Source organism: Cannabis sativa, chromosome X, assembly GCF_029168945.1.
Source record: "Cannabis sativa cultivar Pink pepper isolate KNU-18-1 chromosome X, ASM2916894v1, whole genome shotgun sequence".
In the NCBI taxonomy this organism is placed as follows: Eukaryota; Viridiplantae; Streptophyta; class Magnoliopsida; order Rosales; family Cannabaceae; genus Cannabis; species Cannabis sativa.
In genome coordinates, this window is record NC_083610.1 from 27,010,600 (window position 1) to 27,082,688 (window position 72,089).

A 72,089-nucleotide genomic window follows, 5' to 3' on the forward strand; every position below is an offset into this window, starting at 1 on the left:
ATAGCTTCATATCCGTACGCCATTGCGAATGGTGTCTATCTGGTTGTCATTTTCTCGGTTGGACAATATGACCCAAGAACTTCAGGAAGCTCTTCTGGCCAGTTTCCTTTGGTATCTTCGAGTTTTTTCTTCAGTGTATCCTTCAAGGTTTTGCTGACTGCTTCAACTTGACCATCTGCTTGAGGATACGCCACTACAGAAAAACTTTTGATGATACCATGGTTCGCACAGAAATCGGTGAAGGATTGGCTGTCGAACTGCTTGCCATTGTCTGAAACTATCTTGTACGGTAGTCCGAACCGGTAGATTATATTCTTCACAATAAAGTCTTGAACTTTCTTTGATATAATGGTTGCGAGTAGTTCGTCTTTAGTCCACTAAGTGAAGTAATCAACCGCTACCACTGCATACTGCACTCCTCCTTATCTTTGGGTAATTGTCCGATCAGGTTAATTCCCCAGATGGCAAAGAGCCACTGACTTTGCATCTGTGTTAACTCGTTGGGTGGAGCTCATGGTATCTTTGAAAATCTCTGGCATTTGTCACACTTCTTGACATAGGCTTTTGAGTTTTCAGTGATCGTTGGCCAGAAGTAACCTTGCCTTAGAATTTTCTTGGATAAGCTCTGCCTGGCGGCATGATTTCCACAGAATCCGTCGTGCACTTCACATAAGAGCCGTGCAGCTTCTTCTTGAGTGACACATCTGAACAATGGCATTGAGAATCCTCTTCTGTACATAATTCCCTTTACTATGATATACCGTGCAACTTTCCTTCTCATTTTTTGACCTTCATTTCAGTTATTTGAGAGTTTCCCCGAGTCGCGGTAGGCTGCTATTGGTGTCATCCAGTTTGGGGATGTATCAATCATTTCCATTTCTTCTGTGCTAGTGATGCTAGGCTCTTCGCGGAACTGAATAGGCACCAAGTTGGCCTTGTCACTTACATTACTGCTTGCCAATCGAGCTAACGCGTCTACAGTTGTATTTTCTTCTCTTGGAATTTGTCTGAGACCGTAGCTTTTGAATTGTGCGAGCAGATCATGTATTTTTCTCAGATATGCTATCATTTTTTCTCCCGAGGCTTGTATTCTCCGGATGCATGATTTACCACCAGCTGTAAATCACTACAGATTTCAATGTGTTCGGCCTTCATTTCTTGGGCTAGCCTTAGCCCAGCAATTAGAGCCTCGTACTAGGCTTCGTTGTTAGATGCTTTGAATCTGAACTTGACTGCAGCGTCCAGGTGTTGCCCCCAGGCGTGACAAGGGCAATTCCTACGGCAGATAGTTGATCTATAGCTGACCCATCGACATGTAGTTTCCAGGTCATCTATATGCCCCCCAGCCTTTCTGGATTTGATGAGCATATCATCCACGTACACTTCCATATTTCGCCCGATTTGGTCTTTACACATTTGTTTACCAATCTTTGGTATGTAGCTCCAGCATTTTTCAGACCAAACGACATTACTTTGTAGCAATATAGAACCATATCTGTTCGAAAACTTGTATGTTCTTAGTCTGGTGGATGCATTTTGATTTGATTGTAGCCTGAGTAAGCGTCCATGAAGCTGAGTATTTCATGCCCTGCTGTTGTATCTACAAGATGGTCGATCCTCCAAAGTGGAAAATAATCTTTAGGGTATGCTTTGTTGAGGTCTGTGAAATCAATACACACTCGCCATTTTTTGTTCGACTTGGGCACTAATACGGGATTCTCGACCAACGTCGGGTAGAAAGCTTCAATTATGAAGTTGTTGTTACGTAGCTTTTCAACTTCTTCCTTCAAGGCTACTACTCGTTCTTTGTCCAACAACCTTCGTTATTGTTGAACTGGCCAAATGTTTGGATCGATATTCAGAACATGTGAAATGATAGAAGGGCCAATTCCAACCATATCCGCATGTGACCAGGCAAAAACGTCTAAGTTTGCTCTTAGAAATTTTATCAATTCTGATTTTACTTTGAGCAACAAACCCTTTCCGATCTTTACCTTTCTGGTCGGGATACCTCGATCCATCTCGATCTCTTTTAATTTTTCTACAGGTCCAACATTGCTACGAGTGAAATATTGACGTGACAGCCTTTAAGCCATACAAGGTCGGTCGACCTAGCATTACGTTAAAAGCTGAAGGAACATCTAATATCAGGAACTGTGCCATAATAGTCATGCTCGTTGGAGCTTGTCCAACAGTGAGGGGTAGGCGAATTTGTACTTGGCATGATTCTCTCGGGGAGCTTGTTCGGATTTTCTAGTGAACTTTTCTTTCTTCCCATTCCCTTGCTTGTGGTTATTACTGGAACCCTTGCCACTTGAGCTCGAATTACTTGGGTAGTAGGGAAGTTGGGCGGATGTTCCAGTAGAAGGAGCCTTTGACTTGCCAAGCTTTTGCTCACCTTCCGCTCGTTGAATGGCTTCTTCGAGCTTGTTGAAGACTTCGACACAGTCAAGGAAATCACTCATTGAGTCTACCGGCCCGTTCTTCCTTATATCCTTCCAAAGTTCACCGAGGACTTCGATGCCCCCCAGTATCACGAATAACTTTCCATCTTTAGTTACCCGTGAAACTTTGGTCGCCTCCGTCATGAATCTACTTATGTATGCCCGGAGAGGCTCACCTGGTCGTTGCTTAACTTCGACCAAGTCTCCCAAATCCAATGGAAGTTAGCGTGAGGAGGAGAATTATGCATGGAATTCCGAAGAGAATGTTTTCCATGAACTAAACTTTCCAGGAGCCAACTTGAAATACCGTTGCTGAGCAGCTTCTGACAGGGTTGCAGGAAAAATTCTGCAACATACGTCTCCTCGTACCCCTTGCAAGTCCATTTGCATTTCAAAGTACTTGAGATGGGAAAGGGGATCTTCTCTCCCTGTGTACATCTTCCATGTTGGCATTTTAAACTTGTGGGGGAACGACAAGAGATTGATCTCAGGTGGGAAAGGAGTTCCGCATGCTCTGTCTAGCTCAAGATCAAGGTTTCTTTGTCCATCCATGATGTGAATCATATATTTCAGTTCGTCTAGCTGTGCCCGTACAGCTAGGCTAACCTGCTCGGCATTCTGGTCAATTTGAATTTAGTCAACATCTTTTTCAGCGGGAATTTGAGTGCGGGTTTTGGGCTGCACGATCGTCGCGAGATTCTGCTTGTCTACTTCCCTACTTCTATTTAGATCATTCCTTAGGTCATTGGTCGCCCCCAACCTTTCGAATACTGAAGTGCCTGGCTGTCTTAGCGATTGATTCGCTTGGTTGACGGGTGGAATGGCACCACTGATCTGGTTGGAACAATCAGGTATGACTTCTCCTGATGAATTACAAGACAAGGTTTGCCTGCCTACTGTAAGGCCCACGAGTGGAACTCATGACCAGGTATTGGGCGGCTGACCATTTGCAGTCTGGGAAGTATTCATTACTGCATCTTCGTCCATCTTACCCAGGGGAATGATATTTGGAAGTTGCTGACCTACAGTTTGGTAGGCTTTTCGTATCAGCACGACAGCTTGCCGACTACAATTTTCAATCTCTGCATGGTTAGCCCTTAATGCCTCCATCTGTCTATCCCTCCATTCGGTAAACATACGCCTTTGTTCGTCGAACACGAGATCACCGCAGTGCGGAGTTCGTCCTGATCATTATGTAGGGTGTTGTTATGATTCTGCATGAGGCCAAGAGCATCGCGGAGATTTTGTAACTCAGTAGCATCTCTGATGGTCATCTGGGTGTTGGTTCCAGGCGGAATAGTTGTGTTATGAATTCCCTAGTTGGGTGCGGAACTGTTATTCTCAGTCTCTTGCACACCACGCGCGACTTCATCTATAGGAGTTGTTACACCATTGCTCAGGTTTGTCGGCTGTCAAGGATTAATAGCTGGTGGAACCCTTGTGTTTCTTGGGTTCTACAATGCAGGATCCACCGTCTGTGAATTTGCTGGATCAGTCAGGCCTCTACGAGTTTGCACCATCGTATTTGTGGTTAGATTTTGAATAAAGAGCGATTCTTGATTCTGCTCTCATTGAAAGCACCAACATGTTGACCTCTCTTTTAGCCAACCACAACGAGTCTAATTTAATAAGCGATAAATGATTTATAGCAATCGATATATAATAAAGCAAAATAAAGACACAGGAATTTTATAGAGGTTCAGGCACGAGCATTCGATAATAGCCTAATACTCGTTATTTGTATTGACTTAAGAACAAGGAGAATGGTTCCTTTTCTTATAGCTCTTACAGCAGTATCTCTGAATATATAATTCTTAGATAATATCTTTAGTGTATAGTCTCAACTAATCTGTTTGCGACCTTTTTCCTAGTGAACATACATCACTATTTATAGGGCTAATAAGCTTGGAGAGGAAGAGTTTCCCCTCTTGTTACAATGTGTATAAACAGAAAGATCGTGTGATCAATGCTAAGTACAAAGATCGTGGGATTGATACTGAATACACTGATCGTGGGATCGTGTGTAGGCCATATCCCTGTAGTCTGATCCCCAAGTTATAGGGATTCGGTTGATGACTCACGATGCAAAAGCTGAATTTGCTAAGTGTTGATTGCTTTGCGCGGATTACTGAAAGCTTTGCTCTGGTCATGCTAGCGAGACATCCTACTCGGAATATGCTTCCTAAGCAGATGCCCAAAGTGGAGTCCACGTGTCACCATTTATGCGATGCCACGTTAGAGTGCAAAAATTGGGATAACAACTAGTATCATGGATGTGTCCCTTGAGTTTTCATCAGTTAAAGGGCCAAAAACTGAAGGTACCACGGGCGTGGCACACATGCGACACCTTTAATGCATTTGTTGATAACACGTGCGTGTAGGGGGCACATCTCTTAGAAAAACTTGTAATGATGGTAGGTCAATTGAAATGACCTCTCTTTAATGCATACGGTACTCGAGGCGGGCAATGATGAAAAATGAACGCCATGAGTAAGTTTTAAATGCCATCTTTTCCACTTCCCGTCCATCAGATCAAAGTGTGCTTTTTGGAGAGAAGATTTGGGCCATTCATTTCAAATTTCATGGACTTGGCCAAAGTATAAATAGACTCTTCAAAACCACTTTCTTCTTTCTTACCACATTAGACTTTTAAAACCTCCATTTTCAAACATTAGACTAGAGCTTTTTATTCTAGAAAAACCTTTAACCTTCCATCTCTGGTGAATGCAAGAAGTTTATGACTACTTAATTCAGTATTTCTTTAATCTCCATTCAGCCTTCCTTCCAAACACAGAGTTGTTAGACCTTAAATTGATCCATCCCATGTCTATCAAGGACTTTGACACTCAGGCCAGCCTTGACCGCGTAATCAACTGGTTTCACCACTCTTGGAAATATTTCCACGACAACCTCTCATTCCCCACTCAAATACCAAGTAAGTATCCTAACGCTTTGTTAAATATTTGCTATTTTGTATCTAGGATAGAAATGCTTAGTTCAAGCTAGGTATAGGATATTTGTTATGCCTGAATGGTGAAATGATGCTTGTAGAATTACATTTCTAGTATAGGATTGTGTTTGAAATTTACGCACTAGGGGAGTGCTGATACTGTGTGGATAATAAGGGTATGGATGTTTAAACTCCGTAGACATTTCCATGTTTTATGATTCTGGAATTACAGTTGAACAAGGTAGGATGAACTTTTAAGTGAGGACTACGTCTGTCGATTTTTTGTGTGTCAATTTGGAGTTGTTAGGACATTGAATAGACTTACTTTCTATAATTTGCTTTAAATCTTGTTTCGGTATTATCTTTTGAGTCTTGATCTGTCACTTTGAGTTGCCTAACGAAGATAAGTTTCTAGGAGTGACAGGTCTGACGGGGACGTCTCCAAGAAATTTTGGGGGAGGCCTTCCCCGATGCCCATATTTTCATTTAGATATTGGGTGTCTAATTCCTTGGCTTTTCTTTTCTCTTTGTTTTTCTAGTAATGGATTTGAATAAGGAATTCCAAGTTGATGCGGTGGAAATTGTAGAAAATTCAGGTGATGTTCCCATGGAGGATGTAGCTACTGAAGAATTCCCAGTATAGGCTCCTGCCACAGGGTTTCAATAGGACATTATCTTTGAGGCTATACCAGAGGCTGTTCTGTCCGGGGTAGTCGTGAAATCTAAGGGAAAGGGGAATGTCAAAACCCCACCTCTTGCATAGGCATTCAATGCTTCCATCTAGGAGATGGACCAAAAAATCAACAGCTTCCCCTCATACGACATGCAACAAATGTATGCCTCTGAATCTAGACTACATAACATTCTGAGGCTGATGTCGAGGAAGAATCAACTCCCGTGAGCATAGATGGGTTCAACACTTGGAGGTGGGCCCACATCTCGAATTGAGCACATCTTCCCTTGGGAACCTACTTTGCAGAATTCATTGCGCGAATTGGGATAACTCCTTTCCAATTGATACCTCTGGCTTACAAGCTCTTAGCTGAATTGTATGTCATCTAAAAAATTAATAAGCTACAGGTGACTACTCCAGAGAAGATCTTGTTCTTCTATGGTGTGAAGCCTTAACCAATGAGAACAAATCGTAAGAAGCAGGGGTTCTACAAGTTGGAGAGCTACTTCGATGCTCATTACCCTACCAGCCACACTCAACGCTCCCATGACCTCTAGGAATATTGGTTCTTTTTAATTGGATTTCGAGTGAAGAGGGTGCCCACTCTACCATTGAGCTTTCAGGTCCGAGGAAAGTATGTTTATACTTGTTGTTTTGGCTTTTCCTTCTTTCAAAATCTTTCTTACTTTGGTTTAATTGCTAATTGGACTTTTATGCTTCTTACTTTTGACAGAGCTTGTGCCTCAAAGCACTAAAATGGAGGTAATGCCCAAAAAGGTAGTCCTGTACAAGGCCTTCACCGAAGCACAATTGAAAGTCAAAGGCTTGGTTACCACAAAACTTCTCTATGAACACGGGCTAATTTTTGGTTTCCAAAGCATAGACAATGTTAGTGGTAGGGGCCAAAGCCAGGCCTCCAAAGAGGCTAAAGAGGTGATGGCTCATGACTTGGCAAAGAAGATAAGCTCCTAGAAGCTCATTGGATGCTTTGCCACCCAAATCTCTTGACTGAGGAAGAGGAAATTTCATAGAGATATGTTGCAGTGTACCTGGACGAGGGTGCCCCAGGAGCTAGCACTTTGGAAGAGGTAATTGTAATATCCCGATGAGTCTAATGGTAGATAATTACGGTTTATATTAATATTATGAGTTAATGAGGTAATAAGTTGGATTATGATCCTACTAATTTATTTCAGCATAAAATTAAATTTTGCTATAACTGAGTAAATAATCGTAATTTGTTAATTACGGAGATTTATATAGCATGTGTGAATGCAATATGAGCTATATGTGGAATAAAAATATTTCAGGTTCGGCAACCCTGAAGACTCAATAAGTGGATATATAAGCGTAATTTTTTAATTACGGCGATTTATTTGAAATACGTGGATATAATATGAGTTATTTGTGAAATAAAAATATTTTCAAGTTTGGCGACCCTGGAGACCCGATTGGAGGCCAAAAATGTCACAACAGTTTTAGTTAGAAATATTGATGAGATTATTGGGATAAGTTGATTTTAGAAATACCAGGGTATTTTGGGATACTCGAAGTTGGCCAAATACCCTAAAAGTAGAGATTTCTTAGTGACTAAGAAATGATAAGATAACTATTAATAATAAAATATTTATTAATATTATATTATTATTATATTTTTATTAATATTATATTATATATTATTATATTATATTATATTATTATGATTATATATAAACGAAACATATACGTTTCGTTTTAATTATATATATATGTTAAGCTTTAACAGAAAAGAATAAACGAACGAAACCGTCGTTCTCTCTTTCGACAAAACCTTCTCCTCTTATATCCATTTTCTTTGATTTTCAATCCAAAACTTAGCGATTTAAGCTCCGGTAGTAGCAGGATAGAAAATCCTTGAAAAGGAAAAGCTTAAGGTATGGTTTAATTTCGTTTTAAGTTTAAAAACAATTGGTTTCGTATAGGGGTTTTGTGAATTAGAATAGCTATGAAGGTTCTGACCTTATAGAATTGTTCTCGGGTAGTCATGGGACTAGTTTCGATATTTTCTTGTTGAATTTGAAGTGATTTTGAGTTAGAAATCGAGTTTGGAACTTTTTAAAGCTTAATCCGAACGTTAATGGCGTTTTTCATTTAAGGGGTCGATTTTTATTTCTGTTACGTAATGATGGTAGTACTTATGGTATATATGCACCCTGTAAAGTTTGGGGTGATTTGGATAAGTTTTGCTAGTGTTTTGGTGAGTGCGAAAATTGGGATTTTCGAGTTTTATAGTTTTTAGAAATTTCTAAGAGATTAGAAATCGTATTTTTATCATAACTTTTGACTCGGGTGTCTATTTTGGACATTCTATATACAGTTTTGAAGCTTGCGACAAGCTCTACAATATGGTGTATGTCTTAGAGCCAAAATATAAATTTTATTTTAGTGTATTTATACCGCGGGATTTGGTAGAAAACCCCTGATTGTCTTATGTGAATATTAAGCAATGGTTTTTGGGTAAACACTCATTGCTTTACCGTTGTTGTGACATAGGCTGAGATTATCGGGGAGAGTTCTCCACTTGGGTTGGCTGAAATGTATGAACCTAGATTAAAGGTAAGAATTGTATATTGTACTGCATAGTACGTTGTATGTAATACAATTAGTACTGTTGTGAATTGATTAATATTGAGATATAGTTAATATTGTTATATATTGAAAAGTATATTGTACTGCATAGTACGCTGTATGTAATACAATTAGTATTGTTATGAATTGATTAATATTGAGATATAATTAATACTGTTATATATTGAAAAGATTGATTGGTTGAGTATTGATAATGTGATAATATTATGCATGTGATAGATGGGCTCACCTAATTAGGTGATGCAATTTTCTTGGCGACGTACTCGGCGTAAGTACGAGCGTCAGTGATATATGATGAGTACCAAGTGTAGGTACGGGCTCACCTGATTAGGTGATGCAATTTTCCTAGCGACGTACTGGGTGTAAGTACGAGTGTCAGTGACATGTTAAGTACCGGGCGTAGGTACGAGCTCGTCTTATTAGACGATGCGATATATTGGTGCCAGATTGTGGCACGGTCTCACCTGATTAGGTGATGCAATTATATGATATATGGGTGCAGGTTTTTGGCATAGGCTCACCTGACTAGGTGATGCAGTTATGCGACATATGGGTGTCAGGCTATGGCACAGGCTTGCATGATTACGCGATACAATACAAGATCATCAGATTAAAGCATCGACTTGCCTGATTAGGCAACATGATGTCATGAAGATGGTTGCTTTATGAGGTAACGTATATATTATTTATATGATTAAATGAATATGAATTCCATTATTGGTATAATTGTTTTGTATTACCAAATATATGTATACTAATGTTTATTCGTGGCAGATGCCAGTAGTGATTTGGATTTCATCTTATGAACAAAGTGTGATGGTTTGATTCTTATTGTGTATAAATAACAATATTCTAATAATAAACTATATGATTGTTATTATTACTTTTCTTGCTGAGTCCTTGTGACTCACGGGTGCTATGTGGTGCAGGTAAAGGCAAAGAAAAGCTAGATCAACCATGAGGTGACAGTCTTCTCCAGCAATGTACATATTGACCTCACTGGCCTGCGTGCCGCGTTGCCAAGAGTTATTTTGGACCGGTTGTATATGCTGTGTATTTTGATTTTATGTTTAACTGGTTGTCGTATATATTTCTTTAGCAAAACTTTTTATAACAGGGATTTCCGGAACACACTTTTTATGCCGTGATAATGTCCGTTTTTAGTGTTTTAATTTAGTCAAGTTTTTAATATTATCACAGTTTTTAATAATTAATTATTCTATTAGCATTAAACTAGTTTATAAAATCACACACGTAGCGTCCCTATAGATTGGGGCGTTACAACTTGGTATCAGAGCAGCCATGGTTTTAAAGGTCCTGAAGACTGGTCGAATATGTACATTTGCTGCGAGGACAGGTCGACTCATGGTATATAGTAAGTATTTATATTATTTGCTATTGGATTACCTGCCTAGGCTATTATAAAGTATGCTGGGAACAGTAGCATAGTGATGATTGTGATAAGAATGGTATATGCATATTGATATCTGTCTGAGTTTTAAATGGTTAGAAGATGTGGACTAAATGTGTGGTAAGTTATACAGTAAGGGCAATGGAATTGTGTGATTAGCGAGCTATTTAGGCTCAGGGCAAACAGTATGGAAGAGAATTATTTATTGTCATAATGGTGGGAACATGTAAATTCTGCTATACAGGATATGATTAGACAACAAGGGGAAACATATTTGAGATCTGAAAGAACAATAGGCTCATCTTGAGTCTATTTTTATATATATTACCGACACTTCCTATTGTACCACTAAATGTGGTGGAATATATGAAGCCAACTTACTAGTAGATCAGGAAGCAAAAACTAAATGAGCCACAAATTATGGGATAGAACGAAAGGTTCTAGGGTGACCATGATAACGGTCAAAGTGAGTATAAGAGATGGTAACCTTATCTTGAATGTTCAAGATGCAAAAAGGTGCCATTTGAACTAATGTAGAGCCAGATGTTGTTTTATTGTGGGGTAGTGGGTCATTTGAAAAGAACCTGCCCACAGTTAAGAAAGATTAATGTTAAAGAAGAAAAGTGTACGAATCCTGCCCAAGTGCTTGTTATTGTTCAAGGGGACCCGGATATTGGTCCTTCGGCCGACTCAAGTTACAATTTATGGGCAATATTATAATTACTATTAATATTAAACATTTTACATTTAGTTAGAGACATCAAGAAATCTAAATGGTCTGTGCATGTATGTTATTTAGTGGTAATCCATTTAACAGGATAGACTAATTAGAAAGATGACAATATGAGTTAAATTGTTGATATTCCCTACTGGAATATAGAAAATGAGTAGTTAATGGAGGCATCGATCTAATTGATTCAAATAACAAAATCTTTTGTTTAGAAGTGATCTAGCGTTACCAAAGGTGGGACAATTTATGAGTATTGTCTGGAATCCTAGATGAATTGAAGGTGACGATTGTGTAGTAATTTTGAGATTATGTAGGAGTGGGACTACCTATGTTAGCAAGAAGCATCTTGTTTTGGTAGCTCACCATGATGGAACTCCATGGTTGAGTGTCCTTGACTTGGGGTGGTTTCATTTAAGAAATTTCCCCATGAAGCGTACGAGTCAGAGCAAAGCACGTCAGAAACACTTGGATTGGTTCGTGGGACCAGTCGTCAGTCCAGGAAACAGCTAGAGTGATGCAATCATGTATAAGAGCCATCATTCTGTGGGCGTAAGGGCCCAATGGAGGCATGAAGTTTGGACGTTACCGGGGTAACGTATAAAAGAACGTCAGGAAGAGTAGTGGTATCACTAAAGTAAAGAAGATTACCTAAATTACTTAAGGTGATACGGTAATGATGGAGAATACTTTATAATTGACTAGATAGTCAATATGGTATATAAGGAGACCATTGACATTCTGGGAAAACATTACTCTATTATGCAATAATGGAAAGGCATTCTCACCCTGAATGGGGAAAAAGCGTATGAATTGAGATACAATTTAATAGACACGTAATTGAGTGATTGGTGGATGTTGGATCACAAAGTAGGCTGTTTATTAAACAACAAGTTATATAATTGAGTGTAGAATAAGTTTTAAAGTGGTTAACCAAGTATGAAGATAGTGATGATTGCAAGGAAGCAATGATATCATTTGAACCAGAGAGTGAAACCTTAGTGGTGATGATGGAAAAAAAAAAAAGAACACGAGAGTCTCAGAAGTTGATGAATTAGCATCATCAATGGGAGACTCACTATAAGTTAGTATGGTAATTTGTACCAAGGGATTATCAATAAAACAAAGAATATACTTGAGGTATGTATTTTTTTGGATGTGCTTGAAATCAATATTTCTACCAAACACAAAAAAGAAATTTCAGGATCACGGAATGATCATTGATTAATTGTTATTAGTTGAGAATTTGGGAAATGTGTATTTCCAGTTTAGTTATGGGTACCTGGTATGAGCAATGTTGCCTCTACCGTATAGGTTACATTAATTCACTTTATAATTATAGTTAACTTTAAGTGATTGGGAAATTTTAAAGTTGTGTCAGCTTAGGAGAAATTGATGCAAGTTAAAATAAGTAGAAACGAATAAGATTCAAGTTGACAATAAGATGGCAATTCCTCAAGTTTAAGTTAAAAAGAAAAACGATGAGGAATCGTAAGAGGTTAATGAAGGGAGTGATGGCAATTGAATTTTTATTAATGAAAGAATGAAAGCAAGAAATACAATTAGGAACGACAAAGAAGCATCTACTTTCTGATAACCCACCATAAGCTTACTTTGGAGTTAAGCATACTTAACTTGGGGTAATCTCAAGATGGGAAATCCTTCAGAGAGTTACCTCGGGAAGTGTATGAGTGAGGACAAAGTACGATAGAAAGATTCATATTAGGATGCAGAATCGGTAGTGGTTCTAGAAATTATTAAGAGGAAGTGATGTGTTAATAAGCAGAAATTTACAAGGTATTGAGACAAGTAAGTGGCCGAAAATAAGAAATGCTTTAATTGAATATCTATCAGAAATGAATACGTAACTTGTTACTAAGTTAAGTCAGTAGATCAGCTTAGGAGATCTTATAGAAGGTGTAGAAAGACATAATTATGAATTATGTACTATGGGATCTTATGATTTTGACCAAGTAGTAACGGTTGGACATACAGAGTTAATATGTTGTCTATCAGTGTAAACAATTTATACTATAAATGAGAATACAGAAATCATACGAAGAAATAATCTAATCTTGTGAAATTCCAAGGTTGATATCTTTGGCTATGATGTTAAGGAAAAAAAAAGGGTTATTGAGAACCATGGAGGTTAAAGCGAAAATAGTATAATGTTTTATTCTTAAAATGTGGGTAACCTGAGAAGATCAATGGAATATTAGAAACATGTTGTGAGCATATTTGATAAATGATAGATTATCTTAGAATAATCTCTTTCCTCACGAGGTGTTTATTTAAAACTGATAATTAAATGTACCACTCGTTAGGTACCTTAATATGTGTGATACGAGAGAAATATTAGATACTTGTTTACTGAGGTAATTAGGCTAGGTTGCCTATCAGCTAGCCTTAACTCATGCGTTGTCCGGAGTATATAATGTGTTTCATGTCTCCATGCTGAGAAAATATGTATCAGACTGGACCCATATTCTGAGCTGTGATGATGTTAAAGTTCAGACAAATTTATTATATAGGAAAAATATCGTGTCCATGTTTTGGACTAGAAAAGAGGAGGTACTATAAATGAGACAGTTCCACTAGTTAAGAAATTGCTATAAATATATATATATAACAAGGTAGAAACAACAATTTGAGAGTTAGCATCATAAATATGGGGGTAATATCCCGCTTTTTTTAAATTAAATTTCGAGGACGAAATTTTTATAAGGAGAGGATGGTTGTAATATCTCGATGAGTCTAATGGTAGATAATTACGGTTTATATTAATATTATGAGTTAATCAGGTAATAAGTTGGATTATGATCCTACTAATTTATTTCAGCATAAAATTAAATTTTGCTATAAGTGAGTAAATAATCGTAATTTGTTAATTACAGAGATTTATATAGCATGTGAATGTAATATGAGCTATATGTGGAATAAAAATATTTCAGGTTCGGCAACCCTTGAGACTCAATAAGTTGATATATAAGCGTAATTTTTTAATTACGGGGATTTATTTGAAATACGTGGATATAATATGAGTTATTTGTGAAATAAAAATATTTTCAAGTTTGGCGACCTTGGAGACCCGATTGGAGGCCAAAAATGTCACAACAGTTTTAGTTAGAAATATTGATGAGCTTATTAGGATAAGTTAATTTTAGAAATACCAGGGTATTTTGGGGTACTCGAAGTTGACCAAATACCCTAAAAGTAGAGATTTCTTAGTGACTAAGAAATGATAAGATAACTATTAATAATAAAATATTTATTAATATTATATTATTATTATATTTTTATTAATATTATATTATATATTATTATATTATATTATATTATTATGATTATATATAAACGAAACATATACGTTTCGTTTTAATTATATAGATATATATATGTTAAGCTTTAACAGAAAAAAATAAACGAACGAAACCCTCGTTCTCTCTTTCGACAAAACCTTCTCCTCTTATATCCATTTTCTTTGATTTTCAATCCAAAACATATCGATTTAAGCTCTGGTAGTAATAGGATAGCAAATCCTTAAAAAGGGAAAGCTTAAGGTATAGTTTAATTTCGTTTTAAGTTTAAAAACAATTGGTTTCGTATAGGGGTTTTGTGAATTAGAATAGCTATGAAGGTTCTGACCTTATAGAATTGTTCTCGGGTAGTCATGGGACTAGTTTCGATATTTTCTTGTTGAATTTGAAGTGATTTTGAGTTAGAAATCGAGTTTGGAACTTTTTAAAGCTTAATCCGAACGTTAATGGCGTTTTTCATTTAAGGGGTCGATTTTTATTTCTGTTACGTAAGGATGGTAGTACTTATGGTATGTATGCACCCTGTAAAGTTTGGGGTGATTTTGATAAGTTTTGCTAGTGTTTTGGTGAGTGCGAAAATTGGGATTTTCGAGTTTTATAGTTTTTAGAAATTTCTAAGAGATTAGAAATCGTATTTTTATCATAACTTTTGACTCGGGTGTCTGTTTTGGACATTATATATACCGTTTTGAAGCTTGCGACAAGCTCTACAATATAGTGTATGTCTTAGAGCCAAAATATAAATTTTATTTTAGTGTATTTATACCGCAGGGTTTGGTAGAAAACCCCTGATTGTCTTATGTGAATATTAAGCAGTGGTTTTTGGGTAAACACTCATTGCTTTACCGTTGTTGTGACATAGGCTGAGATTATCGGGGATAGTTCTCCACTTGGGTTGGTCGAAATGTATGAACCTAGATTAAAGGTAAGAATTGTATATTGTATTGCACAGTACGTTGTATGTAATACAATTAGTACTGTTGTGAATTGATTAATATTGAGATATAGTTAATATTGTTATATATTGAAAAGTATATTGTACTGCATAGTACGCTGTATGTAATACAATTAGTATTGTTATGAATTGATTAATATTGAGATATAATTAATACTGTTATATATTGAAAAGATTGATTGGTTGAGTATTGATAATGTGATAATATTATGCATGTGATATATGGGCTCACCTAATTAGGTGATGCAATTTTCTTGGCGACGTACTCGGCGTAAGTACGGGCGTCATTGATATATGATGAGTACCAAGTGTAGGTATGGGCTCACCTGATTAGGTGATGCAATTTTCCTGGCGACGTACTGGGTGTAAGTACGGGCGTCAGTGACATGATAAGTACCGGGCGTAGGTACGAGCTCGTCTTATTAGACGATGCGATATATTGGTGCCAGATTGTGGCACGGGCTCACCTGATTAGGTGATGCAATTATATGATATATGGGTGCAGGTTTTTGGCATAGGCTCACCTGACTAGGTGATGCAGTTATGCGACATATTGGTGTCAGGCTATGGCACAGGCTTGCATGATTACGCGATACAATACAAGATCATCAGATTAAAGCATCGACTTGCCTGATTAGGCAACATGATGTCATGAAGATGGTTGCTTTATGAAGTAACGTATATATTATTTATACGATTAAATGAATATGAATTCCATTATTGGTATACTTGTTTTGTATTACCAAATATCTGTATACTAATGTTTATTCGTGGTGGATGCCAGTAGTGATTTGGATTTCATCTTATGAACAAAGTGTGATGGTTTGATTCTTATTGTGTATAAATGACAATATTCGAATAATAAACTATATGATTGTTATTATTACTTTTCTTGCTGAGTCCTTGTGACTCACGGGTGCTATGTGGTGCAGGTAAAGGCAAAGAAAAGCTAGATCAACCATGAGGTGATAGTCTTCTCCAGCAATGTACATATTGACCTCACTGGCCTGCGTGCCGAGTTCCCAAGACTTATTTTGGACCGGTTGTATATGCTGTGTATTTTGATTTTATGTTTAACTGGTTGTCGTATATATTTCTTTAGCAAAACTTTTTATAACAGGGATTCCCAGAACACACTTTTTATGCCGTTATAATGTCTGTTTTTAGTGTTTTGATTTAGTCAAGTTTTTAATATTATCACAGTTTTTAATAATTAATTATTCTATTAGCATTAAACTAGTTTATAAAATCACACACGGGGCGTCCCTATAGATTGGGGCGTTACAGTAATAGACCCTTCCACTTTGGAAGAGGTAATGATGTGTCTATATGGTGGAACATGTAGACCATTCTATATACTGAGAGTCCAATTCTAAGTTCTATGCGTGGATTCAACGAAGAATTAATAAGTCAGTGAATTTAGGTTATAAATTCTTGATCTGCTTATTGGAAGCTCGGTTATATAGACCCATGGTCCCCCCACTAGTTGCGATAATATTGCTTGTAAGACTCATATAATTGGTTTTGATTAATCAATTATAATTCTCAAATTAGACTATCTCTATTTGTGAATTTTTCACAAAGTAAGGGCAAAATTGTAAAGAAAGAGTTTTAGGGGCATATTTGTTAATTATGATACTTTGTATGGTTCAACTAATAAATATGATAAATGACAATATTATTTAATAATTATTTATATTTATTAAATAGTTAGAATTGGCATTTAAATGGCTGAATTAGAAAATTGGCGTTTTTGAGAAAATCAGATGCAGAATTGAGAAAACTGCAAAATCCGAGTAAGGCCCATTACACTACATGGCCGGCCACTTGGAATGATTTTTCAAATTGATATTTTCATTATTTTAATGTCAAATAATTCAAACCTAACCCTAGTGGAATGCTATAAATAGATAGTGAAGGCTTCAGGAAAATGACACTTTTCCTTCAGAAAAAACTGAGCGTCTCTCTCTCCCTATCTTTGGCCGACCACTTCTTCTCTTTCTTCCCTCTTCGATTTCGAAATTCTTAGTGTTAGAGTAGTGCCCACACACAGCAAGTGATACCTCAATAATAGTGAGGAAGATCGTGAAGAAAGACTTTCAGCAAGAAGGAGTTTCAGCACTAAAGAATCAGAGAAAGAGATCCAGGTTCAGATATTGATAATGCTCTGCTACAGAAAGGAATCAAGGGCTAGAAATCTGAATGGAAAGAGTCATATTATTCTGTTGCACCCAATGGTAGGTTTCGTAAACTTTATATGTGTTTATTTCATCGTTTTAGAAAGTTCATATTTAGGGTGTTAATCAACGTACTTGTGAGTAGATCTAAGATCCTGGTAAAATAATTTCCAACAGAGCACACCTTGAGGCGATGCCATAAGAAGGAGCGAATAGTGCTCCAAAATAGAGCTTAAACCCTTTTTTTTAATGAAGAGCGCAAAAATATCTTGAGGGAATTCGAACTTCTGCTCTAGTAGGATCATTGATCGACACTGAAGACCTAGGAAAATGGATGGTGCACTAGATGAGGAGAGAGCTTGCACCTTTTGATGTAGAGCTTCTAGACCAAGTGGCAGGTAGCATGAGTGAGCTGACTTCAAAGAAGTGGGCAATTTGTAGCAGCAATGATGCCTTCATTTTGGCTAAAGCAGCCAAGCAGTAGGCAACAGGGGTAAGGCTTGACGTTCTATCTTTATTTTTGTTGTCATATACTATCATCTTATGTTGACTTGAAAGGAAGTGGTGGCCTTGATCATAGAGCTTGATCAATTTCAAACCAAGAACCAAACTTTGCACGGTGAGAACAGAGCTTTACTTGCTAAACTTGAGAAAGTCAAGTCTTAGGCCACTGTTAAAGTGAGTCAGGTCAAATCAAAAGTAGAGGCATGGGTAAATTAGGTTCAAACTAAGTGCGGCTAAAGTTGATGAGGCAGACCGATTGGCCAGTCTAAAATATTACAAATTGTACCGAGAATACAAGGCCAAGGTTGACCAAGACAATAAGGTAGAGCTGGACCAACTTAAATCTCAAGTGTCTTCCCTTTCTAACGATCTTTAACAAACGAAAAAGGAGAAATACAAACTGGATGCTCAAATATAAATCCACGGTATTGCCCTGAGTTCCAAGCTCCAAGAGATCAACACTATAAACAATGAGACCTAGAAGAAAGATTTGGTAATCTAAGGTTTCCAGGGTAACATTGAGGATTTGAAGAATAAAATCAAGGATTTAATGAAAGAAGTTGAGTTGTGGAAAGGCAAGTACATTGCTCAAATATATGTCCTTCGAAGTGTTCACACACTTAGTAATAGTTATGTCAACACCATAAAGTAGTTGCAGAGAGAAGTTGCACATCAGCCAGCTAATGGCAGGAAAGCCTTTATTGCCCTGGCTGCTATGCAAAGGACCAGGAAAATTGCTGGACAATCTGTCAAAGATGTTGCTGCGCACATTGCCAAAGTAGAGGCTTAGGCTGAGAGGTTCCATCTTCGATCATTGGAGATGTCCTACTCAATGATCCTTTGAACCTTATCGAAAAATGATCCCACCATACTCAAGTATCTTTGACCAAATAAGATATTATTTACCTGGAGGGTGAATGCCATCGACGAAGTCACTTATCTCATGAAATATGACCTTCAAGATGATGGTGTTGAATCTACTGAGGAATCAACTGGAAACCTATAACTTGAGCATTCAATCAAAGTTGTGGTTTCTTTATGGAATGCCTCTCAGAACCTTCAAGACCTCCCCCAGGAAAAACTTGAAGACCCTTCAATTCTAGCCCAAGATGCGACTCAAGATGCACCTCCAATTTAGCCCCAAGACCAAATCTAGGATACTTCTTCAGTTCTGGATCAAGACATAACCCAGGATCCGACCAAGTCATAAATTTATCTCTTAGTTTTCTTTTATTACTATAAAAAATTTTGCAAGGACAATTTAATCATGCCTTAACCGCGTGGCCTTATCAAATAACTTAGAAAACAATTTTTTTTTTTGTTTTGCTTATGTATGTTTGCCTATTTTTTTGCTATGCTTGAATTGCTTGCTTTTTGCATTTTTTGTTTACTAGACCGTTCAATAGATTTCCTTAGGATTCTGAAAGCTTTTGGAAGCACACGAATTTTCAAATTCCTCTCCTAAGATGTCAACCTTGTCAAAGTTACCTTTGTGGGACTTGTAAACTTTGGCAGTTAACCTTACATGGAGGGACCATTAGCTTGTTCCCAAATTGCCATAGGGATCGTAGAGCTCGAATCCCTTCTGAGTGTTTTCTGATTAACTACCTTACTCAGAATGATGTAGCGATTTCTCTATTATTTAAATTTAGTAGAGGAATAGGCTAAGTGTGTAATAGAGTCTAGGAAATGCTTCTCTTGAGGAAGCAAGGCTGAAAACGTATTAACACTTAGGCTATGCTTCCACAAATCCAAAGTAATGAAGATGGCACAGCAGTATGACATGTGTTTCCCGAATTTGTTGTAAGAGAACTGCTAGAAACGTGAGGGATCTTCAGAAAAGCTTCCTTTTCTCACTCCTTGTAGAAAACCTTATTAATGTTGTCAATAGACCAAAGCAAATGCTATAGGATTTAGGCAATGTTCCTTTTTTAAGGAAAAGGCTGAAAATATATTAGCTGTGCTTTTATGGAAACGAAGTTGAATATACAATAGAATTCAAGAGACACTTCCTTCCAGGAAGGAGGTTGAAGATGTATCGAAATTCAATCGATATTTCCACTCAAAACTAAAGATGAAAACAAAGCTAAAAATGCAATAGACTTCAAGCAACACTTCCTTCCAAGAAGAATGTTGAAGACGTATTGAAATTCAGGCGACATTTTCGACCAATAGTTCAAAGCAAATTTAAAAATTAAAATACAAGTAACAAATTTAAATACAAATAACAAGTGGGCAATGAACACATAGCTAGGTATACCACCCCCAAGTGAGCTGAGAAGCTTGGATGTCTCCAAATTCTTGGTCACTTATTTAAAACATAGCTTATGCAGGAGACAATATTGTAAATTCTTGTGTAAATTTCTTCTATTTTCATTTCATTATGCCCGTAGGCTTACATTAAGAATGAATACTTACAAAGAATTACATACAACTTAGAGGAATGTTAAAATGTGGATACCCCCAACCTATTGGTAGTAACGATAGAAATGTCCTTTTTGAGTGCTAGTTTTCATTGCTATTGTAAAGCGAGTTGAAGTTTTTTTACATCTTTGTCGAACAATTTCAAGCACAGCCCTTTTGCCACTTAATCTTCCTACACGCTTAAGAACTGACCCTAGGACTGGACAGTTAACTATGAAAGATGAGAAGGAAGGTTACACGGTATATCATAGTAGAGGGAATTATGTATAGACGAGGGTTCTCCAAGTCGTTGCTCAGATGTGTTACCCAAGAAGATGTTGCACGACTGCTATCTGAAGTACACGATGGATTTTGTGGGAATTACACCGCTGGACAGAGTTTATCTAAGAAAATTCTAAGGCAAGGTTATTTCTGGCCGACAATGATCGAGGATTTAAAAGCCTATGTTAAAAAATGTGACAAATGCCACAGATTTTTGAAGATAGCTCGAGCTCTGCCCAATGAGTTAACTCAGATGAAATGTCCGTGGCCTTTGGCCATTTGGGGAATTTACCTGATCGGACAATTACCCAAAGGCAAAGGTGGAGTGTAGTATGCAATGGTTGCGGTTGATTACTTCACTAAGTCGACGGAAGCCGAACCACTGGCAACCATTACATCTAAAAAAGTTCAAGACTTTGTTGTGAAGAACATGTTGGAAATATTTTACCAGGATCTAGATTTAATACCATGTATGTTTCATTAACATCCTAATATGAATTCTAAAACAACGAAATAAACACATATAAAGTTCAGGAAACCTTACATTGGGTGCAGCGGAATATAATGACTCCTTCCGTTCAGATCTCTAACTCTTGATTGCTTTTTGTAGCAGAGCATCACCAAGATCTGAACCTGGATCTCTTTCTCTCCTTCTTGTTGGTTTGATTCTACACAATCTTCCACACTATGATTGAGATACCACTTGATGTGTGTGGGCACTACTCTATCACTAGGGTATTTTGAAATTGAAGAGAAGAAAAGAGAAGAAGAGGGTGGTGGCTAGGAGGCTCAGTTTTTTCTCTGAAAGAAATAAGATGCAAGTCTTAGTTTCCTGAAGCCATCACTTTCTATTTATAGAAAACCATCTAGGTTTAGGTTAGAATTGTATGGCATTAAAATAATGAAAATGTAAATGGTAAAATTCTTGCATAGTGGCCGGCCATGATATGGATAATAGGCCTCACTTTGCAATTTTGCCATTTTGTCAATTTTCAATCCCATTTTCTAAAAAATGCCAATTTTCCAATTTAACCATTTGTGTCAATTCCAATTATTTAATAACTAAAAATTAATTATTTAATAATATATTTATTAATTAGACATATAAAGTCTCTTAACTAACAAATAAAACCTAGAATCTCTTTTCTTTACAATTTCGCACTTGCTTAGTGAAAATTCATAAAGTAGACATAGTCTAAAATTAGAATTATAATTGATTAATCAAAATTAATTAACTGAGTCTTACAAGCAGTATGGTCTCCACTAGTATGAGGACCATGGGCCTATATAACCGAGCTTCAAATAAGTCGAACCGAATTTACCAAGTAAATTCCCTAACTTATTAATTCCTTATTGAATCCACACTTAGAACCTGTAATTGCACTCTCAGTTATATAGACAGCTCTATATGTTCCACGGTATAGATACGCTATTAGTTATTCATTGTTATAACCCTAATTTGATCAATGACCCTCTAATAGATGATCTACATTGAATAGGAACTAAATTACCATTACACCTTCAATGTATTTTATCCTTAAAACACTTAGCTCCGTATAGGAACCAAGTATGTTTCATTAACATCCTAATATGAATTCTAAAACAATGAAAATAAACACATAAGAGTTTAAGAAAACCTTACATTGGGTGCAGCAGAATATTATGACTCCTTCCATTCATATTTCTAGCCCTTGATTCCTTTCTGTAGCAGAGCATTATCAAGATCTGAATCTTGATCTCTTTCTCTCCTTCTTTGAGGCAGATTTTCCACAGTCTTACATACTATGATTGAGGTACCACTTGATGTGTGTGGGCACTACTCTATCACTCAAGGGTTTCTAAATTTGAAGAGAAGAAAAAAGAGAGGAAAGTGGCGCATGGCTTTTTCTCTGAAGGAAACAATGTGCAAAGTCATGAGTTTCCTGAAGCCAACACTTTCTATTTATAGAATGCCATCTACATTTAGGTTAGAATTGTATGGCATTAAAATAATGAAAAACTAAAATGGTAAAAACCTATGCATAGTGGGCGGCCAGAATAGGAAATTGGGCCTCACTTTGCAACTTTTCCATTTTGTTATTTCTCATTCCCATTTTCTCAAAAATGACAATTTTCCAATTTAACCTTTTAAATGCCAATTCTAATTATTTAATAACTTAAGAATAATTATTAAATAATATTGTCATTTAATATATTTATTAATTTAGACATATAAAATATCTTAATTAATAAATAAACCTAGAATCTCTTTTCTTTACAATTTCGCCCTTGCTTAGTGAAAATTCATAAAGTATACATAGTCTAACTTTAGAATTATAATTGATTAATCAAAATCAATTAACTAAGTCTTACAAGCAGTATGGTTTCAACTAGTATGGGGACCATGGGTCTATATAACCGAGCTTCCAATAAGTTCAACCGAATTTACCAAGTAAATTCCCTAACTTATTAATTCCTTATTGAATCCACTCTTAGAACTTGGAATTGCACTCTCAGTCATATAGAACGCTCTATATCTTCCACGATATAGATACGTCATTAGTTATCCATTGTTATAATCCTAATTTGATCAATGATCCTCTATATAGATTATTTACAATGTAAATGGATTAAATTACCGTAACACCCTACAATGTATTTTATCCTTAAAACACTTAACCCTGTATAAATGATATTTCAGCTAAGTGAAATGAGTACTCCATCATTTATTTTCGTTTGGTTAAGCTCGAAGGAAATCATCCTTTACTTTCTATTCGCCAGATAGAAGCTATAGATTCCATATTTATGTTAGCGCTCCCACTCAATTGCACTACCGTGTTCCCAAAATGTACGTATCACCCTGACCCAAAAGTAGGCTTAACTAACAAATCAAAGAGCACGAATAACACTCTTGAGATTGAACCTAATCATATCAGGATTAAGATCATTTGATCTAGGATCAACAAGTGATATTGAATTGAATAGATATTACGTTAAATTTTAACAAATCTAATCAAAGTTCAATATCGGTCCCTTCCGATGTATACTCCATACATCTGATACTGGTAAACTTTGCCAATGCCCTGGAAAGGACATAACACTTATCCAAGGTGTCAGAATACCTATCGCTGATTATCTTGTCAGTCTAAATCCAGTGAACTCACAAATCAGGGAATAAACTTTCGAACATATAATTAAGATTATATTCCACTGTGCTGACAACACTATAATCATTAACAACACTAGAATTCATACATTATATGCATATAATCATGAAATAAATCATGTGAACCATGCAACATAAAAATGTTATTTCTGATCTTTATTAATAAGTAAATCTGATTATATTGAAATGGGTTTTATTTAGGGCACAAAACCCAACAAACTCCCACTTGCACTAATATAAAATAAAATGTGCATTTCAAATAATCTCAACACCTTGATATACAAATCAAGTGCAGTAGTAGTATACTCCTCGTAATAGGATATGACAGGTTGAATTCAGCACAACCTTTTCTCCACCATTACTCTTCCTTAATGACAAAATCTTTGATATTGTGAATTTTCTCTCTATATGTCTACTCTCTTGGGATACTGGATTCTATACTGTTGGCAACTACTTTTTGGTTATTCAGTAAGTAACACTAGTAGTTAAGACAAGTTGGAACGGTGCCACAAATGTATAGAACTTTCCTAAGACTGAATAAGTACATTTCCTGCATCTTTAACATTCAGTCTCTCTCTGGTAGACCTAGAGACTTAAGATAGGTTTTTACACTTCTCCAAAATCACTACTCCACCCGCAGAGTAATCACCATCTTATCAGCAGACTTTCTAGCAGAAAGGCAAGTCTCGAAATCTGATGTGGTGCAGTCTAAGAGTTTTAAACACACCCTTATCGACCAACATATAGTTCCTCTTCTTAATCTTAGGATTTACTTGATTGTCTTCCAATGTTCCTCTCCTGGATTAATCTGATACCTACTCATTACTCCCACATAAAAGCAGGTGTCTGGTGTAAGGCATACTAAAGCATATCTGAGACCTCTCACTATTGATTTAAGAAATTATTTCATGGCTTTATCTTTTCTAGAATAGTTGAGACTTTTTCCTTAGATAAATAAAATCTGTGTCTAGAAGTTGAGAAGCTTCTATAGATTGCCATTAAAAAAAAAAAAGAAAATGCTTCATCATCTTACCGAAGTAAGCTGCTTGCACTAGAGTAAGTAATTAACCAGGTATACCATGAGCCATAGATTTAGATAAACTTAAACCAATAATACTAGGAATAGGAAGTTTTGTTAAGTCCATTGAATAAACTTATAAACGAAAATTTCCTTTCATGTCCTTGTAATAGAAAACTTTTAGGTTACTCCATATCAATGGATTAAACCATAGTTCTCTTGGCTTTTCTTCTTTGTTTCTTATTTTTTGACAAACCATTAATTGTTTAAACTCACAATGGATTTTAATCACTAATGTCTTCCAAGTCATAAGAAGAGTGAGTTCCTTGAAACCCTCCCACTACGACAAGGTACCGTGAATTATGCCTAAGAAAACTACATGGTATTGACCTCTTTGGTTGTGTCAAAACAACAGAGGCAGTGGGATCATCTTTTAAAGAATAAGATAATAGAACACTTTTGGAATAAAAAAAAATCTCATTTATTTGCTACTTTATTTTCAGACTTAGTCATTTTCTTTGAAAATTAGTATTTGTTTAAACAAAGACTTTCTTATCTGATGACTATGGGATGCTCCACCCCTAATCATTTAGAATAGCTAACAAACATGCAAACCATGGTTAACAGTTCTAGATTTTCTTAAGATTTTGATTAGGTCATCCATGAATCTAGTAATAATTTACATTAAGTATACAACCATTGCATCATTCTGAAATTGTATTACCATAGAAGGACTTAGGCAACGACTAGTAACTAATCAACAATATGTAACTCGAATTTCTAGGGAGGTAAGTTTGGATATAATTCAAAATCAACTTATTGATCTTTGAACTGCATATCTACTAACTATTTCTCCAGCCTTATCAGTTCGCAAGATCTTTAACCACTTACCTTAATGGTTTATCACCATTACTAGAAATTCATGAAATTTTTCAAACATTTCAATTTTCTTTTGCATAAGGTAAAATCTAGAGTGATCGTAAGAATACAACAAAAACTCATATCCACCCCTGAATGTACATCCATTTGCGAATGAGATGAACTTACTTTAACGGATATAGGCATATTAACTCTTTGCAGAGATTGATCTTGTCAAAACCACTATGAACAAGATACAAATGCCATAGATTTTAAAAAAATGTGGTTGAGTCTTTTGATGACTTAGGTTTAGTTATATTAAAGAGTTCTTAGAATAGTGCAAGTGGATCCTGGTCACAGAATACTAAACTCATATTCCATACAGTTTGAATCCATTGATAGAAAATGGTTATTAAACACTTGTGAAAGTGAAACTGTATTGTATTAAAAATTATTTGGAATCTAAAATTTAAAGTCAAAGACTTAAATTTATAAAAAATATACATGAGTAATTCTTTCTTGGACCACCACTACTAATTGAACTCTAAGTTTGATTTGCCCATACAAGTAGGAGATTTTTAAGATTGAGCATTTATATGATTTTGAGATAGAATTTCGGGAATACAATCATATGCGTCATTTAATTTCTTAAGAGAAAATATAGAATGACATGAAATGATTTATAGACCATTCATCCAATGATATGTTATTGAGCTAATTCGAAATGAATAAGCTAAGAGGAATTAGGATAATTTCGTATTTAAATAAGAATCCAACGATGCTTCGATTAGCGAGAGTCAAAGTAATCTTATTTATACAATCTTCTTGTTTCATATTGTAAATACTAGACTAAGGTGTCATCAACTGATGAACAGCTAGATGTTGCATTTATAATATTTATCTTTCGAGATCTAACACTATTATGTTTGTCTAATTGTTGACAACTCATTAGGGATTTATCCCCTTTGAACAACAAACCAAGTTTGACCAACAATGAAGATTCGAAATTAAACTACAATTTAATAACAGAAAATAACATGGTTCAATATAAATTCATACACAATTCAGAAATTATTAAACACATAGCAAGTAGGAATGACAAGTGAAAATACTAAAACATACAATCCAAAATAATTTCCAAGGTCTTCAACAAACTTATATCAGTGTCCCGTTTAGGCGAGAGTCAGTGATACCATCCATGAATAGAGTTTTCAGCTCATCCAAAATGATAAACATTCTAACAACCTTTTTGTAACACCCTAACTAACATAGGCGTATTACGTGAGTTTTAAACATACTGTGCAGCTCGTTGCTAATCAACGAGGTTTATGGAAAACGTGATTAATTAAAATTTTTGCTTTTTAATTAAACTTATAAAATAATATTACAAAAGACTCGGGATCCCGACTATAAAATCATTTACAAAAAGATTTAACTGTTTAACTGATACATAAATAAATGTCGTCTAACGACCAGATACAAAATCAGCCTCGCTGTCCCGATGATCGTACGCTCCAGGCCTAACCGTCCCGACATGTACAATCTTCTCAAGCTCGCTCACGGTCCATCAGCTTTAGCCTTGCCTTTACCTACACATAAACGTAGAACTGTGAGTCGACAGACTCAGTAAGAAAAGCATAATAATACTCATACATAATTCTAATTGTCGTGTCCAACACGATACTGAGTCCCGCTACTGTCGTGTCCAACACGGTACTGAGCCACTACTGCCATGTCCAACATGGTACTGAGTTCTGAACGTTCATAGGGACGGTACTATTGACACGTAACAACCTGATCGGTCGAACCGGTCATACTCCGGCTGCTGGTCATACTCCAGCCAGTACCGACGTGTTACTATATCCTCCTGATAGGTCGAACCGGTCATACTCCGGCTGCTGGTCATACTTCAGCCTGTACCGACGGGATACGTCAATAGTACGGAACCACAAACCAAGTGTCAGCCTGATCGGTCAAACCGGTCATACTCCGGCTGCTGGTCATACTCCAGCCTGTACCGACGTGACAGGGTTGGATGGTTCGAAGCCAACATACATAACTAATGTAATCTAACAGGCTTCCTACATGCACGCTAAACATGTAATCTACATATGCATACTGTTATACTAATCTTACTTGGATTCCGAATTAAGGTGTGCTTGGTCAACTCGATCGGAACTTTTAGCCGAGCGTACGGACATGTGCTCCTAAACCATAAAAATCACAACGCTATAAGTGACACGCTAAATCACTTCCCGGGGACTTAAACTAGGAACTAAAAGTTTCCCTATCGATAAAAAGCATGGCAATACCCCTTAAAAAATAAAAACGAGGAAAAACACGGGTTCTGAAAATTCCCCAACCGGCAGACCGGTTGCCCAACCGGAATTCCGATTCTGGGAATTTTCGAAGCCCATCCGGAATTCCGGATGCACAACCGGAATTCCGGTTCCTCGCAGGCAGCAACAATCAAATTTTCATATCTAGCTCAAATCAACCCCAAATTGATTCAAACTTTCCAGACCTGTTCTATACCTTCCCTAGAACATATCCAAGGCATCAAAACAACCCAGAAACCTCAAACACGAAAAATGCCATTGGAGCTCAAGCTTTGAGTTCCAAACTCAAACTTGAGCAAAACCACCTAATCATGCATTCCACTAGCTTAAATCCACATAAACAAGCATATCTAACCCTCAGAAAACAACTAAGAACATCCAGCAACTTCACAGCAACAATTTAAACCATTTCTTTCAAAAATCATAACTTTTTACATAAAAATCTAACTAACTAGAACAAGAAACTCAAACATGCAATTCAATCTCATTAAACCTACTAATTTCAACATTTTAATCAAAGAAACAACAACAACAATAACCAGCAGCAACAACTCCAAAAACCTCATGCATTAACTCAACTTTTCATTAAAAATTCAACAAATTCAAGAAGAAACAAGAGAAGCTAACCTAGCTTTGAAGAATGCTTAGATTTGGATGAGAATTCACTTGAAAATCAGATCAGAAATCCAGCCCTTACACCCACATGCACAGCCGAGAGAGAGAGAGAGGAGAAGAGAGAAAGAGAGTTTGAAAATTTTATTTTTCTTTACTTAGTAACTTTTTTGTAAAAATTGGAATAATGAATAAACACTTAATATAAATCCATTTCAGCCAATTAAACACTCAAATAAATATTTATTTCCATTTAATCAAGTCACTAAAAGACAAAAGTCATTGGGGCAAAAAGACCATTTTGCCCCTCCACACTAAAATCACATAAAAATCACTAAAGGGGTATTTTTGGGACATTCTAAATTCCCGGCCATTCCCGACATTCCCAATGTCTAAAACCCGTCCCAAACTAATAACATGCTAAGTTGTGATTTCTACTAAGCTAAATGCCGAGTTCCAAAATACCGGGCACCGGAAATGCAAAATATGAAAACTACTGAATAACATAACCATGCATTTCTGAATTCCATAAATAACAGTATAATAAATTATTTAAATAGCTATAAATAATTTCATAAATAATCATGATTAACTGCTAATTTCCAAATTAACTAAGCGGGCTTTACAACTATCCCCCCCCTTAAAAGGATTTCGTCCCCGAAATCTAACCTGAATAACTCTAGATATTGAGTTCTCATATCTGACTCTAGCTCCCAGGTGGCTTCCTCCACCTTGCTGTTTCTCCAGAGAACTTTGACCAATGCTATGGTCTTATTCCGAAGGACTTTATCCTTTCTATCCAGGATCTGCACTGGCTGTTCCTCATAAGTCATGTCTGGCTGAAGCTCAAGACTCTCATAACTGAGTATATGAGAGGGATCTGAAACGTATTTTCTCAACATCGAGACATGGAATACGTTGTGAACTGCTGATAAGGCTGGAGGCAATGCTAACCGATATGCCACTTGACCTATCTTCTCGAGAATCTCGAAAGGTCCTGTAAATCTAAGGCATAACTTGCCTCTTTTCCCGAAACGTTTAATCCCCTTCATCGGAGATACCCGTAAAAACACATGGTCCCCTACTTGGAACTCAACATCTCTACGTTTCGGATCTGCGCAACTCTTCTGTCTGCTCTGTGAGGCAAGCATTCTAGCTTTTATCTTCTCTATTGCCTCATTGGTCCACTGCACTGACTCTGGACCTAGGTATTTTCTCTCCCCTGTCTCATCACAGTGGATAGGGGATCTACATTTTCTACCGTATAACAGTTCATAGGGAGCCATCCCTATCGTACTCTGATAACTGTTGTTGTACGAAAATTCTATCAACGGTAGATACTTATTCCATGAGCCTTCAAAATCCATAACACAAGCTCTCAGCATGTCCTCCAATATCTGAATTGTCCTTTCGGACTGACCATCTGTCTGAGGATGGAATGTTGTACTAAATTTCAGCTTTGTACCCATTGCCCGTTGCAAACTTTGCCAAAATTTGGAGGTGAACTTCGGATCCCTGTCCGAAACTATAGACTTCGGTACCCCGTGAAGTCTCACTATTTCTCTGACATACAATTCTGCCAACTGATCCACTGAAAATGTTGTTCTAACCGGCAGAAAATGAGCAGATTTCGTAAATCGGTCCACCACTACCCAGATGGAATCATACAAACCCGTGGTCCTAGGTAACCCGACCACAAAATCCATCGTGATATCTTCCCATTTCCATTCTGGTAGGGTTAGAGGCTGCAACAACCCTGCTGGTCTCTGATGTTCAGCCTTAATCTGCTGACAAGTGAGGCATCTCGATACAAATTCTACCAAATTCTTCTTCATACCGCTCCACCAGAAGTACGATTTCAAATCTTGGTACATCTTAGTGGTGCCGGGATGCAGAGAATACGGGGTAGAATGAGCCTCCTCAAAGATCTCATTCCTGAGCTCCACACTATTCGGAACACAAACCCTGGCTTTATACAGAAGCATCCCACTGTCTGACACTGAAAAGTCCTTGGCTTGACCAGCCAACACCTCATCTCGGATCTTTACTAACTCCGGATCTGTCATTTGAGCGACTTTTATTCTTTCCAACAGATCAGATTGCAGCGTTAAGTTGTGAAGCTGACCTACCACAAACTCAATGCTGGATCTAACCATATCCTCTGCTAGCTGAGGTGAGATCTGAACCATACTAGCTACTTGCCCGGGACCCTTTCTGCTCAGGGCATCTGCCACTACATTGGCTTTTCCGGGATGATAGAGGATCTCACAATCGTAATCCTTCACTAATTCCAACCAACGCCTTTGTCTCATATTTAAATCCTTCTGAGTAAAGAAATATTTGAGACTTTTATGGTCGGTATAGATCTCACACTTTTCCCCGAAAAGGTAATGCCGCCAAATCTTCAATGCGAAAACCACCGCGGCTAACTCTAGGTCATGAGTCGGGTATCGCTGTTCATAATCCTTTAACTGACGGGAGGCGTAAGCGATGACCCGATCGGCTTGCATCAATACACATCCCAAACCCTGTTTGGATGCGTCACAATATACCACGAACTTCTCCTTGTCCGAAGGTAAAGCTAATACTGGAGCGGTAATCAACCTCTGTTTCAGCTCCTGAAAACTAGCTTCACACTTGTCTGACCAAATAAATCGCTGATTCTTCTTTGTAAGCTCGGTTAGGGGCATTGAAATTTTAGAGAACCCTTCGACGAACCTACGGTAGTACCCAGCTAAACCCAAGAAGCTTCTGATCTCTGTCACTGTCTTCGGTCTCGGCCAATCCCTGACGGATTCAATCTTCCCGGGATCCACCTTGATCCCATCTTTGCTCACAATGTGCCCTAAGAAGGACACCTGAGATAGCCAGAACTCACATTTCTTGAACTTGGCATAAAGCTTATGTTCTCGAAGCCGTTGCAGTACCATCTGAAGATGTAACTCATGCTCCTCTTCTGATTGAGAGTACACGAGGATGTCGTCGATAAACACAATCACACAGATATCGAGGAAATCCTTGAATACTCTATTCATCAGGTCCATAAATGTTGCAGGAGCATTGGTTAGTCCGAATGACATAACCAGAAATTCGCAATGTCCATACCTAGTGCGGAAAGCCGTCTTCGGAATGTCCTCCTCTCGGATTCTCAACTGATGATAACTCGAACGGAGATCAATCTTAGAAAAGACCGTCTTCCCCTGAAGCTGATCGAACAAATCATCGATCCTAGGTAATGGATATTTATTCTTCACTGTCAGCTTGTTCAACTCCCTGTAGTCGATGCACATCCTCATAGATCCATCCTTCTTCTTGACGAATAAAACCGGGGCTCCCCAGGGTGACACACTGGGCCGAATGAACCCTATGTCAAGCAACCCTTGGAGCTGAATCTTTAATTCCTTAAGCTCAGCTGGAGCCATTCTATACGGGGCTTTGGAAACCGGTTCCACCCCTGGTGCCAAGTCTATCACGAAATCAATCTCCCGTTGGGGTGGTAACCCTGGAAGTTCTTCGGGAAAAACATCCAAAAATTCCCGAACCACTCTGATGTCTTCTGGCCGAATGGTATCTGGCCGAGTGGTGTCCACCACCACGGCCAGAAACCCTAAGCAACCGCCGTGCAACAATTCTCTAACTGACATAGCCGAGATCACCGGGATCCGAGATCCCTGAACTGAACCAACAAATACAAAACGGTTCTTCACTTTTCGGTTGGAAGACCACCATCTTCCTTTTACAATCAATGCTCGCCGAATATTTAGATAGGAAATCCATTCCTAAAATAATCTCGAATTCGACTAGACTCATCTCTATCAGATCAGCACTTAACTCTCTACCATCTATCCTGATTGGCATAGACCTAATCCACCTATTGGAGATAACCAATTCTCCGCCAGGTAACAGGGTTCCAAACCCTGATTCATATCTATCATACGGTCTACCCAATTTACCAAAGACTCTGGCCGCCACATAAGAATGTGTAGCCCAAAAATCAAACAGCACTGAATATAGCGAGTTGTTAATAGAAAGCTGACCTGTGACAACTGATGGGCTGGCATCTGCATCAGCCTGAGTGATAGCGAACACCCTGGCTGGAGTGGGTATCGCTGGAGCTCTCGGTGTCTCTGATCGGAGCTGGGGATAGTCCCTCTTGAAGTGTCCGGGCATGCCACAATGAAAGCATCCCTGACCTTTGCACTCGCCTCGATGGTGCCTCTTGCAGCTAGGGCACTCGGGATAGGAGAATCGGGTCTCAGTACCACCTGGACGACTCCCTCTGTTCTGGTTCCCCCGGAACGTTTTGTTCTGACTCGAGCCACCGGAAGCAGTGGGTGCTCTCTTCCTCTGATCAATGGCCGAACCACTACTCCCCCTGCTATAGCCTGATGCAGGAGGGGTAGGAGCCCCGCCACTCACCGGAGTACTGGCTGACTCTGACATGCACCCAACTGCGCCCTCAGCACGCAGTGCCTTCTCCACCATCTGAGCATAGGTGGTGCTGTCGTCTGTGGTAATCATCAAGTCATGCCTGATCTTGGCATTCAACCCGTCCAGGTACTTCTCCTTCTTGCTGAAGTCGGTCGGCACAATTCCCGAGGCTAACCTCGCCAACCGATCAAACTGAGTAGTATACTCAGTGACGCTCATGTTCTCACGCTGGGTCAGGTGAGCGAACTCTTTCCTCTTGGCGCTTCTGACCGCCTCGTTGTAGTACTTTGCATTAAAGAGTTCCTGGAACCTTTCCCAGGTCATGGTGGTGACGTCATGGATCTGAGACACCATGTCCCACCAGACCAGAGCGTCCTCCTGGAACTGGAATGTGGCGCACACCACTCTGTCGTTACCGGTGACACCCATGAAATTCAGTATCTTGGTGATCACCGTCAGCCACTGCTCGGCTTTCATCACGTCCGGACCTCCCAGGAAAACCGGAGGTGCTTGCTTCCGGAACCGCTCATACAGAGGTTCCAATCTATGGGCCGCCACCACTATCTCGGCCTGGGCAGCAGGGGCAGGTGCCACTGGAACTACGGGCACTGGAACTGCAGGAGCACCCTGCTGTCTCAACCTCTGAATCTCGAGATCTTGCTCTTCGATCCGGGCTTGCATCTCCGCAAACCGTAACTCCCAATTCTGGGCTCCCTAATCGGCTGGGGGAGCCTGGGCAGCCTGTGGTGGGTTCTCATCACCCCGACCACGAGCCCTGCCTCGGGGACCTCTACCTCGGCCCCTAACAGGTGGGGGAAACTGAGCTCCCTGTCCTTGGTTCGACCCTACGGAGTTGCCCTGACTCCTGGTAGTCCGCCTGGCGTCCATTTGATTAGAACCGCCTGCGAAACCAAGAGTTGGCATATCAGGTCGTATTCAAGGAGAGCTTACTAAAGCCGCTTAATTTGGAAATTAAAAACGAAACATGCGCCTATTCTACTATCAGGCCGCTAACATGCTTCCTAACAGGCTTTTCTTTTTCATAACTGAATAAAATAAACTACTAAAGCAATAAAGGCTTACTGAACCGTGAAACGAGCTAACTGCTGATGATGATTGTACATGTCGTGACGATCTTCGGAAGACAACCTGGCGGCTCTGATACCAAATTGTAACACCCTAACTAACATAGGCGTATTACGTGAGTTTTAAGCATACTGTGCAGCTCGTTGCTAATCAACGAGGTTTATGGAAAACGTGATTAATTAAAATTTTTGCTTTTTAATTAAACTTATAAAATAATATTACAAAAGACTCGGGATCCCGATTATAAAATCATTTACAAAAAGATTTAACTGTTTAACTGATACATAAATAAATGTCGTCTAACGACCAGATACAAAATCAGCCTCGCTGTCCCGATGATCGTACACTCCAGGCCTAACCGCCCCGACATGTACAATCTTCTCAAGCTCGCTCACGGTCCATCAGCTTTAGCCTTGCCTTTACCTACACATAAACGTAGAACTGTGAGTCGACAAACTCAGTAAGAAAAGCATAATAATACTCATACATAATTCTAATTGTCGTGTCCAACACGATACTGAGTCCCGCTACTGTCGTGTCCAACACGGTACTGAGCCACTACTGCCATGTCCAACATGGTACTGAGTTCTGAACGTTCATAGGGACGGTACTATTGACACGTAACAACCTGATCGGTCGAACCGGTCATACTCCGGCTGCTGGTCATACTCCAGCCTGTACCGACGTGTTACTATATCCTCCTGATCGGTCGAACCGGTCATACTCCGCCCCGGTCATACTCCAGCCTGTACCGACGGGATACGTCAATAGTACGGAACCACCAACCTAGTCTCAGCCTGATCGGTCAAACCGGTCATACTCCGGCTGCTGGTCATACTCCAGCCTGTACCGACGTGACAGGGTTGGATGGTTCGAAGCCAACATACATAACTAATGTAATCTAACAGGCTTCCTACATGCACGCTAAACATGTAATCTACATATGCATACTGTTATACTAATCTTACTTGGATTCCGAATTAAGGTGTGCCGGTCAACCTGACTGGAACTTTTAGCTGAGCGGCGGATTACAGGCTCCTAAACCATAAAAATCACAACGCTATAAGTGACACGCTAAATCACTTCCCGGGGACTTAAACTAGGAACTAAAAGTTTCCCTATCGATAAAAAGCATGGCAATACCCCTTAAAACATAAAAACGAGGAAAAACACGGGTTCTGAAAATTCCCCAACCGGCAGACCGGTTGCCCAACTGGAATTCCGTTCGGGAATTTTCGAAGCCCATCCGAATTCCGGATGCACAACCGACTCAGTTCCTCGCAAAGAACAATCAAATTTTCATATGTAGCTCAAATCAACCCCAAATTGATTCAAACTTTCCAGACCTGTTCTATACCTTCCCTAGAACATATCCAAGGTATCAAAACAACCCAGAAACCTCAAACACGAAAAATGCCATTGGAGCTCAAGCTTTGAGTTCCAAACTCAAACTTGAGCAAAACCACCTAATCATGCATTCCACTATCTTAAATCCACATAAACAAGCATATCTAACCCTCAGAAAACAACTAAGAACATCCAGCAACTTCACAGCAACAATTTAAACCATTTCTTTCAAAAATCATAACTTTTTACATAAAAATCTAACTAACTAGAACAAGAAACTCAAGCATGCAATTCAATCTCATTAAACCTACTAATTTCAACATTTTAATCAAAGAAACAACAACAACAATAACCAGCAACAACAACTCCAAAAACCTCATGCATTAACTCAACTTTTCATTAAAAATTCAACAAATTCAAGAAGAAACAAGAGAAGCTAACCTAGCTTTGAAGAATGCTTAGATTTGGATGAGAATTCACTTGAAAATCAGAGCAGAAATCCAGCCCTTACACCCACATGCACAGCCGAGAGAGAGAGAGGAAAAGAGAGAAAGAGAGTTTGAAAATTCTATTTTTCTTTACTTAGTAACTTTTTTGTAAAAATTGGAATAATGAATAAACACTTAATATAAATCCATTTCAGCCAATTAAACACTCAAATAAATTTATTTCCATTTAATCAAGTCACTAAAAGACAAAAGTCATTGGGGCAAAAAGACCATTTTGCCCCTCCACACTAAAATCACATAAAAATCACTAAAGGGGTATTTTTGGGACATTCTAAATTCCCGGCCATTCCCGACATTCCCAATGTCTAAAACCCATCCCAAACTAATAACATGCTAAGTTGTGATTTCTACTGAGCCAAACGCCGAGTTCCAAAATACCGGGCACCGGAAATGCAAAATATGAAAACTACTGAATAACATAACCATGCATTTCTGAATTCCATAAATAACAGTATAATAAATTATTTAAATATCTATAAATAATTTCATAAATAATCATGATTAACTGCTAATTTCCAAATTAACTAAGCGGGCTTTACACTTTTATTCGGTCAAGATTGGAATCCAGCGTTGTCCCGTTTAGGCGAGAGTCAAGGCTATTCTATCTTATGAGCTTCCACCATTGTTTCATACTCTTGCAAGTCTTATACAGTCGCCACCATTAGGGTGATCAATACTATATTTACAAGAATACTTATCTTTCGAGATTAAACGACGCTAACTTGCTAATGAACGTTCCTCCATTAGGGAGGATTACTCACGAAAACAATAGCTATGTAAAACCAAAAATGGAGATCGAATATCTTAATAATAATAAAAAAACTCATTATTTAAAGTGTATTTTCTTCTAATATTTATTTTAATCAATTTATTTTAAATATATATTTATTTAATTAAAATTTCCAATTTAGAATGAAAAATTCTAAATATAAATTTTAATTTAATATTTATAAATTATACCTAGATGGATATGAAAATAACATGAATTATTTCCATCTTAGTAATAATTTCCAATAAATATTTAGAAAAATATTCAATTTAAGTTGTTTCAAAATTAATTTAAATTAATTTACAACTCAAATTTAATTTTCTATAAATATATATTGCATTTTTTGAAAAAAATTGAAGTATATATAAGAATACAATTTTCAAAAAAATGCTTTAAAATAAAATAAAAATAAATCCTGGCAAAATTATTCAAATTTTATGTTGGCCCAAAATTAATTAATAAAAGTTAATTTTCAACAAAAATATAATTTTCCTATTTAATTAATTATTTAAGAAAAATTTTAAATATTTAAGTATCATGATGAAAATCAACTTAAATATTAATTTTTAATTTAATTAAATACACTAGAAAAATACTTCAAGCATAACAGATAATAACTATCTAGACTTTCATTGACTAACTAATTGATTTTCTAATAATATTATATTTTAGTTCATTTATTTTAATTAATCATTAACTGAAAAAATCATTGATTTAAGTTGGTCCAAAATTAAAATAAATAATTTTCAACTTTAATCTATTTTTCAAATAAAATTTGAAATTTCTGCATTTAAGAAATGCAATTTCGAAATTGTGGGAAAAAGATTATTAAAATAAAATAAAATATATTTTGAAAATTATTCAAATTTAAGTTATTCTGAAATAAGATTCCAAACTTAAAATAATTTTCAATTTTTAATTAAATAACATGAAAATAATAATATTTAAGTATCATGATGAAAATCAACTTAAATATCTAAATTTTCAATTTAATTAAATGTATCAAATTCAAAAAATAAATAATTAAGTATAGAGGAGACTTAATTATTAATTCTAGTTTAATACTAGGAAAAATATACTTAACTTAGATTGTACCAATATTAATTATTAAACAATTAATTTCATAATCTATGATAGTTTCCTAATTAAATATTAGAAAATAAAATTAGTACTAGAAATAACTATCTAGAATATATATATCATTAACTAAGGTGCCGTTTGGTAACACTTTTGTTTTTTAATTTTTTAATCACAAAATGAAAGTAAAATTTTTGTTTTCAAAAAATTTATTTTTGAAAAACAAAAATACGTTCGGTAACCACTTTTGTTTTTCAATTTTAAAAACAGAAAACAAAAGTGTGTTCTGTAAAATTCATTTTTATTTTTATTTTTTGATTTTATTTAAGTCGGGTCTAGGTCCGGGGTCAGATTCGGGTTCAAGTTAAAAGCGGGCTGTAGGGAGGGGATTTGGGTCCGGGTCTGGTCGTAATCCAAAAGATTGATTAAGAAAAAAAAAACTGTTTAAAAAAAATATTGAAAGTAATTTTTTTGTTTTTAAAATTTTGATTTCTAATTATAAAATTAAAAAGTAAAAACAGTTTTATAGAACATGTTTTTGAAAAAAAAATTACTTTTCTACTTTTAAAAACAAAAAACTGAATAAAAAAGTGTTACCAAACGCCACCTAAGTGTTTTTCTAAAATTAACTTTAAAATATTAAATGAAAAATAAATTTCATATATTTTAAAAGTTAATTATGTTGCTAATTCAATTTTAATTAGGTTAGACTAATATAATTAACCTAATACAATTATTTAAATAAGGCAAATGGGCCTTCATGATTGGGGTAGTTCATGTGAGGGGGAGCTGGGTTCAGTATGTCGTACCCACTTCTATTGGCCCCCAACTCTCACACAAGGTCCAAAAGAGAGGAATTTAACCTTTAAATAAACAATTATTATTCATTGAATAAGCCAAAACCAATTAGGCCTAAATAAATTTACTTATGTCAAAATTTATTTTAGCAACCTAGTCCATTTACTTAGTAAAACTTAAATGGGCTTCATATATGCATCTAAGCCCAATAGCAACCATATAGGCTCACACATGTCAAATAATTTGGATGGGCCCTATCATGTTACTAGGTTTACACAGATGAAAGAAGTACAAAATTTACCTGTTACAAATTATTTATAAGATCTATTGATAATTAGACTATGATTAAAATCAGATCATTGGATCTGTCAACAAGTTAATTATAGCAATTTAGATCAAATAAATAATAAGTTTGTTAAAAAAAATTTGAATAAACAATATAAATAAATAAACAAACATTGTCCATGTAACAGATGTGAAATAAGATATTAATATAATTAAATTATTATTCTTAAACTAACCAACTAAATTTTGAAAAATTTAGGGTTGTTAAAATAAACCTTAAAAATCTCAAAATTTAAAATTGAAAATGAAAACTAATTTAAAATATCTAGGTTTATTTGAATTATTTTTTATCAAATTAAATTAAATATCTAATAAGATCAATGATTTGAAAAAAAAGAGTCTTCAATATCACTTTCAAATCTCATAATTTAATAAAATAAACCAATTTTAAAATAAATATGGTTAGATAGTTATTATTTTAAGAATAAAAATAATTAATAAATAATAATTACCATAATTATATGTCAAAATATCTCAAATTAAGTAATATTCAAATTTTTACAAAAATATCTAAGTTATTTAAATATTTAAGATATAATTTATAAATATCTAATAAGTAAAATAATATAAAATAGTAAAATATCATTTTTAAACTTTTAATTTATAAATAATTAAATATTTAACAAAATAACAAACTTTTGAATTTGAAAAAATATTATGGTTAGAATATCTATAAAAATATCTAGGTTAATTTAAAATTTATTAATTATTTAATTTGTCATATGAGATAATTTTAATATAATATTTCAAATAAAAAAAATAAAGTTATCTTTTAATTTAAAATATGTTAAATATCAAAATATCTAATCTTATAATTAATAATATATAAATATTAAAGAAATTAATAAATTTTAAATCTGACCATAATTAAAAGATAAAATAATCAATTTTTAAATTTAAACCTCAAAATATCAAAATTAATAATAATCTATTGAAAAATAAATATTATTAATTTAAAATATGATAATTAAGTTCAGATATATTTAAAAATGATATTTTATTTTAAATTTAGGGTTTTAAAATTGGAAAAAATTGAATTTTGGGAAAAAAATCCCAAGAAAATCGGGTTTGGGAGTGTGCTGCCCAGGAGGCTGCACGTGCAGGCTCGAGAGGCTGCAAACCCCCAGGACGCGCGCGGAATGGTGGTCCCCAGCCGAGAAAACTCGGCTTGAGCAGGGTGTCCTCGGGCGGACAGCAGGGTGCACATGGGCGAGTGTGCTGTCTGAAGACCCTGCGCCTCAGAGAGTGCTTGTCTAAAATCCGCGCGCGGATGGGCTTGTCCGAGTGCCTGATGCAGACGATGCACCAACTCAACCCGAAACTTCCAAAATTCATAACTTTCTCAATTTTTATCGGAATCGAGTTCCGTAAAAAACAAAATTGCTTAATTTTTCACAAGGAATCCAAATAAAATATTTTTAGAAACAAAAAAAAAAAATTCATGGAAAAAAATTCTGTACAACACATACATTCATCAAATAACACATAAACCACATGAAACAATCCAAATCAACACATAACATCGTTTTAATTCATATTTCATGAAAGTAAATCATTACCAAGGCTCTGGTGCCAGTTGTTGGAAATATTTTACCAGGATCTAGATTTACTACCATGTAAGTTTCATTAACATCCTAATATGAATTCTAAAACAATGAAATAAACACATATAAAGTTTAGGAAACCTTACGTTGGGTGCAGCGGAATATAATGAATCCTTCCGTTCAAATCTCTAGCCCTTGATTCCTCTCTGTAGCAGAGCATCACCAAGATCTGAACCAGGATCTCTTTCTCTCCTTCTTGTTGGTTGAATTCTACACAATCTTCCACACTATGATTGAGATACCACTTGATGTGCGTGGGCACTACTCTATCACTAGGGTATTTCCAAATTGAAGAGAAGAAAAGAGAAGAAGAGGGTGGCGGCTAGGAGGCTCAGTTTTTTCTCTGAAAGAAATAAGATGCAAGTCTTAGTTTCCTGAAGCCATCACTTTCTATTTATAGAAAGCCATCTAGGTTTAGGTTAGAATTGTATGGCCTTAAAATAATGAAAATATAAATGGTAAAATGCTTGCATAGTGGCCGGCCATGATATGGATAATGGGCCTCACTTTGGAATTTTTCCATTTTGTCATTTTTCAATCCCATTTTCTCAAAAATTACAATTTTCCAATTTAACAATTTAAATGTCAATTCCAATTATTTAATAACTAAAAATTAATTATTAAATAATATTGTCATTTAATATATTTATTAATTAGACATATAAAGTCTCTTAATTAACAAATAAAACCTAGAATCTCTTTTCTTTACAATTTCGCCCTTGCTTAGTGAAAATTCATAGAGTAGACATAGTCTAACTTTAGAATTATAATTGATTAATCAAAATCAATTAACTAAGTCTTACAAGCAGTATGGTCTCAACTAGTATGGGGACCATGGGCCTATATAACCGAGCTTCCAATAAGTCGAACCGAATTTACCAAGTAAATTCCCTAACTTATTAATTCCTTATTGAATCAACACTTAGAACTTGGAATTGCACTCTCAATCATATAGAACACTCTATATGTTCCACGATATAGATACGTCAATAGTTATCCATTGTTATAATCCTCATTTGATCAATGACCCTCTAATAGATGATCTACATTGAATAGGCACTAAGTTACCGTTACACTTTCAATGTATTTTATCCTTAAAACACTTAGCTCCGTATAAATGATATTTCAGCGAAGTGAAATGAGATCTCAACCATTTATCTCTGTTTAGCCAAGCTCGAAGGATATCATCGTTTCACTTCTAAATTCCTATAGAAGTTATAGACTCCATATTTATGTTAGCGCTCCCACTCAATTATACTATCATGTTCCCAAAATGTACGTATCACCCTGACTGTTCAAAAGTAGGCTTAACTAACAAATCAAAGAACATGTATAATACTCTTGACATCGAACCTAACCATATCAGGATTAAGATCATTTGATCTAGGATCAACAGGTGATATTGAATTGAATAGATATTACTGTAAATTTTAACAAATCTAATCAAAGTTCAATATCGGTCCCTTCCGATGTATACTCCATACATCCGATACTGGTAAACTTTTCCAATGCCCTGGAAAGGACATAACACTTATCCAAGGTGTAAGAATACCTATCGCTGATTATCATGTCAGTCTAAATCCAGTGAACTGACAAATCAGGGAATAAACTTTCGAACAAATAATTAAGATTATATTCCACTGTGCTGACAACACTATAATCATTAACAAATTCATATGTTCTGGACTTAAATAGAATTCATACATTATATGCATATAATCATGAAATAAATCATGTGAACCATCCAACATAAAAATGTTATTGCTGATATTTATTAATAAGTAAATCTTATTATATTGAAATGGGTTTTATTTAGGGCACAAAACCCAACAGAACATAATCTGCCAGTTCGGATTGCCATATAAAATAGTTTCGGACAATGGCAAATAGTTTGACAGCGAATCCTTCAATGATTTTTGTGCGAACCATGGTATCATCAAAAGTTTCTCCGCAGTGGCGCATCCCCAAGCGAATGGTCAAGTTGAAGCAGTCAACAAGGCCCTGAAGGATACACTAAAGAAAAGACTCGAGGATGCTAAAGGAAACTCATCAGAGGAGCTTCATGAAGTTCTGTGGTCGTACTATACAACTGAGAAAATGGCAAGTTGAATTCAGCCATTTCTGTAGGAGCAGAAGTGGAAGCAAATGCAGCAGTAGGTTCATCAGTAATAACAGGGGAAGCAGACCGAGCCTTTTTCTTAGCAGATTTTCCTTGAGGATGTTTCTCTGGAACTTTGAAAGTGGTTCTAACAGAAGGCATCTCGATTGATTCATTCTCAAGAATCAATTCCTCTTGATCAGATAAAATCTTATAGATTAAATGAGGAAATTTAAGATTGAGCCTATGTTTATTGCCCTTTCTAAGAGAAATAATTTTCTCCCAAATCATGTCAGCCAAATCAATTTTAGCACAAATTGAAACTTTATACAAAAAGAAGGCAAGTTCATTTGAAACATTTACCGAATTGGAGCAAGGAAACCAATTGGATAGGGAAAACCTCTTGAGAACAGCATGTTGATAGGTGAGTTGAGACATATGCATAGTGTCGGAGAGTTCCACATCATTATCACTAGTGAGATACCCAAACACCTTTTGACGATCAAACTCCACATCAGTTGTCTCAATTCCCATAGGCAGATTGAGATCTTCATCCACATCCTTCACAGTAAAGGAATACCAGTGTCCTCTCACAAATACTTTCCCAAACATACAAGAGTCCTCATCGAGAAACTCATCAGTGATGTTAGCATAAAATTCCTTCACAATTCGATCCACATAGCCATCAAAACCAATCAAAGTATCCACCCATTGTCTTTCTTTCAACATGTTATAAACCGCAAATGGCTTATGAGCAATGTCATTGAAATTTTTCTCAACAGTAAAATTCATATTCTCATAAAATTTCATGCCTCTAGCATGATCATTATAACAAAAATAATGAGAATGAGGCTTGAAGTTTTTAAGAGAAATACCAGAGGGCCTCTTTCTTTTCTGAGGAAGAATATGACTTGGAGAGACAATGGGTCTTTTTCCTTTGTCCTTCTTTGGAATTGTAGCAGGGACAACAACAGGTTCTGCACTGACAGGTTCAGCTTCAGGTTCTTCACTTTCAGACCCAGAATCATCAGCAGAGGGTAGTTGTTTGGGCACAAACTCTTCACTTGAATCGGATAAGCCCTCTGATTCGGGATCCTCCTCAATTCCTTCTTCAGGTTAATAATTTGAAGATGAGACGAAAGGGGGATTTTCTTTGAGACTTTTGGCCTTTGAAGATGAAGACACCACCGTTTTCCCTTTGGAGACATTTTTGGGCAGAACCACTTCGGGTTTTTAAGGAGTGGATACCTTGGACCTTGTTTGAGAACTCACCGTGGGAAAAGTAGCCATTGCTTTCTCGACATTTGGAGCACCATTCGAAGAAGAAGACTTCGAAAGAGAGTGATCGGATGAATGGGATTCATCATGATCACCAAACCCAGTAGTTGGAGAAGCAATCGGAGATGCAATGACTGGAGGAGAAGCGAGGTTGTAAGTCGATTTTTGAGCTTGGGTCTTCGAATTTCTGGCAGTTTTCATCAGAGCAGATGACGAACCAGGAACTCCAATCACTGGAGTAGGCAGCGCAGGTGGGGAGATCGGAGATGCAGAAGCAGAGCCACGAGAGGGCCTCTTGGACGGTTGAGAATTTTTTGTTTTCGCCATTTTTCTTTGAAACCCTAGAAAACAAGCACACTCTCAAACTTAAAGAGGGTTAGACTTTTGAAAAAAAAATTGAGAGAAGTGTTAATAGTGGTGATCGTGGGTAAGTTGGAAGTTGAACATATATATCATTTCTAATTAATTACCAAATAATCAGAAAAGAATGAAAAAGGAAAGTAACTTCCTTACCTTAGACACTACGTGAGGAGAGAAAAAAGGAAACCAAAAAGATTTTTTAAAAAATTGGTCTAGGTTACCTTAAATGGAAAAAGGAAACCAAAAAAATTTTTTAAAAAATTGGTCGAGGTTACCTTAATTGGAAAAAGGAAACAACATATACGCACAAAATCTATGAATTAAAAAACCCAACCAAATCCGAAATTGCCACCAGAAAAGGAAACAACAAAATAATTAATTAATTAAAAACAAGTTTCCTAAAACACCACACAAAATAAGACCGAATCTCTAACAAAAATAAAGGAAACACAATAAAAATTGCAATTAAAACATGTTTCCATAAAAGAAAAAATAAAAGAAAAAAGATAGCCAAAAAATTGAAAAAATATGCCCCCCTTTTTCTTTAATTTTTTTCAAAATATGCCCCCATATTAATTTACAGAGAACGAACAAGACAACACATAATGACACATAAAGCACCAATCAATACTTAAGAGCAAAAATAGTGCCTAAGAAAATAATGAAACATAACAAGAAAATAATATGAATTTTTAGGAAAGCTCAATTGACAAAATCGGTCACAAAATTTTTATTTAGATTTTTTTTTATTATTTTTTTTTAAATATAGAAAAATAAAATAGCCTTGATATTTTTACAACAAAAAGTACACAATGTCCGCTTGTCTTTGTCCCTGATGAAAAAATCAAACTCACAAGAATAGTCAGAAATTATTTTATCAAGCTAATGAAGTAGTAGAATGAGGTCATACCGGTTACGCAGGAAAAAAAATTGACTCTGTTATCCCAATTTTTGCACTCTAACGTGACATCCCGAGAATGGTGAAACGTGGAGTCCACTTGGAACACCTACTCGGGAAGAAAGGCCGAGCAGGATGCCTCGCTGGCATGCCAAGAGCAATATATTCAGCGATCCGTGTAGAGCAACAAACACTTAGCGAATTCAGCATCATGAGTCATTAGCTCAATCCCTATAACTCAGGGATCAATTTATGTGGATACGACATACACACGATCCCACTATCAGTGTATTCAGCCTCAATCCCACGATCCTTGCATTCACCATTGATCCCACGATCTTTTTGTTTATACGCATTGTAACGAGAGAGGAAACTCTTCCTCCTCAAGCCTCCTAGCCCTATAAATAGTGATGCATATTCACTGGGCAGGGGATCCGTCGAAACGCAATTAAGCTAAGACTATACTATTATCTAAGAATTATATATTCAGAGATACTGTTGTAAGAGCTATAAGAAAAGGAATCTTTCTCCTTGATCTTAAGTCAATACAAATAACGACGATTAGGCTATTACCGAACTGCTTGGAGCTGAACCTCTATAAAATCCATGTGTCTTATTATAGCTTTATATATCTGTTATTATATATCGTTTGACGCTTATAAAATAGACTCATTGTCATTGGCTAAAAGCGAAGTCAACATTTGTGCTTTCATTGAGAGAATGATCACAAATCGCTCTTTATTCGACATCCAACCGCCAATACGATGGTGCAAACTCGTAGAGGTCTGTTTGATCCAGCAAATTCACAGACGTTGGATCCTACATCACAGAACCCAGGGAGTTCAAGGATTCTGCCTGCTGTTAATCCTAGACAGACGGGAAGCGTGGGGAATGGTGAAACAGTTCCTATTAACGGAATTGCGCCGGTTGTGCAAGAGACTGGGAATAACAGTTCCTCACCCAACCAGGGCATCCGTAATACGACTGTTCTACCTGGAACAACTGCCCAGACGACCATCAGAGACGCCAGCGAATTAAAAAATCTCTGTGATGCGCTCAGACTCATGCAGGGTCATAACAACACTCTGCATCATGATCAGGACGAACTGCGTGCTGTAGTAAATCTCGCGTTCGACGAACAAAGGCGTATGTTCGCTGAATGGACAGATAAAGAGATGGATGCATTAAGGGCTCACCATACAGCGATGAAAGATCGTAGTCGGCAAACCACCATGCTGATACGAAGAGCCTACCAAACTGTAGGTCAGCAATCGCCGAACGTCATTCCCCTGGGAGAAACGGAAGAGGACCCAACGATGAATACTTCCCAGACTACTAATGGTCAGCCGCCCAATCCAAGGTCACGAGTTCCGCTCGTGGGCCCAGCGGTTGGCGAGCACACCTTGTCCAGTAATTCATCAGGAGGAGTCATACCTGACGGCTCCAACCAGACTAATGGTGCCATTCTACCCGTCAACCAAGCGAATCAATCGCTAAGGCAACCAGGCTCTTCTGTGTTCGAAAGGTTGGGAGGAGCCCATGACCTAAGGAACGATCTAAACAGAAGAAGGGGAACGGAAGAACAGAATACTACAACGATTGTGCAGCCTGGAGCCCGTACTAAAATCCCTGCTCAGAAAGACGCTGACGTAGTCCAAATCGACCTGAATGCCGAGCAGATCAGCCCAGCCCTACAGGCCCATCTTGACGAATTGAAAAATATGATTCACGGTATGGCTGGACAACGTAATAATGATCTTGAGTTAGACCGAGCATGCAGAACTCCTTCTCACCAGAGATCAATCTCCAGCCACTACCTCACAAGTTCAAAATGCTGACGTGAAAGATGTATACTGGGAGAGAAGATCCTATTTCTCATCTCAAGTACTTTGAGATGCAAATGGATTTGCAAGGAGTACGAGGGGATGTATGCTGCAGAATCTTCCCCGCCACTCTGTCAGAAGCCGCTCAGCAATGGTATTTCAAGTTGGCTCCTGGAAAGTTTAGCTCATGGAAAACCTTCTCTTCGGAATTCCATGCGCAATTCTCCTGCTCATGCCAGCTCCCATTGCATTTGGGAGATTTGGTCGAGGTTAAGCAACGACCAGGCGAGCCACTCCGGGCATACATCAGCATATTCATGATGGAAGCGACCAAAGTTTTGCGGGTAACTGAGGATGGAAAGTTATTCGCGATACTGGGGGGCATTAAAGTCCTTGGTGAACTTTGGAAAGATATAAGGAAGAACGGGCCGCTCAACTCAATTAGTGATTTTCATGAATGAGCCGAAGGCTTCATCAAGCTCGAAGAAGCCATTCAACGAGCGGAAGGTGAACAAAAGTCGGGCAAGTCAAAGGCTCCTTCCACTGGGACATCCGCCTAACTTCCCAACTATTCAAATAATTCAAGCTCAAGTGGCAAGCATTCAAGCAACAACCACAAGCAAGGAAACGGGAAGAAAGGAAAGTTCACTGATAAATCCGGACAGGCTCCCTGGGAGAATCATGTCAAATACACTGCATTCAGTATTCTGACTAAAGATATAGAAAGTGTATATATGGCAACTCAGTCGCTGATCCCATACAAGAAGCCTAGGCCCATGAAGAAAGATACCAACAAAAGGGACCTCACAAAGTTTTGTCAGTTCCACTGAGACTACGGCCACGACACTAACGAATGTTACCACTTGAACCGGGAAATTGAATTCCTAATAAGTAAAAACAATCGGCACCTGTAGAAGTATGTAAAGACCAACCAAGGTAAAAAAAAAACATGATTTGCTACCTCCACTAGTAGATGGACACTTACAAGTAATTATTGGAGGCCCGCACATTGCTGGAGATTCGGGCAAAGCTCAGGAGAGGTATGCCCGAACAGCACAGCACAAACTAGAAGAAGTCATCCTGGCCGTGGAAGAAAAGAAGCCCAAAGTTCCACGAGCAGGAGAGCCAACCATAACTTTTAACGATGAAGACGCTGTCAAGATTAGATTTCTACACAACGATCGGCTGGTCGTGGAAGTCCAGATAGCCAATAAAATGTTGGCCAGAACCATGATCGACAATGGAGCTTCTTCAAACATCTTGTTCAAGGCTACTTACGAAAAGATGGGACTCCAACTCAAGGATCTAACTCCATGCCTACAGCCTGTCTATGGTTTATCTAGTCAAGGAGTTGCACCTCTAGGACATATCCGGCTACCCCTCACTGTTGGACAAGCTCCGACGAGCATAACTATCATGGCACAGTTCCTAATATTGGATGTTCCTTCAGCTTTTTACGTAATGCTTGGCCGTCCAGCCCTGTATGACTTAAAGGCAAATATTTTACTCGTGCCTAAAGTTCCCGACAAAGAATGGGGTAGGGTGTCTAAGAGGGAACCAGCAGTCTGCTCGAGAATGTTACAACCTTGCAGTGGCCAAGGCTAAGAAGGAAGTATCCTCCAGCCAGAGCCCAGACAAGGGAAAAAACATTTCCAAGTAGGAAACTTCCCAAGGCGAGGATGAAGATGTGGATCCTCAACTTGGGGACCCAAGCAGCAATGTTGGACCTGTGCAAGAATTAGAAGAGATCGAGATTGATCCAGCTATCCCGATCAGAAAGCCAAAAATTGGAAAGGGTTTGTTGCTCGAAGTAAAATCAGAGTTGATAAAATTTATGAGAGCAAACCTAGATTTTTTTCCTGGTCACATGCGGATATGGTCGTCGACCCTTCTATTATTTCACATGTTATGAATATCGATCCCAACTTCCAGCCAGTTCAACAAAAACGAAGGCTGTTGGACAAAGAACGAGCAGTATGTTGGGTTTTATGCCCTAAATAAAACTCATTTCAATATAATCAGATTTACTTATTAATATAGATCAGAAATAACATTTAATGTTGCATGGTTCACATGATTTATTTCATGATTATATGTACATAATGTATAAATTCATCTGAAACCCTTTTCACATACTTGATCCTGTTTATTGTGCCGTCAACACATTGGAAAGTAAACATGACTATGTGAATAAAGTTTCCTAGATTTATCAGACACAGGGTTTTACTGATATGATAATCTACAACAAGAGTTTACTTGTATTTGGAGAAATACTATGTTCTTTCCAGAACATTGGTTAAAGTAAAGCTCAGGTTGGATGCATGGAGTATGCATCGGAAGGGACCGATATTGAACTTTGACTTAGATTTAATTAAACTTACCGTAGAATCTATTCAAGTCAATATCGCCAAGTTGATCCTAGATCAAATGATCTTAATCCTGTTATGATTAGGCTCAATCTTGAAAGGCTATTCGTGTTCTTTGATTTGTTAGTTAAGCCTGCTTTTAGGTCAGGGTGATACGTACTTTTTGGGAACACGGTAGTGCAATTGAGTGGGAGCGCTAGCATAAACATGGAATCTATAGCTTCTATCTGGCGAATAGTAAGCAAAGGATGATCTCCTTCGAGCTTGACCAAACGAAAATAAATGGTGGAGATCTCATTTCACATAAGCTGAAATATCATTTATACGGGGTCAAGTGTTTTAAGGATAAAATACATAGTAGGGTGTTACGGTAATCTAATCCCTTTACTGTGTAGATCATTCATATAGAGGATCATTGATCAAATTAGGATTATAACAATGGATAACTAATGATGTGTCTATATGGTGGAACATATAGAGCATTCTATATACTGAGAGTGCAATTCTAAGTTCTATGCGTGGATTCAACGAAGAATTAATAAGTTAGTGAATTTTAGTGCTAAATTCTTGATCTACTTATTGGAAGCTCGGTTATATAGACCCATGGTCCCCCCACTAGTTGAGATAATATTGCTTGTAAGACTCTTGTAATTGGTTTTGATTAATCAATTATAATTCTCAAATTAGACTATGTCTATTTGTGATTTTTTCACTAAGTAAGGGCGAAATTGTAAAGAAAGAGTTTATAGGGGCATATTTGTTAATTATGATACTTTGTATGGTTCAATTAATAAATATGATAAATGACAATATTATTTAATAATTATTTATAGTTATTAAATAGTTAGAATTGGCATTTAAATGGTTGAATTTGAAAATTGGCATTTTTGAGAAAATCAGATGCAGAAAAGATAAAACTGCAAAATTGCAAAAAGTGAGGCCCAAATCCACTAGTATAGGGCCAGCCACTTTTGTAGGAAATTTAAACTGATATTTTCATTATTTTAATGCCAAATAATTCAAACCTAACCCTAGTGGAATGCTATAAATAGATAGTGAAGGCTTCAGGAAATTTACACTTAAATTTTCTATTTTTCCTTCAGAGAAAAACATGAGCCTTTCTCTCTCCCTATCTTTAGCTGCCACTTCTTCTTTCTCTTCCCTCTTGAATTTTGAAATCCTTAGTGTATGAGTAATGCCCACACACATCAAGTGATACCTCAATCATAGTGAGGAAGATCGTGAAGAAAGACTTTCAGCAAGAAGGAGGTTTCAGCATCAAAGATTCAGAGAAAGAGATCCAGGTTCAGATATTGATAATGCTCTGCTACAGAAAGGAATCAAGGGCTAGATATCTGAACGGAAGGAGTCATTATATTCCGCTGCACCCAATGTAAGGTTTCCTAAACTTTATATGTGTTTAATTTATCGTTTTAGAAAGTTCATATTTAGGGTGTTAATCAACATACTTGTGAGTAGATCTAAGATCCTGGTAAAATAATTTCCAACACAGTAGCCCTGAAAGATGAAGTTGAAAAGCTGCGCAACAACAACTTCATAATTGAAGCTTTTTACCTGGCTTGGGTCGCGAATCCCGTACTAGTGCCCAAGCCGAACAAGAAATGGCGAGTCTATATTGATTTCACAGACCTCAACAAAGAATGCCCTAAAGACTGTTTTCCACTTCCAAGAATCAATCAGCTCGTAGACGCAATAGCAAGGCATGAAATATTAAGCTTCATGGACGCTTATTCAGGCTACAATCAAATCAAAATGCATCCACCAGACCAAGAACATACAAGTTTCCGAACAGATATGGGTCTCTATTGCTACAAAGTCATGTTGTTTTGTCTAAAAATGCTGGAGATACGTACCAAAGATTGGTAAACAAAATATTTAAAGACCAGATCAGGCAAAATATGGAAGTGTACGTGGATGACATGCTCGTCAAATCCGGAAAGGCTGGGGGGCACATAGACGACTTGGACGAATGCTTCAAAGTCCTCAAAAAATACAACATGAAACTAAATCTCTTAAAGTGTTCCTTTGAAGTCAGCTCGGGAAAGTTTCTAGGCTTTATCGTCAATGCCCGAGGAATTGAAGCCAATCCAGAAAAGATTCAAGCCCTCCTGGATATGAACTCGCCAATAAAAACCAAAGAAGTGCAAAGGTTAACTGGACGGATCGCCGCACTCAGCAGATTCGTGTCAAAATCAACGGACAAATGTGTCCCATTCTTCAACATCTTGTGAAGGAACAAATAGTTTGAGTGGACAGAAGAATGTGAAAGAGCTTTCCAAGAGCTAAAGGCACAACTTGCAAAACCTCCAGTACTTTCAAAACCTCTGGACGGCGAGGAATTGGGAATATACCTAGCTGTCACGGAACAAGCTGTGAGTGTTGTGCTGATCAGAGAAGAGAACAGCGTACAGGACCCAGTCTATTACATTAGTAAAAGACTCATTGAGGCCGAGGGTCGATATCCGTTGATAGAAAAACTCACCTACTGCCTCATTCTAGCAACAAGGAAGTTGAGGCCTTATTTCTAAGCTCATCCTGTTCGGGTATATACCGACCAGCCACTACGACAAATACTGCAAAACCCAGATGCTTCTGGACGGTTACTCAAGTGGGCAGTAGAGTTGGGTCAGTACGAAATAACCTTCTAACCCCGAACAACAATCAAAGGCCAAGCCTTGGCTGACTTTGTGGTAGAATGCCCAGGCAAAAAAGAAATCATACCCGAAAGCAACCCCGGGCCAGCACCTCAGCCAAGTAACAATGAAGACAAACTGACCTGGAAACTACATGTGGATGGGTCGGCTACAGATCAACTATCTGGCGCAGGGATTGCCCTCGTCACACCTGGGGGCAACACCTGCACGATGCAGTCAAGTTCGGATTCAAGGCATCTAACAACGAAGCTGAGTACGAAGCTCTAATTGCTGGACTAAAACTAGCCCGGGAGATGAAGGCCGAACACATTGAAATCTGTAGTGATTCACAGCTTGTGGTAAATCATGTATCAGGAGAATAAGAGGCTCGGGGAGAAAAGATGATAGAATATCTGAGCAAAATACACGATCTGCTCGCACAATTAAAAAGTTACGGTCTCAGACAAATTCCAAGAGAAGAAAATACAACTGCAGACGCGTTAGCTCGATTGTCAAGCAGCAATGTAAGTGACAAGGAACACTTGGTCCCTATCCGATTCCTTGAAGAGCCTAACATCACTGGCACGAAAGAAATCGAAATGATTGATACATCCCCAAACTGGATGACGCCAATAGCAGCCTACCTCAACTCTGAGGAACTCCCAGATAACCGAAATGAAGCTCGAAAAATGAGAAGGAAGGAAGAACAGTATATCATAGTAGAGGGAGTCATGTACAGAAGAGGATTCTCGATGCCATTACTCAGATGTGTCACTCAAGACGAAGCTGCACGACTCCTATCTAAGGTTCACGACGGATTCTGTGGAAATCATACTGCCAGACAGTGCTTGTCCAAGAAAACTCTAAGGCAATGTTACTTCTGGCTAACGATGATTGAAGATTCGAGAGCCTATGTTAAGAAGTGCGACAAATGCCAGAGATTTTCAAAGATTCCCAGAGGACCGCCTAACAAGCTGACACAGATGCAAAGGATGTGGCCCTTTGCCATTTGGGGAATTGACCTGATCGGGCAATTACCTAAAGGTAAAGCCAGAGTGCAGTACGCAGTGGTAGCAGTTGACTACTTTACTAAGTGGACTGAAGCTGAACCACTTGCAACCATTACATCAAAGAAAGTTGAAGACTTTATTGTGAAGAACATCATATGTGGGTTCGGACTACCGTACAAAATAGCCTCAGACAACGGCAAGCAGTTTGACAGCCAATCCTTCACTGATTTCTGTGCGAACCATGGCATCATCAAAAGTTTCTCCGTAGTGGCACATCCTCAAGCAAATGGTCAAGTTGAAGCACTCAACAAAACCCTGAAGGATACACTAAATAAGAAACTCGAAGATGCCAAAGGCAACTGGCCAGAAGAGCTCCCTGAAGTTCTATGGTCATACTGTACAACGAAAAAAACAACAACCGGTGAGACACCATCTGTAATGGTGTACGGTTATGAAGCTATGTTGCTCGTCGAACTCGAGCCACCTTCCCACAGAAGATTCGCGTACGATCAAGGTACCAATCACATACTCCTTGTAGAATCACTTGATGAAATCGAGGAAAGACGAGCAACTGCAAACTTAAAGTTGATGGCCCATCAACAAAAAGTAGCTCGGTATTTCAACAAACAAGTGAAAGCTCGGAAATTCTTCGTGGGAGATATGGTCCTGAGAAGAGTATTCCTAAACACCAAAGACAGTACGGCAGGTGTACTAAAACCTAACTGGGAAGGACCTTATCAAGTGGTCGAAGTTCTCGACTCCGGAGCATACAAATTAGGTAAGTATGACGACAAAATGCAACTCATTCTAGTAACCCGGTACTAGAATGGAGAACATTTAAGAAAATACTACCAATAAAGTACCAAGTCGGGTAACCACTTTAAGTACTAAATGAACATTTGCTTTTAAGTGAATGGCCTTCTGGGCGAACTACGCCCAAAGGTTTCGATAAAAGAAATAAAGTACTCAGGTCGGGTGACCACTTTAAAGTACAGTTTCTTATGTCTGCAATTTGTTTTATTTCATGATAAGCTAAAAGATCAGATTAGATCAAATAGCTCTGATGTAAGTTACTACGGTAACAAATACACTTTTCGATCAATAAATGAATAAAGATAGTATTTCAAAATTCAATTGAGTCGAAAAAATCAGCATGTTTATAATTTACCATATAATGCGTACAAAAGGTTTGGTCAAACCCAAAACACCAAACAGATAAGCAATATATTTGTAAAAGACAAGTGACCAAGAGTCATATGTCTACTCGAAAACTTGGGGGCACCTATACCTGTACAAAGCATTTGGAAAAAATAAAAAAATCACAATTGCACGACAATTATAAACAGAGAATGAAATTCATTAAGGATGACAAAAGCACGTAATACCGGGATTAAAAGCTACCCAGTAAGCCCGTTGTCCAAAAAATGAAAAATAATTCCAAGTTTAAAGACCGCTTGGCCGGTCGTGATGTCTTAGAAAAGGCTCTGAGGCCGAATAAGATATATATATAAAAAAAAGGAGATAAAAAGAGAAGTGTTTAAACAGCTGGAGTCCCAGGCTCTTGGTTCGGTTCTTCTGGGCCAACTGGAGCAAGAGGAGCATCACAAGTCTGACCGGAGGTTGAAGCAGCTGCCTCGGTTCCACCATAAGCCACTTGGGTCGCGCAGTACTCAAGGTACATGTCCTTAGCATCGCCCAAGTAGTCAAAGTTGGCCCGGGGATAAGCCTTCCAAAAATCAAAGAAGAGCTCGAGACCGACTGTCTCAAAGGCATTGACCTTCTCCTTCAACCTGTCCACCTCGGCTGAAAGCTCCCCCTCCTTGGCATCCTTCTCCTCCTTCATCCGATGAAGAACTGCTCACAGAGAAGTCCTCTCATCTTGAAGACTGTTTAGCTAAGCGGATAAGATCTCGATGGTCTCCTCAAAACGGTCAGCAACCTCGAGATCGTTAGTTAGCACGGTGATTTTCTTCTTAGTGGGAAACAGCTTCTTGTTGGATTCACCCAACTCCAACCTAACAGCTTCGGCTTCCGCTCTGGCTTCTTCAGCATCCTTCTTGGCCAAGTCTGCCTCCGCCTTCAGGGTGTCGGACAGAGCCGCATTCTTGGAAGCTGTAGATTTAGTCCGGGAGTAAGTGTAGGTCAACTTTAGCATATTGAGCTAAGTGTGGAAGATTAAAGGGAAGTATCAAAAAAGACTTACCCTCGTGAACTCCTTCAAGACTCCGCCCACCAGCACATCCAAAGAACAGTCATTGTCAGCACCAGCCAGTTGCTCACTGACCTCAGGAACCAGCCGGTTCATGTAATGGGCCAGCATCTCCTTGCCCTTTTTGGCCTCTAGAAGCACTTGCAAAGGTGGAGTTGGTGCCCGCACCCGTTCAGGATCACTCCTGACCAGTTCAGACCCAACCGTTGGTGGTCCAGACTCCTTGGACTTGGCAGCTTTGGGGGTAGAGGGGTTTGCAGCTGTCAGCTCCTCGGAAAGATCAATGACCTCCCCAGAAGGCCTCCTTTCCTTTGAGCAGGACCCCTAACCGCCCTTAGGCTTCTTAGCCGGAGGAGAGGCGCTAGACCTTCTGCCCATTCTCTTCTGAGACATGTTTGCACAGAACAAAAACAGTATGGTTAGAAGAAAGCCATCAGGAACACAAGGCATGAAAATCAAGAAGCTCAAGAACAAGATAAAGTAAAATGCAAGGTGACCGCCCACACAAGACTCAGAAGTCCATCATTACCTGACATCGATCTTATCTCAGACATGACAGCTTTCCCTTTTTCGAACACGGGAGGAGATGGCCGAGCAGGTGAAATGGGCTCCCTTATGCGAATTTCATGTTCAACAGGCCTGGGCGAGGCCGGGAGTTTCTTCTTCCTCTTCAGTGGAGTCAACTGCTCTTCCTTAGCTTCATCTTCAGGATTCAAGGGCTCCTGAGCATATTGCTTGGCCCTTGCACCTCCCTTCAACTTAGCCTTGCGCTTAAGTTGAATGAGTTCATCCTCCTTATGAGCTCGTTCGAGTCGGCCAGCATTAGATTTCCTCTTCTTCCCCACCGCGGACTTAGGAGTAAATTCCTCGGGATAGAGCCCGTACCTCACAAGTTTCTCATCGGAGGTCAACTGGATAATATTTCGGTCTTCCCCCGGCAGCCGGGCAAGTTTTTGAGCTCTATCCCTAAGAGCGAGAGTGAGGGGAGGACGGTGATATGTCGGAATCTGCTGAAACCGAGTCCGGGTAATGCTCGCATCCTTCACCATGAAGTACTCATCGACAAAATGCCCTATTTTGCTGATGGCCTTGTCATCCGTGCCAGTCAACCACTTGAAGCCTAGTTGAGAGAAATAGAAGTACCCCGACCTGCCTTGTTTGGGGTTGGACTTCATATCGAAGAACCAGGCAACTTCGTGGGGAGAAGGAGTACCCCATCCGTGGGAAGCGTAGAGGACGAAGAGGGCAGACAAATACTTAATTCCCTTAGGAGTGAACTGGGTCGGGCAGAGACCAAAGAAGTTTGCCACATCCTTGAAGTACTTATGCAAGGGCATCAATGCTCCTTGCTAACCATGGGCTCCCGACCAGGCGCACATCCCCTTGTCAGGGTTTGTGGCACGATTACTATGGGCAGGAATGTAGCAGTCCAGTTTGCCCAGGTTTCTGCCCTGGTCAAGAGTTCGAAGGCACGCCTCCGTAATCTTGGACGGAGGACTTACCCACCTGGAGCCCAAGGCACCCTGCCTTTTATGAGGAACCGCTGCGCAAGCTCCTCACTAACGTAGTCCACGCCTTCGACCAGGACGTCTTCGTCAGCATCGACTGGCTTCCCAACCTCGTTGTACCCCCCGTAATTTGGGGGTTCAACCTCTTCCTCCTCCTCCGCCTCGGAGGGACTGCCAGGACACACATCGTCCAGCTCCTCGATATCCTAGACCTCAGCGTCCCCTTCACGATCCTCCTCCATCTGGACGGCCGGATCCTATTTGGCGTTGGGCAAAGTGGCAAGCCAAGCCACTTGAGGATCACTTGTGTCAACTAGACGCGTGGTTTTCTTTGTACGAGCCATCATCCTATGGCTAGGTACAAAGCTAGAAGAATGTCCTTCACTAGAGGAAGGAGGACTAGAACGAAGACGAGGATGATCCTCGTGCAGAAGTTGAAGCAAATCTTGGTCGATCCGAGATCCGAGTTCCCAAGACTCACCTGAGTTCATCTACAAAAGACAACACACGAGATGAGTGTTGGTCAGAATATTGAACAAGAAACAAGCAAATATGCCGACCAGGAGTACTCAACAGATTAAAGAACGACTATGTTTAAAGAAAAGTCAGAACTCAAGAAGGCAAAAAAATTTCTTGAGTTAGGGCAAAAAAGTTCATGAAGCTTAGAACAAGCAAGATGAAAGACAGACGTTATGCAATTCAGAAATAAGCATTATGGCTGTAAACCCACATGAAGACATGATAAAGAAGAATCGCAAAGGTTTCTAAGCCTAGGGTTTCCTAAGCATTTTTCTACAGCACAGTAGAAATTGCATTCAAATGTAAACATGCAAAGATAAGCATAAAGGAAATCAAAAACTTACTCAAGATTCAAGTGTCTGGGTTTGAGCAATGTCTATCGAACCAGCAGTTGTACGAAGGCACTTCGGCGACTGAAAAGCCAAGAAATTTTCGTTTCGCTCTGAAGCTTACTTAGCAAAGAAGGCTCATGAAATGAGGTTATGTGCCAATGCTGTGGGTATTTATAGGGAAGTCACAAAAAGAGGTAATTGTCTCAAAGAAACCTCAGACGCCTCAGCTTCCCACCTTAAAAACGAATATGGGAAATCAAAAGTAATCGAGTACAACCGTCAGCTGTGGAGAGAGAAAATTGGATTTTGAAATATTAATTGTCAGAGCATTGATTAGCCGAAAACCGAAGGGACGCCCAGTCAGCTTCACATCGAGTCTCGAAGGGTCACGCTCGACACGTGTCCCTATCCAAAGGTAGAATCAGCTTGGATGAAGTCTACACGCAACTTCGGAAGTCCCATACAGACTTGGGGGGCAAATTTTATCCCAATATTTGCACTATGACATGGCATCCTAAGAATGGTGACACGTGGAGTCCACTTGGAACACCTGCTCGGGAAGAAAGGCCGAGCAGGATCCCTCGCTGGCATGCCCAGAGCAAGATATTCAGCGATCCGTGTAGAGCAACAAACACTTAGGAAATTCAGCTTTCGCATCATGAGTCATCAGCTCAATCCCTATAACTCAGGGATCAATTTATGTGGATACGGCATACACACGATCCCACTATCAGTGTATTCGGCCTCAATCCCACGATCCTTGCATTCAGCATTGATCCCCCGATCTTTCTATTTATACGCATTGTAACGAGAGAGGAAACTCTTCCTCCTCAAGCCTCCTAGCCCTATAAATAGTGATGCATATTCACTGGCCAACGGATCGGTCGAAACACAGTTAAGCTAAGACTATACTATTATCTAAGAATTATATATTCAAAGATACTGTTGTAAGAGGTATAAGAAAAGGAATCTTTCTCCTTGATCTTAAGTCAACACAAATGACGAGGATTAGGCTATTACCGAACTGCTCGGGGCTGAACCTCTATAAAATCCCTGTGTCTTATTATTACTTTATATATCTCTTATTATATATCGTTTATCGCTTATAAAATAGACTCATTTTCGTTGGCTAAAAGCGAAGTCAACAGACTCAGTCACCAAGAATATTAAAGCAAATCAAACAGTATGTAACAGCTTTATAACAACATTTTCGAAGATATGAAAATTTTAACACAAACTGTGTCAAACATAAGTGTGTGAAAGTGGAAGCAGGGAACATTGCCCAATTTGTCAAAAAGACTTTTTCTGATAAATTGTAACCATAGGACACGCTGTCACACTACCTCAATGGTAGCCCTTTTCAATGGTAGTGTATCTTCTACATAACTCCTAATTACATAGTTCCAACTTACTCAGAGACGACTTTCACACATTGAGATAGGTAGCTCTATTCATCCAATGGAGCTTGAACACACATTTTTTAAATATTTTTTGAAAATGGTAGCTTACATAACACTGTTTGAAGAACCTGAATATTCCTGGGAGGAGTGAACAATTTTCCTGAACCAAAGCTATATGAAACCATTATACCAAAAACGTTAGCAATAAAATAATGACTGTAATTCTTATAAGGTTGAGATTTTCTTTTAGGACAAAGACAAAGATAAGACATTATGAACTCTAAGTTAACTAAAAAATCAAGGATCATGAAGAACACAAACATTAAACAGTACAAACCCCTAAGGATTTCCTTAGAGAGATAAATCGGACCGAGTCAAGAGCTTTAGCAAAAATATCTGCTATTTGCTTGCTAGTTTCAACATATTCTAAGACAACAGTTTTATTTTCCACAAGCTCTCTAATAAAGTGATGACAGATGTCTATGTGCTTTGTGCGTGAGTGTTGAACAAGATTTTTTGAAATATTTATAGCACTAGTGTTATCACAGAAAATAGTTAAAGTTTTCAAGTCAAACCCATAATCTTCCATCATTTGTTTCATCCATAACAATTAGGTACAACAACTACCCGCAACAATGTTCTCAGCCTCTATAGTGGATAGAGAAATTGAGTTTTGCTTCTTACTATGCCATGAAACAAGATTGTTTCCAAGATAGAAACATCCACCACTAGTGCTTTTTCTATCATCTACATTACCTTCCCAATCAGCATCACTAAATCAAATAAGATTAGAGTTAGTGTCTTTAGAATACCAAATCCCAAAATCAACAGTGCTATTTACATATCGAATAATTCTTTTCACAGCAAAGAGATGAGATTCCATGGAATTTCCCTGATTTCGTGCACAAACACCAACACTATATAGCAAATGTCAGGACGAGTAGCAGTGAGATAAAGCAAACTGCCTATCATACTACGATACAAAGTTTGATCAACTTTTACTCCTTGTTCATCTTTGGTTAATTTCAATGTAGTGCTCATAGGAGTATTGGTATGTTTGACATTCTCAAGACCAAACTTCTTCACCAAGTTCTTTGCATACTTGCTTTGAGAGACAAATGTTCCCTCATCTGATTGCTTCACTTGAAGACCAAGAAAATAAGTGAGCTCACCTACCATGCTCATTTCAAACTCCTTTTGCATTTGAGAAACAAAAGGTTGCACTTCAGAGTTAGAAGTAGAGCCAAACACAATATCATCAACATATATTTGAGCAACAATTACATCAGTATTAATGTTTTTGATGAAAAGTGTTTATCAACATTTCCTCTTTTGAAATCATGAGAAAGTAGAAATTCAGTTAGACGCTCATACCAAGCACGTGGTGCTTGTTTCAAACCATACAACGCTTTGTCTAACTTATAAACATGATCAGGAAAATGAGGATCCTCAAACCCTTTAGGTTGTTCAACATACACTTCTTCCTTCAACAAGCCATTCAAAAATGCAAATTTGACATCCATTTGATACAATTTAATACGAAGAATGCAAGATATGGAAGTAACCTGATAGATTCCAGTCTTGCTACTGGAGTAAATGTTTCATCAAAGTCAATACCCTCAACTTGAGTGTAATCCTTGGGCAACCAACCTTGCCTTATTTCGAATGACAGTACCAAACTCATCACTCTTATTTTTGAAGATCCACTTGGTTCCAATGATGTTCACAAATGGTGGTCTTGGAATCATTTTCCAGACTTTGTTTTGAACAAACTGATGTAGCTCATCCTGCATAGCAAGAAACCAATATTCAGCCATTAGTGCTTCTTTTATAGATTTTGGTTCTAAAAAAGAAATAAAACATAAAAATTGAATTATATTTGAATATTTTCTTCTTGTAACCATGCTCTCATCCAAGTTTCCAATGATGAGATTTGAAGGATGATTCTTTTGAACCCTGGAGGATGGTTCCCTTTGAACCCTTGCAAGATAATTTCATCAAGAATATTATACACATAACAATAATTACCTTCGAATATGAAATCCAATCCTTGAAATATAGCATTCCCCTTTTTTTTACTACTCATGGCTTCATATCAAAGCTAACAGTATAATCCGGATCACAAATTTGACTAATGCTACGAAGATTAACCTTTAGTCCATCTACCAACATGACATTCTTCAGTTTAGGAAGCCCTTCAAAATTGAGAGTTCCTATCCCTATGACTTTTCCAACAAGGCCGTTACTAAACGTAACTTCTCCACACTGCATTGGTCTAATGTTCACAAGATATTCTTTTCTACCTGTCATGTGTCTAGAACAACCACTATCAAAGTACCACATGTTAGTGGCAATAGTTTTAAAACAAGAAGAACGTACCAAGCATTTATTTTTGACAACCTATTTTTGTTTTTGTAAACCATGTTTATTTCCAAGTTAATTATATTTAAAAATGTTTTGCATAGTTATGCACTTAGGTTGAATGTGACCTTTTATCCCACAAAAATGGCAAATAGGAATGAAATTTCTTCCATTCCCTTTGGAATTGTCAAACTTACCGTGCTGCTTTTTTTCTGTAACAGCAAGGTGTTTTGCTGTAGTGATAGAATCCTGCGGGGTAGAAATAGTTCTTCCTGAAACAAGCATATCAAATTTAACAAAAGTTGTGTTGAAATCATATTGATTAGAAACATAACCCAGACCTACATGATTTTTTTGGCTAGATTTTTGAATTTTTTCAAAAATGTTAGAACCCAGATTTAGCATGTTGACATTCTTTTTAATGTTTTCAAGTTCCTTAGTTAAAGAAATAATTTTAGATTCTTTTAAAGACAGTTCAGCTTCACAACATTTTATTTTTTCTTCCAAGTCATTAATGTTGTTACACAAGACTTTATTATCTTTAACCAGGGAACGTTTTTTAGCACATATGTCCAACCACTTACCAAACATTACCTTGTAAGATTCATCCATAGAGTTCTCATCAATTTCTAACTCATCTGATTCGGATCTAGCTTTTTCCTTGTTGTCATCGATCAAGATATTATTCATGCAAATGGTTTTTCCTTTTTCCTGCAAATTTCTTGACAAAACACTTGTTTGAGCAACTTTTTCTTTTATATCTTCACTACTTTCAGAATCATCACTCCAAGTAACCTTCAATCCTTTTTTATGTTTCTTTAAGGTATTAGCACATTCTGATTGAGTAAGACCAAATCCTTCACACTCTCTGCATTGAATACCTTTTTTAACGTTAGATGAAAAAGGTTTAGAGGGATTGTTACCTGAAATGTTACCTTTTGAGGTTTTCGAAAAGATCTTTTTGTTTCCAGTAGATTTCATGTATCTTTGGAAAATTTTTGCCAACAAGGCCATTTCATCATCAAAAACAATATTTTCAGAAGCGTTGAATGCAATACCTTTGCTTTTCTCATTTGAGAAACTTTGCTTACTCTTTTTCTTGATCTGTTGATTTAACTCAAAAGTTCTTAAGGAACCCATGAGTTCTTCAACCATCATTTTGCCGAAGTCTTTTGCCTCTTCCATTGCAAGCAATTTTGTGTCAAACCTGTCATGAAGCACACGAACAATTTTCCGAACCAAGAAAGATTCATCTAATTTTTCTCCCAAGGCAAAGAACTCATTAGAAATATCAGATAATCTTTCATAAAAATTAGACAAAGTTTTAGTTTCTGTCATTCTCAATTCATCAAATCTAGTTTGTAACATGGTAAAACTTGATCTTTTCACATCAACGGTACCTTTAAATTGAGTTTGAAGGATTTTCCACGCTTCCTTTGCAGATTCACAAGATGAGATTAATTTAATAAAGCCTTCACCGACACCATTAAAAATAGCATGTAAAGCCTTATTATTATAACCAAACAATTTTTTGTTGGGATTTTTAGCCCTAAATAAAACTCATTTCAATCTAATCTGATTTGTTATCAATAAAAGATTAGAAGTCATTTATGTTTACATGTTGTATGGTTTAATATATACAAAATCTGTTAAGTCCAGAACATATAGTCATTTACAATTACAGTTATGTCAACACAGTGGAATGTGATTGTGATTATATGGTTCAAAAGACAAAGTCCCTGTTTCATCAGTGCATTGGATTTACACTGATGTGATAATCAGCGATGAAGTGTACTTACACTTTGCATAAGTGTTATGTTCTTTCCAGAACATTGGCAAAGTATGCTAATTTCGAATGTATGGAGTATACATTGGACTGGACCGATATTGATCTTGGTAAATATATTATAATCTTATCGTTGTTTCTTTCTGAGTCAATATCACTAGTTGATCTTAGATCAAAAGATCTTAATCCTGATATGCTTAGGTTCAATCTCAGGAGTGTTATTCATGTTCTTTGATTTGTTAGTTAAACCTACTTTCTGGTCAGGGTGATATGTACATTTTGGGAACATGGTAGTATGATTGAGTGGGAGCGCTAAACATAGATATGGAATCTATAGCTTCTATAGGAATTTAGAATTGAAACGATGATTTCCTTCGAGCTTGGCTTAATAGAGGTAAATGGAAGTGCTCTTGTTTCAGTGATTATATTTTAGTTCACTGAAATATCATTTATAGGAAGCTAAGTATTTTAAGGATAAAACACATTGAGTAGTGAAACAGTAAATTTATTCCTACTCGGTGTAAATCATCTACAGAGGATCTTTGATTATTGAGATCATAACAATGGTTAAATATTGATAGCGTATCTATATGGTGGAACATATAGAGCGTTCTATATGACTGAGAGTGCAATTCTAAAATCTATGAGTGGATGCAAAAAGGAATTAATAAGTTAGGGAATTTACTCGGTAAATTCTAGTTCAACTTATTGGAAGCTCAGTTGTATAGTCCCACGGTCCCCATACTAGTTCAGACCATACTACTTATAAGACTCAAATAATTGATTTTAAGTAATCAATTATAATTCTAAAATTAGACTATGTCTAGTTTATGAATTTTCACTAAGCAAGGGCTTAATTGTGAAGAAAAGAGATTCTAGGGTTTATTTATTAATTGAAAGACTTTGTTATGTCTAATTAATAAATACATTAAATGGCAATATTATTTAATAATTAATTTTAGTTATTAAATAATTAGTTTTGGCATTTAAATGGTTAGAATTGGAAAAGTGGCATTTTTGAGAAAATAAGGGAAAATTGACAAAATTGGAAAAAAAAAACCCAAGTGGGGCCCACTAACCATGGCTGGCCACTTAAAGGGATTTTCCACTTAATATTTTCATTACTTTAATGCCCAATAATTCCTAACCTAAACCTAGTGGTTACTTATAAATAGATAGTGATGGCTCACACTTAAGTTAGATGAAATTTCTTGTCTTTAGAAAAAATTGAGCCTCGTATTCTATAGTCATAGCCGAACCCTCTACCCTCTCTTTTCTGCTTTAAATTTTCATACCCTTGAGTGATAGAGTGAGTGCCACACACATCAAGTGGTATCTCAATCATAGTGTGGAAGATTGTGAAGAATTTAGATTGAAGAGAAGGACATTCGGGCTTAGATCTTGGTGATACTCTGCGACAGAAAGGATACAAGGGTTAGAGATATGAGTAGAAGGAGACATATTATTCCGCTGCACCCAATGTAAGGTTTTCTAAACTTTATATGTGTTTAATTTTATTGTTTTACAAATTCATATTAGGATGTTAATGAAACATACTTGTTAGTAAATCTAGATCTTGGTAAAACATATTCCAACAATTTTCATCTTCTGTAATCCAATTGAGTTCAGGCTTTACCTTAGTATTACCTTTTTCATCACTTTCAGTAGGTTGTGTCCAGCCTATAAGTACAGCTCTCCATGCCTTCTCATCTTGTGATTTGATGAATGCTCTCATCCTGACCTTCCAATAAGGATATTTGGATTTATTTAACAAAGGTGGTCGAGAGATAGAGCTTCCTTCTGCAAACGAAGACATCTCACACAAAAACAAATTAAACGTAATAAATTCGAGATCTCACTAAGAATTTAGTGACCCGCTCTGATACCAATTGAAATTCCATATTTTAATATTCTCAGTTTAATTATTTAATTAAATGATTAATTAAATGCAAAATAATGAAACTGGTATTGAAAACAGTTTTTCTGTAGTTACAGAATACAACTCTGTGACTCAAGAAGAAACCAGAAAAACAAACAGTGCATAAAATTAAAAACACACAGGGTTTTTGTACGTGGTTTCAACAATCATTTCAGATTGTTACTAGTCCACAGGGCCACTCCCAGAGATAAGATTCATTAGATTAGTCTCAAAAATACAAAGTAATTGACTTATGTATAAATAGACTCCCACTTATTGTATGTCGCAACCTTGATGTATTCCACCTACTAACCGAATCTTGATAAAACTCCAAGAGCTCGAAATCCCTTCGATCACCTTGAAGAGTGCTTGAATCCTCCCGATGCAAGACTTGAAAAGAAATCTCCCGAAAGCTTTATAAAACCTTCTCCCGAAGGTTGAGTGCTTGAATCCTCCCAATGCAAGACTTGAAAAGCAATCTCCCGAAAGTTTTGTATAACCTTCTCCCGAAGGTTGCACTGATGTTCTTCTTCGTTGTAGACGTGAATACAGACTCAAGACAATACAAACTACAAATAAACAGAGTAAGAGTCGAACAGCTCTTCTCTACAAAACAATTTAAAGTGTATAAAAGAGATACAAAATCTAGATGTTATAAGGTGTATTTATAATCAATATACACCTTATTGAAAACTTACACACGGTCTGAACAAGACCCCAGCCCATTAGAAACTTCCCTAAAATAATTCTTCAATCAGCCAAGGAAATTCCATTTCTGTACCTACAAAATCGTGGGCAGTAAGTACAACTTTCCTTTTATTGAAAAGGAAAGTTTAGCTCCGATTTTCTCTTCAAGAAATCTGATCTAAGAACATGGGAAACTCACACAAGATCATAATATACCAGTTGGTTAGATAAAAAAGAAATGAGTAACCAAACTTACCATTTTTACCTTTTTTCCATAAATAGGAAAGCTAGACAACATTCCTTCCAAGTTTGGATACACAAAATAAGGAAACCAAATTAAACATACCAGCCGAAAATAATAATAAATAATAAAATATTTTTGTCAATTAAATATGCCAAAAATAGAATTAAGAATATGTTATTTCATTTTATCAATGTGAAAGAGAGTTTCTATTCAAAATCCAACTGAAAATTACCTGAATATTTATGGTCTATTATCGTTTATGTATTTGATTCTCATTTAGTGGAGATGTATATTTGTTGCATTTTCAAATTAAATTTTGTATTCAAAAAGAAAGAAAGGAAAAAGAGAAACTTAATTTGAATTATTGTGATATAATTTATTGTTTTTCTATTGATGATACAATTTAAAATATTTTTAGTCCACAATTAGTGAACTCCATAATAGAACACTCTAATACATAATTTTCCTTGAATCTAAAATATTACTTAGCAATTGTAATAAATATATAGGTATATAGCTATCAACTTATAAAAATAAATAAATCATAACAAGAAAATTGAGTGATATATCTTTAAATTGTAATCCTTAATGTTTTTAAACTCTTCTGAAGAGCTTTAAAAGTTTAATGATTGGAGTTGTCCCTTTTGCCATTATTCACGCTTAAATGCCTTGGTTTTGTCAAGTGTATTTATTTTTTAATAATTAGATTCAAGTGTATCTATCTCACTTATCTCTCCCTACATTTTGTTTATTTTCTTAGTATTATATGTTATTTCATTTTATTAATGTGAAAGAGAGTTTTTATTAAAAATCCAACTGAAAATTACTTTAATATTTATGGTCTATTATCGTTTATGTATTTGATTCTCATTTAGTGAAGATATCTATTTGTTGCATTTTTAAATTAAATTTTGTATTCAAAAAGAAAGAAAGAAAAAAGAGAAACTTAATTTGAATTATTGTGATATAATTTATTGTTTTTCTATTGATGATATGCCATTTAAAATATTTTTAGTCCACAATTAGTGAACTCCATAATAGAACACTCCAATACATAATTTCTCTTGAATCAAAAATATTACTTAGCAATTGTTAATAAAATATATAGGCATATAGCTATGAACTTATAAAAATAAATAAATCATAAGAAGAAAATTGAGGGATATATCTTTAAATTTTTTTTAACAAGAATAAAAAATTGGTAATATTAATAATTATAATAGAAATGTTCTATTAAATTTTTTCATTTTTACATTAACAAATCAGTGTTTTTTTTTAAAAAAATAAATAAATAAATAAACTTTGTTTGAATGTTTGATTATAAAAATTATTTTATTTATTATATCTTTTGGAATTTTTAAGAGAAGGGAGAAATTGATTTAAAAAAAAAAAGGGGAGAAACATAAAGGACTTTAATGCCTTTTGATATTATATCATTTTCAAACAAGATCATCTAGGAGCGTACATGCGAACCTATTCAATTGTTTCTCTCAATTTTTCAAATTTTATAAGCTTCTCATTAATTAGCTTTAATTTTATTAAAAAAATAATAAGTAACAGACCAATAAATATGCTAATAATAAATTCATTAACTAATGACTTTTTATTGCTCTTCAATATTTTAATTTCATTAAGTTACTTTTGTCATGATGCTCTTTTATATTTATTTTTTGTTGCTTTAGTTTTTAGTGAAGTTACAAACTATTAATATACAATTTAATGAGTTAAACCTGTTATTCAAGTGATGTATAATAAATATGTAGTCTTTCAAGTTTACAAAAGAATTTTTTAAGTTAAATTTCAAATTGTATAATTTATGTGTTTAATAGTGATTAATAAACTATTTTAATGTGTATTAAGTATATTAAAATGATTGAGTTTACAAATGTAATATTTAAAATATGTTGAGAGAGAAATATCTGTAATAAAAGAAGTTTTTTGACATTTTTCATTGATTATGTGATCATGATACTCATCTTTAACATTAAAAAAATTAATTAAACAATAATAATCATCTCCAAAAGAATTGTTAAAAACAAAAAAGATACTCTCAAAAGTGAAAAAGCAATAATAATACAGAGATGTGAGATGATATTTTATTTTTCTAACATATTATTTTCTATAATTTATAATAACTCCAATTTTTAATTTCACATTATTTATCATATATAAATAATTTATTTGTCTAATAATAATAATAATATTTTAATTAAGTAAAAAATAAAGTTACATCATCATTGAACTTATCATATTTATTTAAAAATAAATGCAACAATAATTTGATAATATTCCCCCACAAAAAAATAAATAATAATTAAAGAGGTGGTCGTATGTTCTTTTTTTTCTCTAATCTCTTTATTTTTGTGGTAATTTTAAAATTTAATTACAAATTATGAATAGTACTAATTAATCAATCTATTTAAAAACTAATTATTTAAGTAATTGTAAGTCCATTGTTAAAAAAGTTAAGTAATAATTGATATTAATATAATTGTAAGTTATTATTGAAAGCTCAAATAACCTTTTATACACATTTTTTAATTAATTGATTGAAAATAATATTATGTGTATTATTTGTGTTTATTAATTTCTTTTTGAAAAGTACTAATTTTCAATTTTTAAGAAAAAAAAATATCCCTCAATAATTTTTGTCAAAAAATATTTTAATAAATTAATTGTTGATGATTAAAAAAATTAATTTATATATTTAAGACTGATAAGATGGATCATATTTTTTTAATGCATTTTTATTATTTTTTGAAAACTTTAATTTTTTTTACAATCTAACATATGTAAACTGTAATAAAGTTTTTATTTATTCAATAATTAATTACTAATCTAACCTTCTTTAAAAACGTAAACTTATTTTAATAATGTAGATAGCTTAAGATATTTAACACCGCGCAATGTAGATAGCTTAAGATATTTAACACCGCCCAACGCGCGACTTTTGTTTCCTAGTTGTATGAATAAAATACACTTTGAAAAAAGAAATTTTATTTGCTCCCAATAAAGTTATAAGTACACTAGAATATTAAAAAAATAATTAATTTAAATTAATTTTTAAAAATCACTATTAATATTTTTTTTAGAATTTTTTTTCATATTATTTTCTTTTCATCAAACTTTATATAATTTTTTTGTCTTAAAATTTATAATATATTTTATTTTTTATTTTATAAGTATATTTTTAAGAATATGATAAGAGGAAAAAAAATTAATATAAATTAAACATATGTATATTTATATAAAATAAAAAATATTAAAATGATCTGTAAATAAAACTAAAAAAAATGGTAAATACCTTTTTAGATCCCGTGTTTTGCAAAAGTTATCGATTTGACCCTGTGTTTTGTTAATGATAACTGTATTTTCCAAAATGGTAAAAATATGATCATGAGCTTAATTTTTGATAATTTTTTTAATATAACCAACTTGAAGACAATTCATAATACGAACAGATACAGAAAATGTAAACAGTTTTGTCATATTACTTTTAGATCGGATTATAATTCAATTTTATTTTGACAAAAAATCAATTTAGAGTCTTCTTTGTACTATTTTAGAAAATAGAAGGTTCATTTTATCATTTAACAAAATAGAATATGCAATTTGTAATTTTTGTAAAACACACTTTAAAATAGTATTTAACTAAAAAAAAATATATATAATATTTTGTAATTAATATCTAAAGTCAAAACCACGACTATCCCCCTGTACATTGATTTTTTTTCTCTCTTTTTATATATTAGTAAAAAACAAAAAAAAAAAACGATAGAAAACCATGTGCGGCGGTGGTAACTCAAATTGGATTGAGTGGTAAACAAAACAAGAATGGGCAAATTAAAATAAAGAAATTAAGAGTCTCCGAAAGGTTGTAAACTGTAAAGAGTAAAGACTAATAAAGAGGGACCGCCGCGTCCGACCTAAGCCCTCCCCTTTCCCTTTGAGCCAAACCTCTTGTTTTTTGGTGTCCTGAAAGGTCAACTAATTATTAATTTCTTATATTAAGAAGAAAAATAATATTAATTTCTTATTAATAACTCTATTTTTCCAAATTCTTAGGAAAGCTCCCACTATTGGGACCCACTATCTGCTTCACTAATATAATTGTATTTTTAAAAAAATTTATATATAAATTAATAAAATAGTAAAGGGAATCTAGGGAAAGAATCAGGCCACCTTGTCCCCACCTAAGCTTTTACACTTTAAAACTCTTTGGCATATTTTTTTTCTTAATAAAAAATGTATTCCAAGACACTTTTTTTTTTTTATAATTGTATTTGTTATCCCAATTTTTGCACTCTGAAGTGTCATCACATGATGGGAACACGTGGAATCGACTCTAGGCACCTACTCGCAAGAAACAGGCCAAACAGGGCACCTCATACATCAGCTCGGACGAGGGCCTCTAGACCGAGCAGTGAGCAAACCGAGCAGCACGCAAACACTTAGCAAATTCAGCTTTCACATCGTGAGTCATCAAGGAAATCCCTATAACTTTGGGATCAGATTACAGAGATATGGCAAGCTGTCCAAATCCCACGATTAGTGTATTCTTTATTTACTATGCAATCTTTCTGCTTATATCAATTTTAACTAGAAGGGAAATACTTCTTCTCCAAGCTTATAGCCCTATAAATAGTGATTCATATTCACTGGGCAAAAGGGGCGAGAGATTTTATCTAAGAATTCATATTCAGAGATACTTTTGTAAGAGCTTTAAGGAAAGGAACCATTTTCCTTGTTATTAACTTAATACAAATAACGAGAATTAGGCTATTACCAAACTGCTCGAGGCTGAACCTCTATAAAATTCTTGTGTCTTTATTTGCTTTATTATATTTCATTCGTATTAAACTACTTGTCGCTTATAAAATTAGACTCACTGTAGTTGGCTAAAAGCGAGGTCAACATTTTGGTGCTTTCATTGAGAGCAGAATCAAGGATCGCTCTTTATTCAAAATTTAATCACAAGTACGATGGTGGTACAGACTCGTAGGGGCGTGGTTGATCAAGCAAATCCACAAGTAGTGGATCCTACACTGAAGAACCCGGGAAACCCAAGGGTTCTGCCAGCGATAAATCCCGGACAGCCACCAACTGCGGGTCACGGTGTGACGACTCCTGTGGATGAAATCGCGCCTGGTGTGCAAGAGACTGGGAATACCAGTTCAGCAACTGACCAGGGCATTCATAGCACAGCCGTTTCGCCTGCTACCAATGTTCAAACAACCATTGGAGATGACACTGAGATCCATAACCTCCGTGCTGCTCTTGGAATCATGCAGGGTCATACCAACATCCTACATCATGATCAGGAGGAACTCCGTGCTGCGGTAAATCTCGTGTTTGAAGAGCAGAGGCACATGTTTGCTGAATGGAGGGACAAAGAGTTGGAAACGTTAAGGGCTCAACAAGAAGTCATTGACGATGGCAGTCTGCAAGCCATTGTGCTGATACGAAAAGCCTATCAAACTGGCGGGCAGCAGCCCGCGAATGTCATCCCCTTGGGCGAAATAGACGAAGATCCAACGATGAATACCTCCTAGACTATAAATGGTCAGCCGTCAAATCCCCAGTCACAGGTTCCACCTGTGGGCCAAGTGGTAGGCAGGTAGACCTTGTCTAGTAATTCATCGGGAGAAGTCATACCCAATAACTCTAACCAAGTTAATGGTGTCGGTCAGCAAATTGGCCGAACCAACCAGTCACTGAGACAGCCAGGCGTTTCTATATTAGATAGGTTAGGGACGACTCATGATCTTAGAAACGATCTGAATAGGAGGAGAGGAGTGGACGATCAGCTTGACATGTCGATCGTGCAACCCAGAACCCGCGCTCAAATTCCCGCTCAGAGAGATGCTGATGTGACTCAGATCGGCTAAGTGGCCAAACAGGTTAGTCTAGCTGTGCAGGTACAGCTGGACGAACTAAAAAATATGTTCCAAGGCCTGGCCGGTCAGAGGCACAACGATCTCGAGTTAGATCGAGCACGTGGAACCCCTTTCTCCCCCGAGATCAATATCCTGGAGTTGCCCCACAAGTTTAAGATGCCAACCTGGAAGATGTATACTGGAAAGGAAGATCCTTTGTCCCACCTCAAGTATTTCGAGATGCAAATGGATCTGCAAGGAGTACGAGGAGATGTATGTTGCAGAATTTTTCCTGCCACCCTCTCGGAAGCTGCCCAACAATGGTATTTCCAGTTGGCACCTGGAAAGTTCAA

General features: G+C 36.8%; 2 protein-coding genes across 2 annotated transcripts in view; one reads left to right on the forward strand and one right to left on the reverse strand.

Moving 5' to 3' along the window:
- Nucleotides 1–42,444: 42,444 nt before the first annotated feature.
- On the reverse strand, nucleotides 42,445–44,112 carry LOC115722700 (uncharacterized). Its single transcript, XM_030651982.1, has 3 exons — nucleotides 43,756–44,112; nucleotides 43,383–43,602; nucleotides 42,445–42,701 (listed from the first exon to the last, which is right to left on the reverse strand). The coding sequence occupies exons 1-3, from the start codon at nucleotides 44,110–44,112 to the stop codon at nucleotides 42,445–42,447; spliced, it is 834 nt and encodes a 277-aa protein (XP_030507842.1).
- Nucleotides 44,113–71,928: 27,816 nt separating this feature from the next.
- The window catches only part of LOC115722696 (uncharacterized), a 1,035-nt gene continuing 874 nt past the window's right edge, over nucleotides 71,929–72,089 (forward strand). Inside the window, exon 1 of the mRNA XM_061105952.1 lies at nucleotides 71,929–72,089. This exon is cut by the window's right edge and continues 874 nt beyond it. Coding sequence (XP_060961935.1) covers nucleotides 71,929–72,089 — 161 coding nt within the window.

Bases quoted from the DNA above. Each gene is read 5' to 3' on its own strand.
- LOC115722700 (XM_030651982.1), bottom strand. From the start codon at position 44,112: ATGGCGAAAACAAAAAATTCTCAACCGTCCAAGAGGCCCTCTCGTGGC. The intron at 43,603-43,755 runs GTATCCACTCCT...GGAATTGAGGAG, and splicing joins GTTCTCAAACAAGGTCCAAG to GATCCCGAATCAGAGGGCTT. The intron at 42,702-43,382 runs GTATTTCTCTTA...TATCTGATCAAG, and splicing joins GAAAAGAAAGAGGCCCTCTG to AGGAATTGATTCTTGAGAAT.